Below are 72,089 nucleotides of genomic sequence, written 5' to 3' on the forward strand. Positions count from 1 at the left end.
TTTATTTAAATTACTATTACATCGAGTTTTTTTTTATCATTTTTATTATGTTTAATTTTCACATAGCATCATGTAATTAAATATTAATAGCTTAATTTGTAATATTTAATTTTTTAAAATTTAAATTATATATAAAAGTAATCCAATAAATATTAAAAAATAGTTTATCTATAAAATTGAAAATATGTAATAATAGAAAAAAAAAATTAAAATAATAAAGAAATACATTAAAATATACAAGATATAATCTAAAGTAGTAATAAGTAAAAGAATTAAAAATAATAAAAATGATTAAAATATATAATATAGATACCTTAAGTTACTTATATCTTAGCAAAAAAATAAAAATAAAAAAGGCATTAAAATATATAAGATACATAGTTGAAGTAACTTGTATTTTATAAAGTTATCATTCTATAATGTCTTAACTTGCTTCTTCTAGTTAATATTATTTAAATTTAATTTTTTTTATTATAAATGAATAATATTATTTTATTAGTTTTTAAATTGTTATACTTATATAATAGAAGTTTTAGATTTTTCTATTAAAATAAAAATAAATTTAAAATAAAATAAAACATGTTTAAAACATAGGTATAATATGTTTCAATTTTTCTTAATTATTATATAATTTTTTTTTAAAATAATGGAGACAAAGAGTAGGTTAATGAATATAAAAATATGAAGGGTAGAAGAAGTAAACATCATATCATTATAAAATCTGATCTCATCATTAATAGTTATAAATTATATCACTGATTACATCATTTGAAACCATAATCAAGATAACTTATAACATTAAGTTGTAAACACCCCTTGAGACAATATTAAAAATGACTTATACATTTATACATTACACTAATTCTTTAATGGTTTGAGAGAAATATTTGTGTGCATACTATTATTGATGTTATAAAGTTCAAAGAAAATATATTATTCACTTATCTGAAAACATTTAAGACAAAATTAGTGTAATTTACTTTGGAATATAGTATATATAAGTTTTTTTTTCCTACTAACTTTATTACCTAAAATTCTACCAAAAACCCTATGTTTCTATTTTTCTTTTCTCTTTATCACTGAAAAACCAGTGTTCTAGTGTTCTCGATGCTGCAACAGAGTATTGTCCAGTGAGCCAACAAATTTCTGCGGCATAATCTCAATCTCAATTTCATTTTCAAACCTCAATGGGTTACATTCAAGACGCACGCGAGAATCACGTTAAGAAGAAAGTGGAAGAAGGTACCACTTATTTTTTCTTCTTCGTCTATAAATCCTAAACCCTAAATGCACCCATTACAAAAAAAAAGTGCTCAAAGTTATGATTTTGGAGGAAGAAACGAGAACCCTTTGAGTTAATCATGGGTTTAATTCAAATGGGTAGTTCTTATACGAATCCAAGACAGGGTCATGGTTAAGAACAATTTTTTTAATAATTGGTGAAATTAAAGTGCTGTTGTATCATCAAATCTGCAGCTTTGCGCAGCAAAATGAAGCAGAAGGCACTGAAGGAGTGTGATCGTTACACGGCAAAGTATGCTGAATGTGCTGCCGGGAAAACACTGTCACTTGTGTGGAGTTGTCGCCGACAAGCTAAAGAGTTGAATGATTGTCTTCATCAATTGTAAGCGCTGTTATGAAATGAAGCAATTTTTTATTTCTTTGATTCAATTCTTGGAAGTTGATTTGATTAGTAGACTAGTTGAATGCATTTGTTATAGTGTTAAGTTATTTTAGATTGTCATACCATCATGAATTGTCGTTTTTTATGTATGTAGTGAAAATTATACCACATGCAAAATTCATTGTTGCCTGTCCATTTCATTCTTGATTCTCCATTGTGTCTGTGCATTTTTTTTCTGTTTCTCAGAATTCTTGATATAATTGTTGAAGCGAAGGTTTAATTTTCTTAATGCAGTTCAGTAGGGATTATGAGTCCTAGTTTTTATTCAGTGAATATATACCAATTGAAAACTTATCAGGATAAGGGATAAGTACAGGCGAATTCAAAGGGACTTGACAAAGCGAGTTTTAGCCTGTTTTAGAAAGAGACAAAGTTTTATTCCTCATTTGCCTTTTCAATTGTCCTGCTGCTTCCATTAATGATTATGAACACTACATTGTTTGCATTCTATTTCTTGTATTCAAATATTCTTATGCTGTTTTCAATGTATCCTGTATAAATCATTGAAAACAAGAAGCACAATGAAAACAAGGTATTTTGTAATTAGTGATGAAAGTTGAAACTAGAAAATAGAACAGGAAAAGTTTTTGTAAGCCAAATAGGCCTTAAAGTAATACACATTGCCCATATATCTGGGTAAGTTTCTGCTGAAGTTGTGCTCACACAATTCCTTTTCAGAGTAAACCCTTTTATTGTGTTTGAATGAAGAATTTTTGGAGCATAATTCATTTTTATGGAGAATTTGAAATGTTGTGACAAACTATGTTGTTTGGATGGGGAATTTAAGAAATTGAATTTCTAAAAAATTATTAGAGGAATTTGGTTAGTTAAAATTATAGAATTTCAAATTTCATCTACAAAGTAAGAATTTGAAATTCTTCATACTCTTTCATCTCTCACATCTATGCCTCTTCTCTTCATACTTTTTACTTGTCTTGGCCTTGGTTGGAGTGTTGTTATATCAGCATCAACTAGGGTATTTTCGGCTCGGTCTCAATCAGAACATTGGCCACATGGTCAAGGTTGGGATGTTGTCGGCTTGATGCAATTTTTTTGTTTGGTGTCGATGGGAGTTTCTTTTAGGCCACCAAAGTCAATTATAGTTATTTTTTTCGGTGTTGACATCGCCAAAGTTATTTTAGCTGACATTATTAAGAATTTTCTTGGTCAACATCAATGGTGTTTTAATTTGATTTCAAACACAATTTATTTTTTGTTGAAGTCAACTGAGATTATTTTCAGGGTTATTTTTAGGCTCACATCATAAAAATTATTTTTTTGGCTAGCTTAGTTTGAGGTTATTTGTAGACTGATGCTCATTAAAGGTTAAAGGTTTCTTAACTAATGTTGAAAGGGCTATTTTTTCAGCCGATGCCATCCAGAGTTATTTTATCAACGTTAGTAGGACTGTTTTTCAAACAATGTAGGTCATGTCTTTTTGGTTGATGCTGACAAGAGGTTTATTTTTTTACATTGTTGGGATTATTTTTTCACTAATGTAGGCCAGGGTTATTTTTTAGCCGACATTAGTTAGGATATTTTTGACCAATGTTGTAGGGGTATTTTTTGATGTTAGCCAACATTTTTTTGGTTCACATCTATTGGGTTTATTTTTGTGTAAGGATGGTTTCTTGACATTTCTGTATTTGGTAGTAATTGAAATACTTTATCAAAACAAAAAAAATTTAAATTCAATAATTTTGAATTGTCTTATCCAAACATAGCATTTGAATAATGAATCAATTTGAATTGAAAGAAATTCAAATTTAATGTATTTTAATTTCCTTGAAATTGTGAAATTCTCTATCTAAATACATGGTTAAGTTGGTCTTTTTAAAGTTTATTTTCCAAATTACCCCTCAAAGATATAAATGTTACCGGTTTCATTCTTTTGTAGGACTAAAGTGGGGACTTAAAATATTGAATTTGGTTACATCTTTAACAGACTACTTTGGTAATCAAATTCTTTGGAGTACTAATGTAATTATACTCTAATCTTTGTAGGATCAATTTAACGGTTTTGGTTTCTTATCAAGTTTACTGATACTTCATAGATGCTGAAAACTTGATGACATATATTCGTTTCTTGTCTTTTGTGCACATTATTCATTAGAAACCTCCCTTTTCCTGAATAAATTCTGTTAATTTGTACTTGCCCTTATATTTTCGTCAGCATTGGAGATCCAGAAAAGGAGAAACTTATATGTGTGTAAAAAGGATGTTTTACTTTAGGCTTTAATGTATTCTTTTGTTACCAATGTACAGTTGTATTTGAATACTATGTGTTAGGAACCAAAAATAGAAATGGGAAAGAAAGGAAAGAGTAAAAGCTTGATCCACAAATGATGACCTAATAGAATGAATCCTCCCCCTTTAATTCCCTTGTTTATGTCTAATAAATTCCTATATCTAACTGATTAACTACTCGAACTTTCTGTATGGAATTTTCCCTTCCCTTCTATCTAACTCCTAACACTAAATCCAAGCTGTAGCTTGTAGCTTATTAAAGCTTTTCAAGTGAGATAAGTAATTTATTCCTAACTTAGAGAAAAGCCCTAATAAGAGCATGTTTAGGATTAGGAAGGCTTTTTCCCTAAAATATAAGCTGTTTTGTAAAAAAGAAATATGTCTGTAAATTTTGTAAAAAGATTTTATTTTTCTGAAAATTAAGCAATTTCTTTTAACATGAAATAATGCAACTCATAATTAATTTTTTAACAGGTTTTTTCCTTTCAGCCTCATGCATTCTTTTCTTATCTAAAAGCTATTTTTTTAATATCCAAACCAAATTAAATCTTAGACCATTTTTTAGCAAACTTGCCCAAACAAAAATTGTTTTTGATTAAAATCAGTTATTCATACAATCGATTATGGATAATCTAATTTTCAAAGTTGTCCCATACATACCCTAAATTTATATATGCTTTTAGAAAATTAGACGATAGAGCAACTTTTGAAACAATTGAGGTGTATATGTTGATTTTCTTTTTCAATGATACATTTAATTAATTCATTTTATCTCGTTGGTTTATTTTATTCCCTTCTCCATCTAGTGTTTGTGGAAATTTTTTCTCGTAATTGGCTTTTTAATAAAATGCTTTCAGCTATAACAGTTGCCGGAATGATAAAATTCACAACCTACTCAAAACAAACAACTATACCATTGCCATACGAGAGGCCTTACCTTGAGGAATACAACTGTTTCTAGATTTATTTGTTTGATACATTTGCAATTATGAGCCCAACTATTAGTAGAAGACATTAGGTTCATTTACTGGTACGCAGATATGACTCCCAATTGTCACATTCTATCTGTTTATCTGATTTAAACTATTTATATTTTTGAATATTCTAGTTAATCTTTTACTCAGACAAGATATGTAAGATTTACTATATTCTTTGGTTTGAGGAACGATACATAGGAAAATCATCATGCCAATTGGAAGAGTGATGACAATAAAGGTGATACACTACAATTTGAAAAACATTATTATACATGTCTGTATGCAGTGCATGGATCTTCATGTTGTCTACATGTTAAGTCTTTCTATTCATTAGGCGTTTGATAAAAGAGAACAAATACTTCATTTTGGACCTTCACAGTGGTTCAAAATAATGAAACTGATAATTATGAACTATCCTTTATTTTCAAACTAACCATCCATCTAATGTAATTCCTAGTTACTTCTCATTCACAGATTTAGTGGATGCGTGGATAAGTAGTTTCATAAAGTACAAAATAGAAATATCCTATCTAATAAGAAAAATAAAAATCCTAACTGCCTGTTTTGCCTACTCAGCTTTGCAAATGTAAAGCCTCAGTACTTTCTAACAGATCTATATATTACCTCATAAAGATCAATGTCTACTACCACAGTGGATTACGAAATGAAAATTTCAAATTTCCAATCATATATTTAAAATTTAGTCTGTGTAAAGATTTTTATATTGATCAATGGGCTAGATTGTCTAAATAGTACTTTCTTTTCATTGATTCATCTTGTTATTCCAGAACCATGGAAACTCAAATGTCTGACATAACACATTCATAGCAAATCAGCCTGATGATTAAAATGATTGTAGGCCTTCTTGTTTTGGGGAAGAGTGGAGGAACTGTGATAAAGACCCTCTTATGCTTTAGCTTGAATGAAGTGTTTAGAAACAAATGTGTATAAATTTTGTTTAGAATTTGTTAGATTATAAGGTAATCTCAAAGATGTTTTCGACTGATTAGGAATTTAATCCAAAAGGATTATATATGTGTGAAGGTTTGCATCTAGGAAAAGAGTATGAAGAAACAAACAAAAGAAACTACAACACGAACCCCTCATACTAAAGAAGACATTGGCGGAAGTATATAGAGAAAAAAATAGAGCACAAGCAATTAAAGTAACAAGTAAAAGAAAGTTCAAAGTGGAGAAGCCTTGGAAGAATGAAAGGAGAGTGCCACTTGAAAATGAAGGATTCTTTATCTTCATGATAAACTTCATGGAGAATCACTACTTGACTCCAAAGTTAATAAATAAGATAAGACTCAATCAAGATCACTCTCAGAAGTGTCTCAAAATCTCACAAATTCCATATATCATCCAAAGTGAAAATACAAGAAAAGGTGATGGCTATAAGCCTATGATCACCGAAAATTCCTAAGCTAAATGTGACTCAAAAATTACATGCTAATGCTAATTCATTACATGTGCTGAAAATTTAAAATAAATGGGAGGGTAAATTTTGAATTTTGAATTCAAAATAAAATAAAAAGAAATCTCCCTTGATTTGGCAGGATTCCATCATGCTTACATGCCTTGGTTCATGCTTTCCTTGCTATTTTGATAGCGTGATCTCCTTGCTTTGTTTAAGCTTCATTTGGCTGAGATTCCTAAATCAAAATTGGGCTCTGCAATTGGGCTTCTTTTGTTGTTTGACTTTTATTCTTCATGCCCCCTTTTGTAGATGCTTCTTTTGGGCTTTTGAAGAAGTCCATTTATGTGTTTACTATTTAACACCACCTATGAAAAATATATTCCAATTAAAAGTCCAAGAAATGCTAAACAAAGGAACTAAACTATTTTTTATTGCAGAACATTTTGTCTAGTCACCAGTGATTCTTCTTGTGATGACATGCTCTTGCTTATTTTCTTGTTCTTTTTCCATGAACTCATCAAAATGAAAACTGCATATCCTTTTATTATTTACTTTCTGTCAATTCAACCTTTTTAAATTTTTGAAGACATAAATAGTTTGAAATTTCCATCATGTCTGTGACCAAAGTGGAGAAACATCAGTCAAGCATTAATTATTGTTTATCATTCTTCTTCTTCTTCATGTAAATTTGATTTCTCACTGTTTCTCTTGCTGCTATCATCAGCAGCAGCTTAATTACCTTTACAACCAAAGTTGTATGTTGTGAAATATAGGGGATGTAGTTTAGTATAATTGTGTTGCTATGAATGTGGAATTGATATCTCTTGTTAATTCTTTTACAGCACCAATGATTCTGTTTTGGAGGAAATGAAGAAAGAATACATGTTAAAACAAGCAAAGGGCTCTAGTAGAATCCAGACTGCTTGATTTCAATGTCTACGGTGCAGTTTATCAACATAATCTTACCTCTTGGATTCAAATTCTTTAGGCATTTAGAATGAGGTGTTCATTATTATATGATGCCATGGACCTTCATTATAACTCAAACTTTTCTTTTTTTTGTGAATTTTGTATGGATAATAGAACTTAATTGAAAGATCTTGGTTGGTATGTGTCTGTTACTATATCTTAAAGGGAGCTTGGCTTCTATTGGAGCCATTTTGACTATGGTTGAAGTTTACAAGAGGTTAAGTTCAACGTCAATCCATCATGAGATAAGGATTGGCTTTTGAATGTGCTTTGAGAACCAGGAATATTGCAATACAAACACACACCAAAGTGTGTAGTGTGTGAAGAGATTAATTATGATGGTGTTATTGGAGTCTCAGCATACTTATGAAGTTGATTTTGTAATTTCATTAAATTGAAGTCTATTGGGATGACAAATAGATTCTTAGTTTTTCTTTAATAATATTTTTTTATTTAAATGACAAATGATTGTTGAATCATGTGGAGGTAGTTTAGTTGAGATTATGAGATATTAAGTTTTATAGGAATGTTTAGCATAAAATTTTTATAAAAAAAAAATAGATTTATAATTTTTTTTTAATGTATAGAAGGTGGATATTTTCTTCTAAACATAATTTATTTTTAGATTAATACATGAAATTTAAACACTTTTTTTTCAGATTCAGTTTGTTCATGGGGGCAGAAACGGACAACATACTACAGTTAAAGAAAGTATTTTTAAATAATTCGAACAATTGTAATCTTTAAAAATATGATAAATTTTTTATACTTATATTCTGGAGAAAAAGAAAGTAAAAATTTGTTAAAGTAATTTATTTAAACACTTTTCTTAATAAGTATGCTTAGATATCAGGAAGTTTTTATAAATAAAGAAAGTGTGATAATGGAAAAATATTTATTAAAAGATGAGATAGAAATTTGATATTCATCATGAGTTTTTAAATTAGGAATGTGAATGGATCTATTCATACTTAATTAAATATTTATTAAGTTTTCTTGATAAAAAAGAAAATCACAATAATGAAAAAATAAATTAACAAGAATGTAAGAATTTAAGCATTTTTTAATAAAAAACAAATTATAATTATATAAATTTTAAAATAGAATATCAAATAAACTAATAACATTTCAACAATTTAAAATAACACATGGATTTCTATCTCCACACTGGACTTTAAAATATTTAAAAATATAAATGTATTTTTCCTTCGTAATCTTTATTAATAAAATGTATTTTACTAAAATACTTTAATTTGGCATATACATAAATAAGAATGTGTTCAAAATAATTAATATTTATTTCATGAAGCAACATAACAATAATTTTGCGCAGTGTATAATATTGTAGACAAATTAATTAAACAAATGAAGGTAAAATTATAACAAAAAGGTTTATTCAAATAACAATGGTGTAATAAAAAATATTGTTTAGCAATTAATGCGTGTTCTGAAAATTAAAAAAAAAATCACACTCCCTCTAATTTTGGAATTTTAAAAGCAAATTCGTTCCATGTATTATTTGAAGAATTATATAAAATACAAAATTAATAATATATTAATTAATTGAGAGTATATACAATGTCCACTTATTTATTACCAATTAAAAAATTAGTTGTATTGACTGAATACAATACTCACATAATAATCTTAACTACGATAAACACTTTTGAAAAATCATAGAACATAAATCCTTATTACAAATTCTTCATGACATGAACAACTACAAAATAATTTAAGCATATTAATAAATTAAATAATCTAAATATGTTATTTACTAACCAAAAATAAATATAAAATATATTCTAAAAAATATAAATAGTATATAAACTTATAAGAGTCCTATTAGCTTAGAAAATAATACACATAGTAAAGTTGAATTTCAAATTATTTTAAATCATGAGTTGTTGGTGAGAAACTTAAATTAGTGATTCCAATCACAAGAACCCACCAAGATTACGAAAACAAATTAGAATAATAATTTAAGAACATGAATAACATAAAATCATAACATCATGTAATACCGAAATTAAGGAATAAAATGTGAACGAAACAATAATAAGATAAACTAGAACAAAAGAACAATTCAAAAGAGAAGATGAATAAGAGACTTGGGAGATGAAATAAATTATATGCTACATGAGAAATCTTCATCCTCCAACATAAACATCACATGATGAATCATTACTTGACTCTTTAAGAATCAAATAAAACTTTTCATCACTCTCACTAAAGCTAACTCACAATAATTTATGTAATTATTATATATCTCAAAAGTGTATTGTACAAGGCATGAGTGACTATATATAGCTACCAAAGATCAAACTTTGGTTGAGAATTTTACAAAGTAAAGAAGAGTGACTATATATAGCTACCAAATATCAAACTTTGGTTGAGAATTTTACAAAGTAGAGAAGAGGAGAGAAAATCAAATTTATTAGAATAGGATTACGCCTAATATCAAGGGATTTGAATTTTTAAAATTCAAATTCCTCTTCTCTATCAACTATGTAAACTTCAACCAACACATTCTAGGTCAGGATTTACATTTCATTTTATTGTAATTAGCATTTGAATTTGAAGATTGAAAATAATAATTTAGCTCTAGAATTCGGGTGGAATAAAGTTTAAAACCACTTTTGAAGATTTTCACAAGATGATGATCAACATAAAGTAGGAGGATGATAGTCTACTAGTTAAAAAGGTTTCTAAAAGGATTTCCACAAATAACTTGTACATGTATAATATATGAACTAATGAAAACAATATCTTATATTGGTTCACGATAACACTGAGTTACATCTAATTTTTCTTTAAAAACTTGTAAATGGTTAAACTAATCAAACAAACAATAATTACAAAAAATATTTTTTGGTCACTTTTGTCCTTTTGTCTTATAATGAGTACACAAAGTCACTCGTGATTATTCCCTCTATCTCTCCTAAGATAAAGAACATAGATATTCTTTTTCATTAAGCTACTTTTGGCTTTCCTAAGTATTTTATAATTGTCACTCCTAACTAAAATAAGTTATTTTAGATACAAGGAAAAACTCTCAAAAGAGATAAACTTCTCTTTCAATTATTTATTTTTCTTTCAACACATATACTTGCTTTTTTCCATAGTTTTAGGGACTTTAGTTCTTGAGTTAATTGTGTAAAATGTTTTGGTGAGCTTGTGGCATTATCACTACGTTGAAAGTGAAATTTACAAATATTTAAAGAATATTTTTCTTTTAGCAACACTAGGAAAGCAAACTAAGACTCAATCTTATAATAAGACTCCAAGCAATGAAACAAGCCTTTGGAACTTGCTAAATTGCTTTACCTAAAATACTAAAGAAGATAGTTCATTAAGAAAATAAATTAGTTGAATCCTAATGTGAAAACTTGTTAGCACTTGGAGCTATCAAGACATTTCAACATTTAAATGTGTAACTAACATAAAAAAAGTCACCAATAGGAGATGGGAGGACAGTAAGGATTCCCCAAGATACCCAAGAAAATAACCGAATTACAAGTTAAACAAAAGTAAACAAATATTGAAAGAGATAACACACATTAGCCATTGAAAGAAAAGAGAGATAAAATTGGAGACAAATTTTGTTTGCTACGAATTTCAAACTTGTTTGAAACTTTTTCTTGTCACTAAATTAGTTGCTAATTCGGCTTCTACAAAATTTTCCACAAAGGTACAAGAACTTTGGTTTTCAAACTCTCTCGATGCCTCTCCAAGTGTTTAGTCCCTCCTTGAAGGAGTTATTTTCTACCTTTTCAATGCATAAAGGCGTTGTATCCTCTTAGAATTCCATCAACACTTAAGATGCTACCTTATGAAGTTAGGTGTTCTCAAAGAATCAAGTTAAGCCAATAGTAAATCCACTCAAGAAGTTGAAAAAGTAAAGCAATAAAAGCTCAATTTAGAAATGCTAAACTCAAATTAGAACTGATATGACAAGTGTAACACCCAAATTTTTGTTTAGGATACTAGGTAAGAGAATCCCTTAGCTTATTTTATACAGAGTTTTAGATTTCCTTCACTAGGAAAAATTCGCTCATCACATTTGGCTCCGCTCAGCAAAATTATGTAAAAGAGAGTCTTGGAAGTTTTCTACATAATTTCACTTAGTCATTTCCAAATTCATTAAGCCATTTTTAGCAATCCGCTCAACATGTTGAGATTTGCTTAGCGGATTGACCCTTATCATTTTAGTATAAATAGACCTAAATTGTTATTTTTACATATTTTAGCATAAAATAAAGTTGAGAACTAAGAGAGAAAAAGTTTCCTCACCACCTAAATCATAAAGTTTCAAGAGATTATTCTTTCTTCCATCACTTCTTCTCCTCATTCTCTTCAAGTTCCACCAATCAATTTTCTTCCAAGGTAAGTGGTTTTCTTATTTCCATCATTTTCCTCCATTTATGGTGAGAAATGTGACATAGAAGAAGTATAGGGTTATGGGTTATGAAATCCTAACTTCTAGAATCATTTTCTGAAGAGATATATTGTCTTTTCAAACTTTCTTATGAGATATTCCTAAAATCACTATTGTTCTTTCATATGGAAATATTTGATTATAGTATTATGTCTTATGAAATGCTTTATGGGAATTGTTGAAAGTTATCTTTACTTTGAAGTTGAAACATAACTTCTAATGTGATAAAGTTTTAAGTGAACTTTATATTTCACAAGTTGCTTAAAAAAGAAATTGTAAAGTATGTTTGTAAAAAATGTATCACTCAAAAGAGCATTCGGATATCCGTCTCTGAATAACTCTGAGAGGATATGAGAGTCCCTATGTTCAAATTCTCCAAAAGGGGGTATAAATACCGAGAATTCATGGCATAGAGGAAAGTGACATCTCTAAAAATGTTTGAGCTCAACTTTATGACAATAGGATGGGAAAAGAAATGTTCAAGAGATATATTTCTTGAGTTAAATTTAGTTACTTAGATATATTTGAGATATGATTTCTTTTATTGCTTTTGAAATACCAACTTGTGAAATGTTTAATGATTAACTTATTTACTGTATGTTATATTACCACTCATTGAGTTAATCTCACATAGTTTTATTTTATATATATATATATATATATGTATTCCAAATGAACATGTTATAGAGTATGAAATATGAAGCAACTTTTGAATTCCATGCAACTTACGAGTTGCTTAGTTAGGTTTTGTAGAGATTTTTGTATTAATTTTCCCTTTTGTAAACAAATATGTATAGTTATACGCATTAAATTTTAGTTTTGTTGTGTATCGTTTATTCAAGAACATCAATGTATAACAAATATTATGTTATGTAAATGTTTCTTTATGTAAATTTTATTATTCATATATGTTATTGTTTATGTATGCCCAAATCCTCTCTAGGTTGTTATAACAATACTTCAAATAATGCTAAAAAGAACATGACAAGCTAAAATTAAAGCTCAAAATTAGAAATATACATAGTAAAGAAGTCTAAAGAACGACTCTAGAGTAGGTGTAAAACTAATATAATATGGTTTGTTTTTTCTTTTATTATTTTTATAAGCAAGAATAAGAACCCGAGGATGATTGCCAGTAAAAAAAAAATTTAATAAATCATATTATATAAGTGAGAAGGTTTGCATCCAAGAGCAAGGTTTAATTCAGTTTCTCTTATAATGATTTGTATTTTCTTCTTCTCTTTTTGTTAAGACGCTAGATGGTCTAGTACCTGCTAAACGGTCTATCACCCATTAAACAATCTTGTGATAAGAGAATTTATGAGTTTTGATGATAACAAACATTATAAGATATGTTAAGAATTCTAACAAAGCTCACTCATTCATAATAAGGTAAAGGCTCATCAGACGGTCTAGTAAGATAAAACTTATTAGACGGTCCTACAATATTAAAATTGTTAGATAGTCTCTCAGTGTTAAACTTTTTAAGCAGTCTATGTGCCAAGAACAAAATAGCCAAACCATAAAGCATTGATCTATTAGACAGTCCAACTGTGCATAGACACAATAAATGGTCTCACAGTACAAGGACATACTAGACAATCTCGTAAGATGGTCTTTAAGGACATATCAAGTCAAACATCTCCAAAGCTTAAGAAAGCTTAACAAAACAATTTTAATGAACACGCTAACCATAACTTAAACTTGTACATGTTAAATGGTCATTTCGTTTTCGTGTTAGATATTCTAACGCATTAGGGAGTGTTTATGCTTGATTTCTATGATCTTAGATTTTTTCTGACATTGCTTTAATATTTTTGAACTTTATTTGGTGATTTTAATTCATATAAATCAAAGTTTTCAAATAAGATAACTAATTGACTAAGTTTGGGAAGTTTTTGTATTTGCGAACATAAAATAGAGCATCCCAAAAACTCCAAATATTGAGTGTCTTAATAATCTTTGAATGAAATACATTTTCTATAATGATTATAAATTGTTTCAAGTACTGTTATGTCCTCAGGATTAAGATTTAGAAAATATTAGAAAGTTTTGGAATGAACAATGTTTAAATTGGAAAGGTTTTGAGAAAAAAAAGCACACATATTCACTGTTTATTTTTTTTTTGAAAAATATATTAAGGAAATAATTCAGGGTTAAAGTATGAAAATTTTTCAATGTTTAAATCTTGTACAAACTTAGAAAGTATTTGTAAATATTTTTACAATGGAATTTTTGGAATGGAAGATTTAAATAATTTAGAAATATCAAAGATAATGTTTCAATGATACCCATGCAATTAATTAATGTTTATTATTGTCTCTAAGATTCATAGTATTTCCAGAAAAGGTTTAAGGAGTTTAAAGACACGTATGAAGATTAAATATGAAGTTTCCTATTCAAACGTCTATTGGTGAAAAGATGAAGTGCATAACGAGATTTGTGCAATCCTAAAGAGCTGCCACATACATGCCTCAACGTTCAAATTATATTTGAATATGGAAAGAACTCAAAGCTCAAATAATGTGATATTTGATTAAAAAGCACAAAATATTGTCAAGGATAAAGTTTCCTTTTTTTCAAACGTGTGGTGAGAAAAAAATGATGCTACAATGTGTGATTCTCGCAAGCAAGGATTAAGTTGTTTCGAATGAAGATATACAAATAGAGAAAAGATTCAAAGTACAATGAGTGTTCAAGGCGCATTAAAAGTTTAATATCAAAACATTCTTTTCTTTAGCGTCTGATATGAACAAGATGAAGAATAATACAATATGACGAAGATTCAAGTACAAATATGATAAAACTTCAACGTTCAAATTTCTACAAATGAAGAAACATATTTGAAGTTGAAATATGTGATTAAGACGAACATATTGCATCAAAGTGAAATTTGTCTTATTGAGCGTCTACTACATGAAGAAAATAAAGTTATGCATATTTAAACAAATATTTGAGTCAAGAGGAATTAAAGCTTCAACATAAACATTTGAGCAAAGAAATGAAACATTTCAAATTGGCTCACACATTCAACATGCACAGAGAATGATTTAGATAAAAAGTTTCTATATAAAACGTCTGATATATGGTGAAGTACAAATTACAAGCCTCAAATGATCACATTCTAAAAGCTATATAAAGACCTAAAAGTCAAAGAAGAAATACATAGAACAACGAATCATAAATGATATCCTATGAGCATTGTTATCTCTTTCGAGAATGTTTTCTCATATCTTTGAGAGGTCTTGATCTCAGGAGAGATTATAATTTATAACTAGTTTTTACGGCGAGGTGTTGAATACTCGTTCTTGAAAGTACGTTAAAACTTGTGTACCTAGAGAGGTGTAAAATACTTGTCCCGGAGAGGTGTTGAAACTCGTTTTAGTGAAAAACTCTTAAGTGATTTGCTTAAGAGGACGGGATGTAAATGAAGTGATTTGGTGATCCAATATAAATATTTGTTTACTTCTCTTTTCCCTTTATTGTTATACACTATATTGTTTTGTTTTGTCCTTAAACTTGGTTGATTTTATACCAAGTAAAATATATGAGTTTTTAAAAGTTAAATTTCTAATATTAAAATAACTCATCTGGCTTCTTTGGAGTGTTCACCCACCCTACACTTTTGAAGGATTTATATTATTTTAAATTTTTAAACATTTTATAGTCCTTATGTATTATTTAAATATTTTAAATAGTATTTTAAATTTTCATAATAAATAGTTGTAATATAATATTATTTTTTTCTTTGTTTTTCCGATTAACTAAATTTTTATATAAAATTTACATTAAAAGTTAAATTCCACAACAATAATTAATAATTATATTAAATAATTTTACTTATCGTTTTCAAATTATTAAAATAACTTATTCTTTTTCTGTTTTTTTGAAAAGGGGAAATAATTGTTAAATAATTATATATATATATATATATAGTAATATAGTAATAATCTTCAAAGAATACATTAACTGAGTAAATAATTTTAATTTTCAAAATATTTATTTTAACACTCACACGTGAAGTATTAAATATTTTCTATCATATTTTAAAAGAAAATTCTGGGAAAGATGCTTTCATAGTAAAATAGTTTCGTTTGGTAAATAAAAGGCAAAGCGTCTGCTCTGCCATTTCCTTATTGCCAACTATTTCCGTTAACCAATTGTTTTATTTTCCATGTGAAATGACCAAAATATCCTTAAATAAAAAAAGTGATAAACATGAATATACATTTAATTTTTTTAATATTTTTCTGATTTTTTTTAAATATTTTTTTTTTGTATTTTAAATTTGATTTTCATAAAGATTCTACTCGTTTTCGGAATCCAATAATCTATTTTTTAAAATATAATGTTTTAAGTTTGAAATTTTTATTTTCGAAACGAAGGACATTTTTGAAACTTCAATGTGTTTGTAAGTTGCCGTGTGTTGGGTTGATGAAGAGTTTGGCTTCTTTATGTTTTGGGTTCATTGAAGAAGAAAATTGGTGTGAATGGAAGTGTGGTGATTTTGTGCTATGAAGAAGGGAAAGAAGGTGAAAGAGAGTGGAAGTGATGATGATTGTGATTGTTGGTTGGTTCAGAATGGAATAGCAGGTGTGTTCATGAGTGTTGGGTTGTTTGCATTGTTGGTGCGTGTGGCGGTGTCACTGCACCCTTACTCTGGTGCTGCCAACCCTCCAAAGTTTGGGGATTACGAGGCTCAGAGGCATTGGATGGAGATTACCACTAACCTTCCAATCAAGGAATGGTACAGAAACAGCTCCACCAATGATCTCAGCTACTGGGGACTTGACTACCCACCTTTCACTGCCTACCAAAGTTTCATTCATGGCCATCTTCTTCGATTCTTCCATCCTCATTCCGTTGCTCTTCTCACTTCCAGAGGCCATGAGTCCTATCTTGGGTCAGCATATTACCCCTTTTTCATTACCCCTTTTCACTTGCAATGTAGTTTCAATTCATACCATGCTTACAATTCAGTGTTTGAATTAGGTACAGGGAAAAATTTAGATCTAGTTCATTGGGTGCTTTTATCGCTTCGGTGTTCTGCATAATTAGGGTTTTGCATTAAAGATCAAAATAGTTTATTGAGGTGAAACACAGATTCTATTGGGAGAATAATACTATTTAAGGAACTGTATTTATTCATACTCGTTTATGTTAGTCCTCTGTGAAGGTAGCAGAATGCAGAAAGAGTTTGAATAATTTCAGGTTTTCTCATTCATGACTGTATTACAATCGGGACAACATTTTCAGGGATCAAAATGAAAATGACAGTTTATTATTGTATATAAATGAATTACAAACTGATTTTGTAGGATTGAAGTACGTCGAAACTAAACCCACTTTTTAATATTTAGAATTCTATTGATGGCTACAATTTTCTTAATTTCAATTTTGTTGCTGAGTAGTGGGTATTTTAACTTTGATATTATCATTATTAATATTTTAAGCTGTGCTTACTTCTGCAGAAAACTACTTATGAGGTGGACAGTGTTATCATCCGATGCCCTGATATTTTTTCCGGCTGTCCTCTATTTTCTTTTTGTTCATTACAACAAACCTTCAAAGAGCCGTAAAAGTGAATTAGTATGGCACACTGCCGCGTTATTGCTAAGCCCTTGTTTGATCTTAATTGATCATGGTCATTTTCAGGTTTCAAAAGAAAATTCTTCTGTCGTTCTTGTTCAATGCCTTTGGTTCTTTACATATTTTTCAGTCACTGGTTTGGTAGTGCTGTAATTTTGAATATTGTATTTTGTTGTATTTCAGTTCAACTGCATCAGCTTGGGATTTACTATTGGAGCTGTTGCTGCTATCCTCTCTGGGAAAGATTTTGTGGGTTCTGTTCTCTATTGTCTAGCTCTAAATCATAAACAGGTTAGTCTCCTTCATCATTGTATAGGTCTATTTTTCAAATTTTGCACATGTGCTTATATTGTGATGGTATGGATTTTCCTCTTGTAGTACTTTTGGGGTTGGTGTTAAATTGGATGTCAATTGGTTGCGTTCTGCAGATTATATTTGTTTTTTCTTGGTTGATTCTTATAATTAATTACTTTGCATGCCCTAAAATTGTATCCTGAATTGCTGATGCACTTATACACTAGTTCAAACCAAATGAAATTTCTAAATATTTTACCCTGTCAATTTAATGACTTTGTGACTTTGCTATTTTCTAAAATTTAATTCACAAGTACCAATAATTTTTTGGCTGTGTTGTTGAATATGATCCTTAGTTGACAAAACCATATAGTTGTCAGAGAAATGGCAAATGGTAGTAATGGATTAGGTTGTTGTGTTGGTTAATAAGCTAAGAAGAGAATGTACTCTATCTAAAGTAGTGATTGCATCTGGTCTCATGTTTTTGGTTTACTCTTCTTCAGTGACTGTAATTATTTTATGCATATAATTTTTTTCAGATGAGTGCATATTTTGCACCTGCATTTTTCAGCCATCTACTAGGAAAATGCCTGAGGCGAAAACATCCAATCCTTGAGGTGTTAAAACTTGGGTTGTTGGTTTTAGGAACATTTGCAGCTGTGTGGTGGCCTTATCTATATTCAACACAATCCGTTTTAGAGGTAACAATGTTGTCATTGCCTGGTTCAAAGTGCGTTGTATTCTTAACTTGTAATTTTGTGTCATATTCTTACATGGAAGTTAATAATATTGCCTTTACTGTCTTGTTTCCCATGAACACAAGTTTTAGAATTTTTACCTTCATTTAATTTTCATTTGATCGTCCAGAAATTGGTAGGGCATTTTGGAGTCAAAATATTTATGTCGCTCCTGACTTTTGCTTTTGTTATTCATCCGACCTGTGTGAAATCTGGCTTGGGCTATACTAAATTTGCATGACATGACTGGGTTTCATCTTGAAGGCTACTGTTGTTTACATACATATATATATATATATAAATATAAATATAAACAAAACCACATGTACAAAACATTACACCAGTATCAAACAAAACATTATACAGTTGAGCCTGTTAATAATAATAACATTTTAAAGACTTTCTAGACTCATTCTAACTAGTACTACAGACGACATAAATTAATGCACCCGTACATCAAGCTGCAACCAATATAGCTCAACTCCAACCTTGATAGAAGCTCAAGGGAAACCCATTTATAGCAGAAACACAGCACTTTTGCTGCTCGCAATTTTTGTGACAGCACATTGCAATCTTGTTCATATAATTCAGCTACTGTGTTAGATCATTTCCACAGAAATCATCCTCAGGCCAATGCTGGTCTTTGACAAAAACATGCATGCTTGTGCCTTTGTTCATTATGTGGACTCTCATCTTGACTCCTTGGTTTCTCCTTCCACCAAGCCTTTCATGTGAATGCCTTTTTCACTTTCTTTCATGTGTACACACTACTGTACTCGTCACCTTGTTTTTCATGAACGAACTGTGAGCTGTTTCCAAGAAAGAACTTTGAGTTGCTTTCACTGATATTCTGTTGATCATCGAAGGCTACTGTAAATTGATTCACCATCTGTACTGTCAGAAAGCTTTTTGATGTGGATATATAATTGGATAATTTATTTCTATGACACAATCTTGACTCTTTGATCATGTTCTCCTATGTATCTCGTTGGACCCTATGATCTTGACTTTAAGTGTGCGTATTCCTGATTATGCTACATCTTTGTGGCCTGTGTGCCAATTGTGAAATCAATGAACTATCCTAAATAATTGTTTTGTTTCCTGATTTTCGTTCAAAATTCTTTAGATATTTATGAATTAGTAATTTGGTAATGGCATGTGTCCTTTGTGCTGTCTGTTCAGTAGTCAGTAATCAGTATACTAATTAAGAATTGTCTTTGTTTTAAAAATGCCGTCCAAGTTGCTTGGGTACAAAAGTAACAAAAAGTTTGGCATCGGCTACTGAACAAGTAACACGAGCCTTGAATATGTCTATTAGAAGGGACGTCTCCATGCATTCTGGATCACAGATGAAGTATTAATGTCATTTAGTGTATATTTAAAATAAAGGAGCAGATCTATGGAATTTCTAGATTGAAAGTTTGCAACTAAAGCTAGGAATGTGAAGCCTTAAATGAGGTATTAGCAATAGGTCTAAAGACTGAGGGATATATGTTGATATGCTGTGGTATAAGTTTAAACTAGCGGTGGGTGTTGATTGATACTTTAAATTAAAGAACAGAGATGCCTTTTCAATTATTTTCTGATCCTTATAAAGGACTCTTGTTATTTGCATGTGGCACTTGTGACACAGGTCCTCTCCCGTCTTGCTCCATTTGAAAGGGGAATATTTGAGGATTACGTGGCCAACTTTTGGTGTGCCTCTTCAGTTCTCATCAAGTGGAAAAGATTATTCACAAAAGAGTCTCTGAAGCTTATCAGCTTCACCGCAACAGTTATAACATGTCTTCCTTCAATGATTCAGCAAATAAAGTCTCCCAGCTATCGAGGTTTCCTTTATGCGTTGCTGAATAGTTCTTTCTCGTTTTACTTGTTTTCTTTTCAAGGTTGGTAGTATTTCTTTTCTTTCATTTTCCAGAGTTGTAAATATTAAGAAAAAGCTTATGAGAAATTGTCTCTTCCCCTTTTTGCCCTTACAGTTCATGAGAAGTCTATTTTGCTGCCAATTCTTCCAGCAACCCTGCTGGCTGTTGACGAGCCTTTTATTTTCAAGTGGTTCACACAATTCGCCATGCTCTCCATGTTTCCTTTGATATGTCGGGATAACTTGGTTGTTGCATATTTGGCTTTACTTGCCGTGTTTGTCGTGATACTCAATGCACCCGTTCAACACAGAGTAAGAGAGACTAATTACCTTAATAGTTCTTGGGGCTCAGCAACCATGTTCTTTATTTTATGCTGCTATTTTGTTCTTCATATATTTTATTTGACCATGCATCCTCCTGAGAAGTATCCTTTCCTTTTTGAAGCAATAATTATGAATCTGTGCTTCTCTCAGTTTGTTCTTGTAACTCTTGCCTGCAATATAAAGCAGTGGCTGTCAAATAAACCTGCCAAATTAGAAGAAATAGAAAAGAAGCTCATTTGACATGTTTCATTTTTTAAGTTAGGTTGACAGCTCTTGTTAGACAGTTGGATTTGGAGGTGCATGTTTGATACTTTTCAGCAATGTTTTTCAGAAATTAAATTTATGGAGAGTTTGACCTGCATTAACTTCAACCTTTATGATTTTATAATTTTTGCACTTTACTTTTCACTGCCCTCTGGTTTCATTTGGTTCTTTTTCCATGTGTATATTTTCTCAGCTTTTGTTGGTGCTACAAATAAACCTTTTCATGGTCGTCGTGAGTGGGAGGGGGGTAAGTTGATGAAAGTACCATTTGTTAGAGAGCTAAAAATCTGTAGATAGAACAAAATAAACATTTACATTTTCCATTCATACATTATATAACAAACCTAGTGAATTGTAATTATACATGTCTCATTAGTTTTTTAAGAAAAATTAGAATAAAATTCAATGATATTAAAATGTTAATCTTCTTTCTCTTGGCCTCTAAGTTGGTCTATGAAACTTACACCAACAAGATCCTGCAAAAGTTGCACGATGCAGGATCTTCTTAGAACATGAGTTAACTGTAACCCAAAATCTCTGGACACATGTAGCAACCAAATCTCTCATTGGTTAACCTCAAAAAAACTTCCGTATTTGCAGAGATACTTGAGCAAATAATTGATCATTTGTAAAAGGGAAGTGCAAAGCTGCTAGAGCTACCTTATTTATTTTGAAAGGAAACCAGTTCTTGTCTTGGATAGAGTTGTTAAAATTAGTCTAGAGCTACCTTGTAGATTGAACTAGTGAATCACCAATGGAATTGCACGAACAAGTGCACAGTAAATATTTAAATTATGTATTGAAGATAGTATATTTAAGTTACATTTTATTCACATATATACTTAATATTTTGTTTTGGCTGCATTCTGTAGAATACATGCCAGCTGCAAGTTGTTGTTGTCCACTTCTACCCAAATTTTCTGGCATTCCTTTTTGTGAGTGACCATTCTAAACCTAAATGCTTATTTTACCCACTCAAAATGTCTATTATATATACATATAATTTAATTTTTTTTCCAGTTTATTTCATATACTAACATTAAATCATAAAAAAAGTCGATATATTAAATTCATTAAATAAAGTCAAACAATATGATTAAATATTCTATGAATTTAATATTATATCTTTTTAAATAGATATTGCTGATAATTTATTTATTGCATTTAATGACACATCTTTAATATATATTATTTATTGTATTTATAAAACTTTAAATTTTTCAAAAGGATTTAATTGACACGTATTTGGACAGATATGATATGTGTTGTCACTGATGAGATCTCTTCTATTTTTGTTCGGATGATTTTTTTTAATAATCATACAGTAATACCATTTCTGGTAACAATTTTTTTTATATACACAATTTTATACTTAATTTTTAATCATAATAGAAATGCGGAGATACAATCCAGTTATTAATGAAAATAATTATCGATTTATTTTGTAATTAGTTTTTATAAAAAATATTTAAATTAATTAATTAATTAAAAGTAATTACAATGTAAACAGTTCTTATATATAATAATCTAAATTATAAATTGCAATAGCAAAATTATTAATTTTAGAATAATATTTTAAAAACTATATTTAACATAAATGTTAATCATTCAATAGTGTATAACTTTTATCCAATTAATCAAAATTAAACCCATCTTTTTAATATTAAAATTTATGATGCATGAATATTTTTAGCAAAATCAGTAAATGCACCTTAAAACTATTGTGAAATCTTAAAAAAAAATAATATACAATAAATTCAACTATTATTTATATTCTGATTGAAGTCCCCACCAACCCCACAATTATTATGAAATGGAAAAACATTGAATTATATTTATTATTATTATTATTAATATATTATACATAATTAGAGGGTCTGATTGAGAAAATTGTATTATATATTAGTGCCTCAGTTGAAAGAAATTGTGTCTCATTCACAACTTTGTAACATATTTTGTTGGTGTGTTTGATCCATGGTAATGGTGATCATCACAACCCTTTTGGTTATCTTTGTGAGTCTGGTACTGAAGTGTGCCTATGAGACCATTTCATGTTACTGGTTCACTCCAATGAGCATAAGGAAGATGATGGAGAAACAAGGTGTTCATGGTCCTAAACCTAGTTTTCTTCTTGGCAACATCATAGAAATGAGTTCCCTTGTTTCAAGAGCAGTTTCTCAAGACATGAAAACTATCAGCCATGATATTGTTCCTCGTATTTTGCCTCATTTTGTTCAGTGGTCCAACCAATATGGTATGTCTCTTTTACTATATATCTCACCAACACATTAGAATGAATGTGAAATTTTATTATACACACTCTCATATGCATCCAATATTTTATATTGGATGTGAAATTTTAAGGATTCTACATGCTAAGACACAAATATGCAAGTAATTTGTTTTCTATGAGAATAAAAAAGTGATTCCAAACATAAATTCTTTTACTCTTAACCTTTGATTGAAATTTGTTCCTATACAATATAGTCTTATATGCTATGGTTTTGAAAAAGTGAAATATTAAGAATAGTTAATTATGATTAATTTTAAATAAAATCAATTGTTATCATACATCTCCTGTTTCGTATGTAAATGCATGATCCATATTAAAAAATTTGTGGTGGTATGATAAGTTTAAAAAATTAGGCAACAAAATATTAAAATTGTGAAAAATAAAAAAATATTATGGATAGGAAATTTTATTCACAATTGAAGAAGGATTTGCGAGAAAGTATATAATTGCTTATATTTTAATTTAGTATATTATTTCTTTAATCAAATATAATTTACCTTTTCATTATAATAAAATAAAGAATTAAAAAATATTAAAATAATAAATAAGATAAATTTATTAATTTAAATTTTGATATTTTGTAAATTAATTTATTTTAATATATTTTTATTTTGGAATATAATTTTTTTATTTATTAAAGTTTTATAATAATTTTTCATTTTAATTTATATTTTAAAAAATATTTTTTAAATATATACAAAAAAAATCTATTTATCAATCAATTTTTTTATTATCTTTCCTTCTATCTAAACAACCTTATCTTTTATTCTCTTTTTTTTTTCTTTCCTTTTCTAATCACCTTTTAATGTAGGATGTTTGAAAATTAAGATAAATGATATTGATATAGAATAATAACTCATTCTTTTTAACCCTTTGAGCTGCTAAAACTATCTTTTTAAAGTTATATAATCAAAATCATTAATAAATAACATAACCATCTCAAATATAATTTAATTAATTTTAATTTTGAAAAGACTTTTTTCCAAGTTCACTACGGTTACATATAACTTTAATAATATATTCTATAAGCAATGTATACATCTCAAAATGAAGTTAATATTTGTATCAGAATTTAATATTTTAATAGTATGTTAACTTCATTTGTTAGCATTTTTTAATCTCTTTAAATTTGAAAGCAAATCAAGGCTCAATATCAGAATTAGTTATCAAAACTCAACATGTTTTCAAGTTTGATTAAATACTTTTTCAATTCATCTTTCCTCGAAGTCTTGAATTTATTCGGATAAATTGAAAAAAACCAAATTTATTTTCATATTCTAAAACAGGTTTGAATCAACCTTTTTATATATATGTGTGTGTATATATATATATATATATATATATATATATATATATATATATATATATATATATATATATATCAAGAAGTAGCTAAACATAAGGGTATAATTTTTGTAATTTTTAAAATTCACAATACTTGTAGAATTTTCTATGCCTATTTAAGAAAAAAGAGTAGAAAGAAAGGGAATGATAATTTCTCAATATCAAAACTCTTTAAAGTTTCCAAAATTCCATGAAATTTGTCCCAATTTTTTTTTTTTTTTTATCTCATCTTATAAGTTATGTATGGGTAGACATACATGTGTTCTCTATTTCTATGTTCATATCGATAACATTAATGGGATTAAAAATGAAAACAAGTTAATTTAAATATGTTGTTGTATGTACATGTGTATGCAGAAGTGTGTGTTAATCTTCTGTTTGTTCATTTTGTTATTTGGGTTTACCATGACGATGTAGGAAAGAGATTCTTATACTGGAATGGAATAGAACCAAGGTTGTGTCTAACAGACACTGCACTCATAAAGGAATTTTTATCAAAGTACAACTCCATATCTGGGAAATCATGGCAACAACAACAAGGTTCCAAACATTTCATAGGGAAAGGGTTGTTGATGGTCAATGGTGAAGATTGGCACCACCAACGTCACTTGGTTGTTCCTGCATTCAAGGGAGAGAGACTTAAGGTATATTTTAGCTCTTTACACTATTTAACCAGTCACACATCAAAACTTTTTGCTAATTAATCAATATACTTTTAGGTTCTGTCTTTTAAAAATCTTCTGTTTGTTTTTTCTTGGCTTACTTTATCTGTGTGCCTATATCTCTGTTTCATTTCATCAAGTTTCTTAATGTCTTAATCATGGTACCAAGTTTATGGTAAAGAACATTTTTTTAAGCTACACACAAGTTGAAGGTTTATTTTATGATTTTCATCTACCAACTTAAAAAAATATTAAAAAAATAATAATTATTAAATTATACATAATTATTATACAATATTATACATAATTAATTTAATAATTATAAAATTTTATAATTAGCGGATATATTAATGAATTCTTAAGTTTTCATAATACACTTGCACATTAATGAAAAAAAAAAATATATTCATTTTTCTTCCCATCTTCTTATAAAATTTTCTTATAAATCCCAATCTGTTTTTCGTATTCCCATACATTTCCACTCTCTGAACATCTTTTATTTTCCCAAAATAATAGTCTATTACAGTAAATAATGTCATCATCAGAATTACAAAAAAGGTTATGAATAGTATTTTTGTCTTCTGCTGCTCTTGTGCCCACTATTTCTTTTCTACTGCTTGGTCCTTGTTTCTTCTTACTCGATTCGCCTTCCAAGGAGATGGACCCAACAGAGTTTCAAAACAGAACATTATCTTGTAATTGAAACTGTTTATCATTCGTTATAACTTTTAATTAAGTTGGAGATTTGGATCTCAGGTAATATATTGCTATTTCTTTCATGTTTTTGTGCATAAAACTTGTAGCAGATAGAATTTTTCACTTAATCTATGTGTTCATGCTTGTGTGTTGTTCTATCATTCATCCTTTTAAGTGTGACTGGTTTGAATAGAAATTTATAAAAAATTATAAAGATGTGAGGTTTGATTGGCACAAAATTGAAGAGTTTATAACAAATTTGAAGGGATAAGAGTGATATTGAATAGAAATGATTGGAGATGGAGATTTAATGTGTAGGGCTATGGTGGGTACATGGTGGAGTGCACAAAGGACATGCTTCAGTCATTGAAAAATGCATTAGAAGGTGGAGAAAGTGAGGTGGAGATTGGAGAGTATTTGACTGAACTCACTGCAGATATTATCTCAAGAACTGAGTTTGGCACAAGCTATAAAAAGGGAAAGCAAATATTTTATCTCCTCACACAACTACAGACTCGTGTTGCCCAATCAACTCGCCGTCTTCTCCTTCCTGGAAGCAGGTATGTCAATCTCACTTTTTCATTTTTCACAATGAGATCTCTTTTTTTTACCGTAGATTGGAATATGTAAAATAAATAAATAAATATATATGAATCAGTTAAGGGTCGATCAAATCTATGTATATACCAATAATTCTATTAAAGAAATGAAACCTTACCGTATAAGAAAATCATGAAATAAAAATTAATTTTAGAGATAAAAAAATTAGTTGTTATAGTGACTAAATTAGAGACTAAAAACAAAATTTTGATTTCTAAATTAGTTTATATTATTTTTAAATGGTTTTTAAATTGGTATCTAATTAGACAAAGGTTTTTGTTACCAAATTTAGAATCTAAATAATTGGTAGTTAAAACTTTGATAGCTCATTAGATAACAATTTAGAAACTATTTAAGAATAAGAGAAACTAATTTAGAAACCAAAATTTCTAATCTATAAAATGGTCTCTAATTTAGTCAGTATAACAACTAATTATTTTTTGTCTCTAAAATTGATTTCTATTTCATGATTGTCTTGTAGTGTTATAACTTTGTTAGAACCTACCAACTCAACCATTAAAGACACCTAAAAGGATAGTACCATCAAACCAAACTACTCAAACTAATAAACTACTAAGAGTTTACATCATAAGCAAACAAGTAAACGGATCAAGATACCAATAAAAAAAGGAAAAATAATCAGAAGCAAAATTAGAAGTAATCCAAAATCAAGTTTTTAATTGAGTCAAAAAAAAAGATTTCAGAATGATCAATCAGTCTCCTAAAAAAGATTAAAGATATATGATCCTAGTTCCCATGTGCCTTTTTTTCAATGTAAACTTACACCATTTACGGTGAAATTGATATGTTATAGGTTTTTCCCAAACAAATACAATAGAGAGATAAAGAGAATGAAGAAGGAGGTGGAGAAACTCTTAAAGGAGATCATAAAGGGTAGGGCAGATTATGTGGAGATGGGGAGAAGCAATTCATGTGGGAATGATTTGTTGGGAATACTCTTGGATGAGATGAAGAAAGAGGGTGGAAGCTTGAATCTTCAACTAGTTATGGATGAATGCAAAACATTTTTCTTTGCTGGACATGAAACCACTGCACTCTTACTTACTTGGACAGTGATGTTGCTAGCTAGCAATCCACATTGGCAAGACAAAGTCAGAGCTGAGGTTAAAGAGATATGCAAAGGGGAAACTCCATCACTTGATCAACTCTCCAAGCTCACTCTGGTTAGTATCAAATTACTATGTTTTTCTCCGAATATAATTCTGTATTTCTTTTTTTTATATATATATTTAAGTTATCACTACAAAAGAAAATTATTAAATAAAAATTTATTTTAAAAATAAAAATAATTAACTACTATATTAATTAAATTAAATACAAGAAAATTATTAAATAAAAATTTATTTTAAAAATAAAAATAATTAACTACTATATTAATTAAATTAAATACTATTTTAGAGACTTAAAAAATTATTGATATCTAAATTAGTTTTGAACAGCTAAATAATTTTTAATGAATATCTAACTAACCACCAATTACTTAGAAAGTTGATAGTTAAAACATTAATAACTAATTAGATATCAATTTATAAATTATTTATCAATAATATAAACTAATTTGGATGTAAATATCTTTTTAATCTCTAGTATATAATTTAGTTAATATAATAATTAATTTTTTTTTAAATTAATTTTTATTTAATAAATAGGTATACTTTATTAAGGATATTAGTTCTCGTATATTCATAGTTTTATCAACTAATTAAAAATATTTTAGATATGTTTTATAAAATATTGTTATAATAATTAATATTTTCAAAAATATATAATAATGCATCACTAGATAGGAGTATAATGCATAAAGTTTAAAATTTTCCAAACTCAATAGAATTGAAAAATATTATATTGAATGATTTTCCTCCATTATTTCTGTATATTTAAATATTTTTACATTATTTTTTCCAAATGATTAAATCTAACCATTCTAATAAAAGGGAGTATATATTGAAGATAAAATAACCAATTAGATAAATGCAACATTTTTTTTTACTTTAATCTTACAAGGCAATTTCTTTCCGATGCAAGTTACTTGGTAAGCCCAGCCCAAATAGCCAATGATTTATGACTCTATTTTTATTGTTTACTTGAAAATTTGTGTTCTTAAAATAGCATAAAATTTAGGGACAATATAATAAGTTTTATTATTTTGATAATCATCATACCAAAGGATTTTATTAAATATTTTAACTGAGTACAAACTTATATTTAATTGTCTCTGTGTGTCTGGTAATAGAATACTTAGACAAATGAAGATATCTTATTGATATAATAAATATAAGGATAAATAATTTTCTTAGTATCAATTAATTATAAAAATATTTTAAATATGATTTTTAAAATAATTATTATAAAAAATAACATTATATACTCTATCATATCTTTATAAAATCCATTTAACTATTTCAGTATTATTAAGAAAATTAGTTAAATTAGTTGGTAATATTAAAGTCGTCCCAAATTTACATCTTTTAAAAATTTATTTGAGCATTAATGATACATACTCTTTCTCTTTTTTAATATTTTTATTAATTATTTTTTTAATTTTTTTTAGTTTTTATTGGTTGTGTATACACTATTAAAAAATCATTAAATAGAAACCAATTTTTAAAAAAAAAATTATTATATTAAAAAAATTAGATACTATTTTATAGACTAAAAAAATTATTAGTATATAAATTAGTTTCTATTTTTGATAAATGATTTTTAAATTGGTATCTAATTTTAGAAACTATTTATCAAAAATAGAAACTAATTTATATACTAATAATTTTTTTAATCTGTAAAATAGTATCTAATTTTGTCAATATAACAACTAATTATTTTTTATTTTTAAAATTAGTTTTTATTTAATAATTTTTTGTGTGATAGAATGTCTTCTAAAAACCTCTTTACGCAACACAAAGCTACGACCAATAGACATAGTTTAAGAAATATGAATCCCATTAAACAGATGACAGTAGTTTGAAAGATTAATCATTAACTTTCAGTGAAAAGATATATAAAATTTTGACCAACAAATCCAAGTAAATGATGTGATATTGCAGTTACAAATGGTGATCAATGAGTCAATGAGGCTGTATCCTCCTGCAACTGTGCTTCCAAGAATGGTTTTCGAAGACATTGAGTTGGGAGACCTCCACATTCCTAAAGGCTTATCAATTTGGATTCCAGTGTTGGCCATTCATCACAGTGAAGAACTGTGGGGTGAAGATGCAAATGAGTTCAACCCTCAGAGGTTTGCTTCAAAATCATTCACACCTGGTCGCTTCATACCCTTCGCTACTGGCCCTAGAAACTGTGTTGGACAATCATTTGCCATCATGGAAGCCAAGATCATACTCGCCATGTTCATCTCTCAGTTTAGCTTCACCATTTCTGAGAGTTATAGGCATGCACCAGTGGTTGTCCTCACAATTAAACCTAAATATGGTGTTCAAGTTTGTTTGAAGCCTTTAGATGCATAATATCTGTGTTTAATTCCTTCTTGTTCTAGACTATTTTAGGGATTCTGTATTTAGGATATTCCAATAATCTTGCAGAGTAAGAGCATTATGTTTTTACTGAAAAGTGGAACATCTATAAACTATTAGAAATGTGAAGTTCTTGTGTTAGGCTTTGGACTCTGAGCTTTGAATGAGATTGTCCAAGCATATAAAGGACAACTTGTAAAAAATTAATTCATATTTAAATCAATAAAAAATAATATGAGATGGTACTTTCTTTCAAGCCTCCGTAAATGGAGATATATAATAGAAAATAATTAGGTTCAATTGTTTAATATATTTAAGAGATTTTATTAAGGAGTATTGAGAATTTAATTTTATTTACACTTTAAAGTTTTAATCATATATCATTGAACTTTAAATATGAATAAATTCATCGTTTTAATTGAGATTTATTTAATTGAGTTTATTTGGACTTAATTGTTAATTATGTATTTTTAGAGTAGATGATGTAAATGAAGTTTCTATAACTATGAGTGAACCAAAATGCGAATGTTTAAGTTGTTTGCTTGAATAAAAAAAACAAAATATGGGGAGAAAAATAAGAGAAGAAAATCTATAATATCTCTTAAACAAAATTGGAAGCAAATGTTCTACAAAATACGAAGAAATAGAATCGTGATAAAACTCGAAACATGATATGAGAATTCTGAAAAGTTGGAAACTAAGAAACTGTTAACAAAATTGGAACTAGAATATTTTCCTAAGTTCTTGAGGTAGAAAAACCTATAAAAATATACAAACTTCAAGGATAAATCACCAAGCTTCAGAGTGGCGTTCAAAAAATAGAGCATTAGGTTTTTCTTAATTTTCTTATTTTATTCTTTGTAATATTTTTGTTTTACCTCTGCATGAAAGACTAAAATCCTTTGGGTTGTTTCTCTTGTAATTTCACAATGAAATTTGAGGTTTTGTGCAATGAAAATTTTGTTCTTTAATACCTAATTGCGCTAAAATGTTTGGTCTTTTCTGACTTTAATTGTTGATAATTCAATTTTATCTTTAATTAAAAACCTTGAGTATACGCATGATGATACAATCCAAGTAGACAAGATGATGACCAACTACTCAAGAGACCATTCACACTATGAGCAGTCATCTCAACAATCAAGTCAAGACCCTACAAGATCTAACGGACCTCTCCAGAGGAAGAACTGGCATAAACCAGAACACCAATTGTTCTTTCTTCAGGTCTTCTTAAAAATTAAAACATGTTGTAAATAATTTGGGCTCTCTTTAGGGGTCCAAATAGCAAGATAGGCTAGAGTACACTACAAGAAATTGTTCATTTACATACCGATTATTACATACAGATATTTATGTACAAATTTAATTCAGTATGCAAATAGACATTACATACGGATTTTTCTGTATGTAAGAATAAAAGTGATTACATACAAATTTTTCCAAGCACGTAGGTGAAAAAGACGGTGAGAGAGAGAAAGGTCGCGAGAGAAAAAGAGATGAGAGAGAGAGAATGGTCGCAAGGAAGCCGCGAAGGACTTTCTGAGGAGGGAGGAGTGCGGGAGGAGAAGTGAAGGGCTCAAGCAACCTCGCTCAGGTGGCAATTGCACAACCTTTTTCTTTTCCAACTTTTCGGGGAGTCATAGAGAACTGGACATGTTTAAGGTTTTTCAAAAATGGGCAAGGGTGAAATAAGTGTGTATCTCACGAAGGCGTAATAGGTGGGACAAAAGGTTCGGGTTTGTGCGGTTCTTTGATGTCACAAATGTGACAAGACTGGAAAGGGAGCTAGACCAAATATATATAGGAAATATGAAGTTGTATGTCAATATTCCCAGGTACAGTAGACCTGTACTTGATCTTGCATCTGGCCCATCTAGAGAGGTTAAAAGGCTTTATCATCCTAAGCCGACTTTTGACAAGACAGAGGAGGTGAGAATGGATAAGAATGGAAATGAGGGTTGTTAGTGGCGGTTTGTAAGAAATGAACAAGGAAAATGGAAAGAGATCTTGTAATCGAAATACAGGTTGGATACAAACTGTAGTCAAGTTCATATGAATTTCCAGTCATGGTGGTGGAGAGATCTTTCCAAAATTTGTTGTGGTTGGTTCCAAGAAGGTTTACTATGGAAAGTTGGTTCCGGGGATAAATTTAGATTTTGGGAGGACAATTGGATTGGTGGTAGCCATATCCTCAGTTCGATGTATCCTAGACTTTATGCTCTATCTTTGGATCAGGGGAGGACAGTGGGAGAGGTAGGTGTTTGGGCTGAGTCAACATGGAATTGGCGGTTAAGATGGATAAGAGTCAAGTTTGTTTGGGAAGTTGTACAAGAGGAAGAAATGGTTAGTAAAATCTCTATGTGGACAGGACATACAGGTTTGGGGTGAGGATATTTCAGGGGAGTTCTCTGTGAGATCAGCTTATGAGTGTCTTGCAGCGCGAAACCCAGGAGAGAACCACAAATTTTTCAATCAGTTTTGGCAAGCTAAATCTTTCCCTAATGTTCGCCCTACTACATGAAGGATTCTATTGAATAAAATGCCAACAAGGAGTACTTTGATTAGGAGAGGGGTGGTTGTTAATTCTATTGCGTGCGAGATGTGCCAAGATTTGGAAGAGACGACTCAACACCTTTTCTTAGATGTACAATTGCTCAAAGGGTATGATCAGTGTGTTATAGATGGTTAGGTATCCTGTTTGTGCAAAATAAGGATTTGAAGACTCACTTTGAAAATTTCTACTTGGGTCATATGAGTGGTAAGCATAATCTGATTTGGAAGGGTATATGGATGGCATTTGTGAGGGTCATCTGGGAACAAAGGAACTCTGTCATCTTTAAGCAAGGAAAACCTGATGCAAAAGAAATCTTTCATTTAGCACAACTTAGAGCATGGCTATGGTTGAAACACAGGGTACAATTGTTCAAGTACTCGTTCTCAGATTGGCACTTGAATTTGGAGCAATGCATTAAAAACTACAAGTAATATAGAAGGTTTGTAGCAGGTTGGAAAGGGGCTTAATAGGTGTTGTCGGGGTTATGCTTTGGATAATCTCCTAGTTTTAAACATGCTTTCCTGCATTGGCAACTGCTATGCCTCTGGATGCATGAAAAAGAAAGGTTTCTTGACAGTAGCAGGCTTGCTTTACTACTACTAGGATGCTCTTTGGTGTTAATATCAATATTATTATTACAATTATTATTTATGCCTATTTTTATTAATGTTAGAAACAAACTACAGTGGGTGGGACTCGAAGTCAAGTTCCTTGAGTGACCAAAGAAGCTTTAATTACTACACCAGACAAGTTCTTTTGTCATATTATGATTTTTATTATACTTCAAGTGGCGGTCCTCCTCACTTATCTTGGAGAATCCACACTCCAAGTGGCGTGTTCACTCTTGTCCATCATCATAAGCTTTCTTTCCTTCATCTCTTTTTCCATTTTCTATTACACCATTGTTCATTGTGTTTATGTTCTTGTTTTGTTCTTCCATTTTCAATTCGGTTCCATTCATCTTAATTGTTTCTTCTTTTATATCTTTCAATTCTGCAACTGTACATCATCTTCACTATATATTGTGTTTTTCCTTTTGCCTTTGGAAGTGAATCTTCACACTTACTTAACCACTTGGTTAAGTTTGTGTCATGTGGGGATCTTCCCTAGGTCTCGCCTTATCATTGCTAAAATCCAAATCATAAACAAAGTGTCACCCTTAAAATGGACAAATCTAAAATAAACTCATATCACATGAAGACGAGTAAGGTACTACTGAATAATTAGTGGAATGAGATTTGATTGTCTTTGAGTGACACATGTTTGGTCAATTCAATTTTTTTTAGATGATTGAATGAATGATATATTTACCAACTAATGAAGAATTCATTGTTGGAAAGGTTGAGAGTCAACCTACTTCCTTTCACTATTTTAATCTCTACTCTGCACAATAATCTCAATCTCGCTTTTACTTTATTGTTATTGTTAACTTTTATTGTCTATGAATAGATATGAACACTAATTTACTGATTTCACTATTGGATTCATTGGGAGATGACGTGGAGTCATCTGACCTTATCTATACTATCATCTGTTTGGTGTTAGACGACCTAGCATTGTGGTAGACAATTTTCACTTAAATCATTTTAATTTGTTTTTCAAATGACAACTATCAAGCATATAACTAACTTGTTGTTGTTCATAGAGAAATTGTCAATATAATTTATGTGATTATTGCTTCATTTCTCCTTAAATTCCCGAGAATAACACAAAATTGGGAATAAATCGTTCATATTCATCTTATAATCCAAAAAACATGTAAAAAGGTTAAAAATTCTAAATTAAAAGTTGAATTATAACTATTATATCAATTAAAGTTTATAAGTGTTTGTCTTTTTGTATGAAATATTTCACTTATCATTCAATAGGTTGATAACACGAAATAACAAGCTAATTTCAGTTACAGTATAAATCAACAACTTGAAACAAATTGACTTTTCGAAATAACTTGTTGATTTTACTAAACATAAAAAGAACAACTTTAAAAACAAAAAACTTTTTAAAAGAAAGAATATTTTGAAAACATAGTTTATCTTTACAAAACAGAATAGACTAGATGAGAAAAAAAACAAAAACGGTTGAAAAGCTTAAGTGATTTTAATTTGTTGATGCGATAAATCAATTAGTTAAATATACTTATATAGTCCAAATGAACTTCCTAAAGACAATTTTTAACATATTAATATCTCAGACAACAAGTTGAAAAACAAAACGGATTTTAAAGCAAACTCTTTAAAAAACAATCTTGGAGCAGACTTGGATCATAATGCATGATTAAGAAGAAATAACAAAAGTACATCAAAATATACCTAGACACACACATAATCTGTGTCATTCAATATTCAGTGTAGGATTTGGAAACATCAAATAAAGGTTTGACTTAAACTTCAAGGTCTACAGAAAGATCATATCAGGACATAAGATAGGGTACTTTCTCCATCTAGCTTTGTGATGTCAAGGAATAATATCTTCATCCATGAATGTGATAGATGGGAGGGAATGAGGTGGTAACAAAATTACCAAATTTATACTTAGGAGATTTTTTTTCCCTTGTTGAGCTTGAATTGTTTCTCCCAGCTAATCCTCCTATTGTAGTGTTGATTGTTCCTTTGACATCATCAGTGTTTTGTTGAGGTTGTTTCCTCCATTCCTGCTCAAGTTATGGTGTCACCCGATCCTGGTGATTTCCCCTACCTCAGCTATGGAAACCACCACATAAAACTTTGCCTCGATCTTCCCTCCAAATCCCTCATCCCCAACCCCAACTTGGTTTCTCATGCTACACAAAACGTCCCAAGGCCCTTATTACACTATATTTTTTTTATCAAGTCTCGCATCTCATGACTGTAACATCCCTATTTTATTATAACTAATAACCATAATTTGTTTGAAATATCAAAATAAATATATAAACATAATACAAATATGTTTACAACTCTTTCATATAGTGTTTCAAAATATATCCCTCTTCATATGGACTTTAAATATTTACATAAAATTAAAACAAATACTCAAAAGAAATAAACATTTCCAAAATCCAGCTTCTCACTAAAGAGCTTTATCACTTTTAACATCATCTGCTCCCGTGTAAATACATGACCATCACAGATTAAAGACAACAAGACAGAACAAACAAGTTAATCTAGTTATTTTTAAAAATTATAATATAAATATAAAATTAAACATCCACATAAAGCCATCAATTCTCATGCATTTCCACATAAAGTGTCTATCATAATTCACAATTCATCTTTCTCATGTCAGACTTCTACTGACTCACAACACATATATACTTGACTCTACTTCCGGAAGACTCGTGTATTGAAATTAACATCCTGAGACCTACACCTGTCACAAAATTCGCTATGAAACCACACAACCATGCACATAAACATCTCAATATCTCATCATCTCATATGGCAGGGTAAATTCATATGACCTGAAAGACTAGATTATATTTCAAACCGTAGACAAAGTCATATGAACTTCCTTCGACTCTCACCAACTAAATGACTTCATCTATGTGATTCCATTATATCAATAGATTCAGGATCATCTCATTAACGAGACCTAACAAATCAATACACTCTAATAATAATCTCAACATGGTATTTCCTTTCCTGAAAATACTATGTTTTGATCACACTTTCACATCATTGCATACTTCATTTAACCAATACATTATTCAATCACATCACATTTTAAACACTCCAAATATATCTAAAAATTCACTTAACAATAATAAGTAATAATAAACTATGCTAAATAATAATAATAGTAATTTTTTTTATAAATGGCTTTAGCGAAAAAAATTTGAGTTTGAGTGAAAATGAACCAACATGCACCCAGGATTTTTGGCTTGAGCGAAAAAATTTTGGTGTGAGCGAGAATGAACCAGTGTGCACCCAGGATTTTCGACTTGAGCAAAAAAAATTTGGTTTGAGTGAAAATGGACTAGAAAGTACCTCAAAAATTACCCATGTTTGCTTGAACGACGGAAATGGACGCGAGAGCACCTCATATTTTCATTCAAATTGTTATTTTATCAAATATACTAAACCAAAGTAACAATTTCCCTATTAGAGTTGGATAATTACCCTAAATCAAAATTACGCAACCAATACTCAGCAACATTATCCTTTAAGTAATACATCAAACTATTTAAATATATTCATTTACTTATTCAAATAAAAACAATATAGTTTTATAACATCTACCATATCTAAAATTTCACATTCTAATCTCAATCAAATTCTAATATGCTCAAAACAACAAATCCTGCAAGAAATTTTGATAATGGTGACCACGTCACTGCCACATCCAGATCTTCTAGCATAGGGTTCTATTGGAAATTTAAAACTAGCTTCCATTACTTGAACTTGAGAAAATGCTCACTAAGAGCTCCAAATCCTATAATTGTTCAAGGGTAGCTTAACATGCACCACAAAGTTCTGATAAAAAATCTAACTATATCATTAGGACCCTGAACTAACAAAGACCAATTCTGAAGATTAAAGCATCACATGCAAGCTTAAACTAAAGGAAAATCTAACCAAATTAAAACTAACTCAAAGGAAAATGAGTTAAAATGAGCTAGTGCCTGTGTTCCCACTAATATGTATAAAATATATTAATAATAATAAGTATAAATTATATTAATAATAATATGTATAAATTATATTAATAATAATATGTATAAATTATATTAATAATAATAAGTATAAATTATATTAATAATAATAAGTATAAATTATATTAATAATAATATGTATAAATTATATTAATAATAATATGTATAAATTATATTAATAATAATATGTATAAATTATATTAATAATTTACAATTTATACATATTATTATTAATATAATTTATACATATTATTATTAATATAATTTACACATATTATTATTAATATAATTTATACTTATTATTATTAATATATTTTATACATATTAGTGGGAACACAGGCACTAGCTCATTTTAACTCATTTTCCTTTGAGTTAGTTTTAATTTGGTTAGATTTTCCTTTAGTTTAAGCTTGCATGTGATGCTTTAATCTTCAGAATTGGTCTTTGTTAGTTCAGGGTCCTAATGATATAGTTAGATTTTTTATCAGAACTTTGTGGTGCATGTTAAGCTACCCTTGAACAATTATTAATCATAATAAGTATAATAAAAATGGTAATATGACCAAAGAACTTGTCTGGTTTAGTGGTTGATGCTTCCTTGGTCTCTAAAGGGTCTTGGGTTCGATTCCTGCCTACTAAAGCAGTTTGCTTCCAATATTAATTAGGGACTTGGGTTCGAGTCATATCTAGTGCAGATGGCTTCCAATACTTGAGCTTTATTAGAGAATGACATCTCGACTAGCATTCAAAGGTTTTTTATTTTCATACCTATTCATGTGCCTCTTTCTAAAGGCTAGTGTGGTGTTTGGAATAGGACAAGAAAAGCCTTCATCAACTTCTTTCTTATGTTTGAGTTTTCTTTAATGTTAATATATCGTGTTAGCAGGTGGGATTGCATAAAGTGTATCAAGCGATTTCCTCGAGTTCAGTCCTACCAAGAACATGTTGAAGATGGGAAACTTTGATGTATCAAATCCTATATGAAGCTTGAAGCTATGTTGTGTTTTAGGTTTAGGTTTTGGTTTGGGGTTTAGAATCTTTGTAAGACCAGTCTTGATTCTCAAACAAAGCTTATTCCAATCAGTTTTAAAGATTTAAGTGTTTTTCCATGCAAAGGGAAAAACAACCGATTAAAGTTTGGAGATAATTGATTGTTTCTCACTTAGCTGGCAAAGGTGTTTTGAAACTATTTTTTGAATCAGTTATATAACTGTCAAAACCATTCAACTGGTTAAATCGTAGTTTTAACCGATTAAATGTGTGTTTTCATAACAGTTTTTTGAAAACCAGTTTTAACTAATTTGGTTGTTCAAATCTGCCTTCAACGGTAGCTTCTCAAGTAATATAAAATTAGTCTTCTTTCAAACGTGATTGAGATTGATGAAACATAAAAGTTTGATACTCTGTTTTGAGATTATTTTGAGAGATTACCAACTGTTTGTAAAAACGTTTTTTTACCAAGTTTTAGCAAGATTGCTTTTGAGCTTTGCTATGATCCAAAGAACTGATCAATAGGGTTCTGGTGTACCGTGATTCGAGGTTTTTTCTATCCCTGTTTAGGTTCTTGTAATTGTTCAAATTACTCTCTGAAAATTGTTGTAAAATTCTGTAAAATCAGTGTGATTCTGGCTTAAGGTGTTGGTTGTGTGCAAAAAGGGTGAGTAGGCTTTGTGGGATTAAAAGTCACCTCTTTGTGTGGTGTATGTGTAATCTGTAATTGGTTGCATAATGAAATACTCAGTGGTTTGACTGAGGAATGGATGTAGCTCTTGGATAGAGTGAACAAGTATAAACCTTGTGTGTAATTCTCTCTATCTCTTCTCTCCATATCTGTTTGATATTTTCCACTGTCATAAACAACTAGTTGAATCGTAATTTTAACCGATTATAATTATGTTATCTGTTTCTGTTTGGTAATTTGATTGGCTTTCTGAATTGCTTTTCTGAGTTGATTGTTAAGGTTTCATTTTGAACAAAGTATTTGTGAAAATCTTTTGGAAACAATTCACCCCCCCCCCCCCCTCTTGTTATAGCCATCAATCCTAACAGAACATGTGTGATGAGCATATATTTATTCACACTCAATAGCTTTAATCATGGATTATTGGACTATAATAATAAATAAATCCGTTGTTTTAATTAATATTCATATAATTGGGTTTATTAGGGCCTTAACTATTATCTTTGGTAATTTTGTGTTTTTAGGGTAAATGATTTGAAACATCTACCTTTGTGAATAAATATACCCTAAACCCTAAACATCTACCCTAAACCCTAAACCCTAAACCCTAAACCCAAATATGTAAAAGTCCAAGTTGCTTTTCTAAATCAAAACATAAAACAAATTCTGAGGAGAAGAAAGAGAAAAATAAAATCTACAATGTCTCAAAAACAGAATTGGAAGCAAATCTTCTGCAAAATACAAGAATTCTGGAAAGATGGAAACTTGGAAACTGTTAACAAAATATAAACTGCAATATTTTCCCAATATCCTTGGAACAGAAAAGTCTATAAAAGGACACAAGCATCAAGGAGAAAGGGTAGAGCTTCATAGGGTTTTCTTAGTTTATTTTTCTCTTAGTAATTCTTTTGTTTTGCCTCCGCATGGAAGGCTAAACCTTTTTTGTTGATTCCTTTGTAATTTCCCATTGAGTTCTGAGGTTTTGTTCAATAAAAGTTTTGATTTTTAATTCTCTATAGAAGTTGTTTTTATTGTCTAATCTCCTGGAAAATTGGTTTTTGTGAGAGGTTGTAACGCATGATTGAGAGTCTTCCTTGTCTTAAACTTTGGTTTCTTAGTTAGTTCGCATTGTTCTGATTAATTTCTTGGGCGCATGATTCAAGAGAGAGGAGGTAAGCATTCCCATGGAGTATACGCATGGAACAAAGTGGGTATTGATTAAACCAGTAGACGCATATTTTACTGGTGAGTTTCAGTTGAATTAGATTGGCGAATGTTCAACCTGGTTTAACTATGTTGGATGATTGAGAAAAGATTAATCTTTAGAGAACCTATGAAGAATTCAATGGTGGAAGAACTTGGGGATCAACTTCTTTTTATTTTCTATTTCAATCTCTTTTACATTTTCTGGATAATTATCTTATTTATTACTAACTTTTCATTACTTGTAGATAGATTTTGAATTCGGTTAACTGAATCACTATTGGATTCGTTGGGAGACGACTTGGGGTCATCTGGTCACAATTATACTATCATCTCTCTAGTGTTAGACAAGTCTACGCTAGATTTATATTAATTTGATAGCAAAGCGAAAGCTATCAAATTTGGCGCCGTTGCCGGGGAATTCAATTTGATTTTGGTTATTAGGTTTTTCTTTTTATCTGTATATTTTTTTTTATTTTCCTAATTTTATTTTTTGCATATTTAAATTTTTTTTTCTTCTTATTAGTTTTTATTTATTTAGTATACTCTAAAAAACTAAAAAAATATAATATTCAACATTTTTTTATAAACGAAAAAAAATTAAAAAACGAAAAAATAAAAATTAAAAAAATATAATATTCAGGATATTTTTTTTATCTCTTATATCTTATCTTTATTTTATTTTTATTTATTTTTATTATCTTTCTTTATATCTTTTATCTTTATTTTGTTTAGATTTTTTTTATTTTATCTCATATATCTTTTATCTTTATTTTTTGTTTTGATTTGTTTTGATTTTATTCTTTTATATCTTTTATCTTTATCTTATTTTGCCTTTATTTTATATCTTTTCTGTTTTTAGTTATTTTTTTTATTTTGTTTTGTCATCTTTATTTATTTCTATTTTTGTTTACTCTTTTTATTTTCTATATTTTATTTATTTATTTATTTATTTTAACATACTTTTTTTTCTCTAACTATTTTTTTTAAGCATTAAGTGTAGCATTTGCATTAGTTTTGTTTTTTAGGATCTTGCATTTAGGGTAGACACTTCAGTTGCTATTCTTTGATTTTTTAATATTGAAAGCAATTTAGGGAAGACTCTGGCTAGGAAAGACTTGGTTTCTAAGTTTATTCACTTGTGACTCACCTCTCTTTCCTGGGAGTTTACTTGGTTTGCTTTTCAATTTAAAAAAAAAAAAGAGAGAGTTTGCTCTAAGGCGTGTAATAGGTGTTGGTGTCCATAATATACATCCCTTGTTTTCAATTCTAAAATGGAACGGAGATTTGCTGAACAAATTTACAATTATGATATTCATTATGAGCCATATTTTCAACAACCTCAACATTTTAATCCATATTGTCAGCAGCCTTATGAGCAACCTCAACAACAACCATATTATCAACAATACTATTTTGATGAAATTGAAACACCTTTTCAACCATTTTTGCAAACTGATAATATTACTCATAATCTTGAAGAGTCATCTTTAGAGGAGCTGGTGAGACAATTAATGGTAAATACAATGAAATCTTAGCAAAACATAGATGCTACTCTATCAAAATTAGAAGAGAAAGTTGGTCAGTTGGCTAGACAATTTGAAGATATTTCTAACAAAAGTTTGAATTCACATCATGATCCTAATTTAGATATAGAAAATTTTTCCAACTTTGATACAAGCTATACTTGTGATCCTGATATATGTGTTGAGATTAATTTTGCCATGCCTCCAGTTTCCATTTCATTTGCAAGAATAAAACCTTATCCAGACACTCCCGAAGTGCATATGACTACTGAAGACACAAAGGATTTTGATGATACATGTGCAACATGTTCTGTGATGAACAAATGCATATCCTCTGATGATATAATTTGCAGTGCAAACACTGTTGATTTGCAGGTTGTTAGGATCTCTGAACCATTACCAACTAATGTCTAACCTCCACTGATGGAGGAAAATTCATTGCTTAATCAAGAGGCATTAGACTCTACGACACATGCTGATAAAAATCATTTTGTGCATCATATAAACACTGAGGATGAAAATGTGCTTGAACTTTTAGGAGATTTTAACTTCTCCAATCCAGTTGAATGTACAGAGGATGAGATAGACGAGTTCTTAAAATGCACTAACCCTTGTGATGCATGTCTTGATACAAAAGTTGTTGATGTTGTTATACTTGTTGAATCTACTAAAAAAGATTACGCACTAGCAGATGGCTCTAACAGGGTTTTGGAGGTAATACAAGAGGAGGAAGAGTTGACATTGGCCATCTTTCAGGTAGATGCTGCTAGTGGAGAAGAAGATGATATTATTCTTCAATCCTTGAAGCTTCAAAGAATACAACCTCCATTATTTAAGGTGAAGCCCATATCACTCATTCCATAATCTCCATTGGTTACACCTTCTACCATAATTGGAACATTTGAAAGCAGCCTTTACCAGCCACCACCACCTCCTAACTTACATTTCATTCCATCTCCCACCCCAACTAGACTGTCTACCCTAGCTAGACTGTCTAGCCTTAGACCACTACCCTTAGATGACCCCCAAAAAGCTAACCATATCAGATCGTCTATGATGAATATATTTTTGTCTTCCATCTATACTCTAGAAAGTACCATCATCCATTCATGGAAGAAACTGTACCATTTCACACGCCCTCCAAACCTACCCGAGTTCCATCCACTATTTCAAGGCTTCTTCATCATAATATTTTTGTTACATAGTTTACCAAGGTACTGCATGCTCTGGTTAGAAGATCCAGTTGATAGTGTTTCTACACCACTATGGATGAAAAGTCTTGGTTTGTACTGTAGAGGGGATGGTTGAAACAACTGCAACTGCCACTTCCCTCAAGCTAAATGAGGGAGTACTTCTTCTCGCACTTTTATCGTACACATTTATTTATTGATTTTACATTGAGGACAATGTGTGATTTAAGTGTGGGGGAGGAGAATCATAGTTTAGGATTTATCTTTTGTGTTTTTTTGTTTGAATTTCTTTTTGCTTCTGTTAAAATAAATCAGCTTTTTAGGATGGTCTAATGGCTGACATGTTTTATAATTCTTGAAAATCTTGGCTTCTTGATATTTTTGTTTGGATTTTCTTAAAAATTGATAAATAAGTTATTATGAGAAATTTTGGGTTGAATCTTTTGATAAATTGTCCCTAGTGAGTTTTTGAGCCTTAATTAATATATCATTTAATTTATTTATTTTTAGTGTGTTTTCACTCATGTTTGCTTATACTCTAGAACTTAGCTTGATTCTTTGTTTCACAACTGTGATTTACATGCATGAACTGATATGATAGAGACATTCTTTGTGTAAATTAACCCACTAGCCATATTAGCCTACCTTTATGATAATCAATTTGTTAGCCCCTGAGCCTATAGCCTATTTCTTGTTTTTAACCCTCATTACAAGACTCAAAACAGAAAAACCATGATTGTCCCTACCTTAGAAGATAAAGGAGCTTTGAAATTATTTGGGAATAGGTTTTTGAATAAGTGTAGAGGTGTATCTCATTTTCATAATTTACCTCTTCAGTTTTAAAGAAAACAAAGAAAAAAAGAAAATGGATAGAAAAACAAAGGAATACAACAAGAAAAAGAAAAGCAAAGCAAAAAAGAAAATAAGAGTGGATCCTCTAATACATTGGATTGACTGTCTATTATATGAAAAAAAATGATATCTTGAAATAAAAAGAGGAGTTGAATTGTCATAATACTTATACTTATTTTTAGACCTATCGTCCATTGCTCCTTTGTTTTTCTATGGTTTTTAAGCCTATTTTCCCACTTTTACCTACCTTTACCTTAGCCTCATTATATCCCTTATGAAGACCTCTTGATCTTTGATTGCATGTTTTTTTCGATTGTTGTGAATATTAGAGTCTTGTTAAGCATATGGTAGTGTTTGTTTGCATGAGTGTTGAGTGTAAATACAAACCCTAAACACTTGAGAGTTGGAGAGTGTCCAATGAAGTTTTGTCAATTTTGATTCAACCTTTGATTTTAATTACCTGCTTGTATATTAAAATATAAGAATTTCCATTCACATTTTTCTTGATTCCTTGATTTCTTAAAATTATATCTTGTCTTTCATTGTGAATTCTTAGAATTTTCTATTTTGTTATTTGCACTGTTTTTCTTTTCTTTTTAAACCTTAGAGTATTTTGCCCAGGAGTGCAAAAGGATAAGTGTGGTGGTATTTGATGAGCATATATTTATTTACACTCAATAACTTTAATCATGGATTATTGAACTATAATAATAAATAAATTTGTTATTTTAATTAATATTCATATAATTGGGTTTATTTGGGCCTTAACTATTATCTTTGGTAATTTTGTGTTTTTAGGGTAAATGATTTGAAGCATCTACCTTTGTGAATGAGTCAAATATGTAAAAGTCCAAGTTACTTCTTTGAATCAAAACAGAAAACAAATTTTGAGGAGAAGAAAGAGAAAAATAAAATCTATAATGTCTCAAAAACAGAATTGAAAGCAAATCTTCTGCAAAATACAAGAATTCTGGAAAGATGGAAACTTGGAAACTGTTAACAAAATATAAACTGCAATATTTTCCCAATATCCTTGGAGCAGAAAAGTCTATAAAAGGACACAAGTATCAAGGAGAAAGGGGAGAGCTTCATAGGATTTTCTTAGTTTATTTTTCTCTTAGTAATTCTTTTGTTTTGCCTCCGCATGGAAGGCTAAACCTTTTTTGTTGATTCCTTTGTAATTTTCCATTGAGTTCTGAGGTTTTGTTCAATAAAAGTTTTGATTTTTAATTCTCTATAAAAGTTGTTTTTATTGTCTAATCTCCTGGAAAACTGGTTTTTGTGAGAGGTTGTAACGCATGATTGAGAGTCTTCCTTGTCTTAAACTTTGGTTTCTTAGTTAGTTCGCATTGTTCTGATTAATTTCTTGGGCGCATGATTCAAGAGAGAGGAGGTAAGCATTCCCATGGAGTATACGCATGGAACAAAGTGGGTATTGATTAAACCAGTAGACGCATATTTTACTGGTGAGTTTCAGTTGAATAGATTGGCGCATGTTCAATCTGGTTTAACTCTGTTGGAGGATTGAGAAAAGATTAATCTTTAGAGAACCTGTGAAGAATTCAATGGTGGAAGAAATTGGAGATCAACTTCTTTTTATTTTCTATTTCAATCTCTTTTATATTTTCTGCATAACTATCTTACCCCTTTTTTATTATTGTTGTTATTACTAACTTTTCATTACTTGTAGATAGATTTTGAATTCGGTTAACTGAATCACTATTGGATTTGTTGGGAGACGACTTGGGGTCATCTAGCCACAATTATACAATCATCTCTCTAGTGTTAGACAAGTCTACACTAGATTCATATTAATTTGACAGCAAAACGACAACTATCAATGTGCATATCCACAACTAAATGTAGGTCGAGGATATGTATAGATTTGCATAAAGCTGAGTTTTGACTCCAAGATTTGGTTGTCGAATTTTGCTAAAGAAGGGAGATTTATCTCTAGAAATTATAAGTATATAACTAAGTATGAAAACTAAGTAAGCAGTGTGTGTGATTGATATATATTTATAAACATTTTTTAGTTTGGACTGAAAGATTATAAAAATATTTAAAATAAATAAGAAATACTATTAATTATTAAATATTTATCATTTAATCAATTATTATTATATAAATATTCAAACTATACGATTACATCTAATTTAAATGAGTTATATTTTTTAATTTATTATTGTATATCTTAGATATGGTCACAAAAAATAATAATGTTGTAACAGAACTTGATGAAATGTTTTTTCTCATCTTCTTAGTTTTTTAAACTATACGGTCTATAAATTGATTATAGTGTAAAAAAATTCTAAATTAAAAGTTGTATAAAGAAGTGAATTTCAAATCTAACTCAACTTTATAAAACTCACTAATTTATATCAACTTTATAAAACTCACTAATTTATATGGTGAAATTAATAACTATTTATATATTATAAGGGGGATTCCTAACAAATTCAATAAAATATATATAAATATTGAGGAACAGATACAACACTCACACATCGTCGTGTTTGTAGAGTGAGGAATTGTCAACTTCACTATGGAGGAGGTAGGGAAACAAGTGTAACGTAGGTACTTTTGGATGTATGCCAAACTCGCTTCTAGGGTTGGAGATGTCATTATGCGAGCAAGGACGTGTTTGCAGGAAAAAATGCCTCTAGTGTTGAGGATGTAATACTGAATAATACAACAAAAGTATATTAACAATTGCATAGGACATCCACCGGTTTACAATAGCGTTTCTTGTTCAAAATTTCATTTTTTACAACAAATTACAAAAACATTCGCCGTTTCATCAATCTATTGATATCATTTTGGACAATATTAACATATATATTTAAGGGAAAGAAAAGAAGAGGAAGTTTCCTCTATTTATCAAGATATTAACCATTTTGTACAACAACTCATTCACATAGATTAAACCGGAAAAAAGAAAAAGAAAAAGAAAGGCTTCTAAAAAACTTGTCGTTTCACCTACAAGATTCAAGAGAAAAAGTTGTTTTTATCAGAAAAAACAAAGCGAGCCATTATTCAAGCCGAGGACTCAAGCCCTAACTCCATCGAGTCACCGCTACTTTTCACTTCTATTCTTCTCTTCTTCATTGGAACCATGTGATGAACACGTGAAACCGGTTCAAACCCAAGCCTCAATTCCAAACCAATTTCATTGCCACTTTCGTCGATTCGATCACTCATCTTTGTCTCACCAAATAGGTTACCAGTTTCCACCGACACCACACTCTCACTCTCTTTGCTCTCTCCTTCCAAAATGGCCGCAGCTTCCGACAAGTGGCTCAGTCCCGACTCATGACTTCTAGTCTGCTTCGTCTCCGGTTCAACCGGACCAAACCCGATTCCCTCCGAGCCTTTCGGTTTGATAACTACGTCGCCGCCGGTTCGCTTAACCCGGATTCGACTCTTCCCCTTCTGACTCCTGTTCGCTGAGTTCTCATCTTTCGACACGTGGCGAATGTCGTAGGCCTTCAGTGGCGGCGCCCGCCCATTAGCCGCCACCTCGGATGTGATTGGTGTGACGGACTCGCCTCTCAAAACGGCTTCCACGGCGGCTTGACAAAGCTGCCAGCTTCCCGACCATAACAAACCCACCGACCCGTAAATCGGGTTCACAATTCGACCACATGCCTCGTACAACAAGGAACGAAAAATCGCTGCAGACAAAAAACAAACACCAAAACCAAAATCAATTACACGTTTCAAAATGGAAAACGATGCTTTTGAAATACCTGCATGCAACATGATTTGTGGTTAAACTTTTTTTTTTCTTTAGCTCTTTAAAAGGAATTTCAATTAAAATTTACTTTAATTCTGCTAAATATATATTAACTTTATCAAACGAGCCTTTATCGTGTTGTGTCTCCGAATTAACCCAAAAAAATAGAAAATCAAATGAAAATTAAAGAAAAAGCGAAGTGTAAATTTAACCATTACTGACAAAATTTCCTTTCTTAAAAAGAAAAAAAAATCAAGAGACGAAGCTGTTGTGTTAAGACAACTGCATGTAAGGTTTTTCTTTACGTTTCTTAGATAAACTGTTTGGAAACTTCTATCAGCCGGATTTGGTGAAGAAACACTCTAATTCCCACAAAAAGTTTGTAGCAAAATTAGATTTGAGTTTTGCTCGAAAGAACTTAAACATGCAACAGAGGAAATTAAAGAATTGAAAAAGCGATTCCAAATTCCAAATTCGAACCTGGTCGAAGTTGTTGAGGGCCAGCGTTGATGAGATTCAAGAGACCAGCACGACCATAGAACTTAGCAAGAAAAACTGTGGCATTGGCCTGCGATTCTGGGTTCTTGATCCATTCCAAACACGGCCTTATGCTACAATCTTCACTGCATCCTTTTCGCAACACACGACAACCGTTACAACTCATTCGCATTTTCTCACAACCCTAGTTTCTTTTTGATAAACCCCAATTGAAGTTTCCAAGAACAATTCAGGAGAAAAAAAGTGAGAGAAAATTGGAAAATATTTTGATTGGAATTGGAATGGTGAGAGAAAGAGGGAACTTTATAGTGTTGGTGTTCCGGCGCTGCTGGGTTTCTCACATGTTGTGGGTTTCTAAAGAATTGTTTTTTCTTTTCTTTTATTATTATTATTTTTTGTTATCATTTATTATTTTTCCTAACATGACATAAGATGAAAATGGTTTTGAGGTTTTTATTTAATTTCCACATTGAAGGAGGTGGTGGAACTTCGGACCACTTTCTAGTTTGAAGCGAAGAGTAATGATTCTATTTTTTTTCCATTCATTTAGGGCGACCGCACCCACTCTCACCTCTCGCGCGTGCCCTACACATCCTGCCCACGTGGCTCACCTCAGTGGCGTGGAACATCAAGCGCATGCCACCCCATGATCATCCATATTACACAAGATTTTTTCATAAAAAAAATAGAATGTCTTTGTTTTCTTTTGAAAAAACCAAATATTTATTTATTATTTTAATTCTAACTTATATGTGACTAAGATTATAATTAACGGTGTTAATATCTCTACGAAAGAAATAATTATATTTTGTTATGAAAAAAAATCTTTGAAAACTTTTATAAATAATACTGCAAATATTATTATTGTATATGTTGTTTTTAACTTCTAACAAATTCGTAAAAGAATATAAAATAAATTCATGTAAAATTATAAGTCATTGATAAAAAAATATTTCTTGCAATATATCATGATTTTTTCTTTTATAATTAAATATAAATAGGTTTTATTAATCAAAGATTTAAATAAGTTTTAAAGCCAACTAAAATTAGTTAATTTCAATTCTTTAATGTAGAAATATATATATATATATATAAAAAAAAAAACCTTTTACACAAGTATAATAGAAAGTGTAATAAAACTTGATTTTATATTGTTTCACTAAATATTAGTTTAGTTCATTTTGTTTAAATTTTTTTAAAAGATTTTACTATTGATAATACGAATATTTTTATGATTAATTATTATTTATATACGTATACCCTTTCGATTATCTCTCTTATCTTTTTAGATTAAAAATATAAGTACATTTTAACATTGAGTTACTTCTAACTTTTATAAGTATTATCCTAGTGCAACTTAAATGTTTGTTAACTATATGTTGGTAAATCATCCTTTATTATGCTTAAACACTTAAATAAAATCATTAATCTTCAAAATTTAATATTATTTATTATTATTAAAACACTTGAGATTAATGTGTCATATTAATACTGTACTAAATAGTTAAGACTAGAAGGTGAAAAGTAGAGTTTTTAAGTGAAACAAGTTTAAAATGAATTAATACAATAATATACATATTTTCCTTATTTGTCTTTAATCTTTGAAACTAACTTTGAATTATAGTTCTTCTATTTGTGAAAAACATAATATTGAAACACTATTTTGTTTAATAGTCAAACTTTGTGTTTAATACTTTTATTGAAATTACAAAAAGATTTTTAAAATCCTTCAAAAAAAAAAATCTCATTCTTTATGTTTTCTCTTATTTTACATTAATTCTATTAGTTTCATGTGTATATATTGTAAAATCCTACCTATACACATTCTTAATATTATCAATGATATTGACATCCATTTGAGTCCCTTTTACCATAATGTTGTCGAAGGAAATCCCCATGATATATCAAAACAACTTCAAATTACATATGAATTCTCAATTATACTTCTAACATGAACCATGTTTAGAAAAAGGTATGGAAACTCAATGTCCTATAGATATATGTTTTAACCCCTTGTCCACCTTACTACAAAGGATTAGGAACTTAAAAAATAAGTCAAATTGCAGCTAAAATCAAAGTAAAATCGGTGCACTATAGTTCCAAACAAGGATCAATAAAAAAAAAGCCAAAATGTGGTCTATCCCACTTGGTTTGAAACTTTTATTCTACACACTCTCCTACTCTAGTTTTTGTCCATAATGAGGTTTCTCCTAGGGTTGGCCATCCAAGTGAGGCCTAAAAAGGGTCCCAATTGAGGCTCGTACGTGTCTCTACAAAAGTTCCCCAAAATGAAATAAGAAATTAATTACTCCTATACATTATCTACAAAATATATAAAACTAGAAAAAATGAAAAGAAGTCCTAATATTCTACACTCCAAAGGAGGAAAGTCTTTTTCTTAGATCTTCTTCTTCAATCTTCCTAGTCATGAACCTTGTCGAAGACCCAATGTGAACTATTTCACATGGTCCTTCGTCATATAAGCTAACACATATTACACAACATATATATTTATTCTACGTAGCTGTGAATGTTTGTTGCTTTTATATGCTAAGAATACATGTTTAAGAACAAGTCACATCAATGATCCTTAGATAAGGAGTTAATTTTTTATTTTTTTTAAATCCCTAACACTAGCATTGTTACTTGTGGAAAGACTATATATGTTTCATACAACTCTACGCTTTAAGCAAAATGAAGCAAAGACACATTGTTCAAGAAGAGATAAGTACATTTAGATATCGGGATATTATGTAAAGAAGAAAAGAACAATTCATGTTGCAATGGATTACATTTAATGCATCCTTCACAGTCAAACTCATCCGATGCAATGACAACATTCAAGTGCGTTGAAACTAAATGGCCACAAATAATTTTGCAATGGCTACATTCTTCAGTGTCTACACAAAGTCATTCCTCAAAAAGAAGAATAAGCTTGATAAAGTAGCATAGCGCTGAAACTTTTTCAAAATTCTTCATGCCTCCAAAAACCTTCATAGAGAAAAATGTGAGTGTTATCGTAACAAACCAAAATAAGGCTCAAACCTCATATATGTTGAAAGATGTTATTCCTCTCTAGAGGGTGACCTAATGATCAGTTTTACCACTAATAAGATGTTTACCTTTCTTAACTAGGAGTGGTACAATTTAAAGAATACTCGATTTTAGCCAAAGAGTGGTTGGTTCCAAAGAATACTCATAGGATTTGGTAGGAATGACTACGTTCCCAAACAATACTAAAGGACTTATTCAGGATTGACTATGTTGCCAAAAATATACTTAAGGGATTAGCCAAAAGTGACTATGTTCCTAAATAATACTCAATGGGTTATCCAAAAGTGACTACGAGCCCAAAGAGTACTCACATTGTACTTCACAACATTAGTCTGTTTAGTGGAATTCAATTTGTTGATTGAGAACTAGATGTAGTCTATTGAGTCAAACAACCAATCTAAAATTTTTGTGCATTTCTCTTCCACTTTATCTTCCATGTTATTATAGTCTATACAAATTTAAGAGGGAGAGTCATTGTAAAAACGGTTACAAGTACGGTCATACTCCCATACCACGTACGATCATACCAATCAACTACACATACAAGTAAGGATAAACTAATTTAATTTAAAACATTATACATATGATACATATATAACATATACACATATATAACTCATCAAGAAGGCATAAGGCAAGTTACACCAATACATTATTCCAGAATGAACTTATTCCTCACAACATCTCCAATGAACAATATATATTGAAATATTGTCACAAAATATGAGAATTCTTACACTACAAAAAAATCATTAATTAAAGACTAATGTTAGAGACAAAAAAAATAACTCGTTACTATATTAACTAAATTAGATAATATTTTAGAAACTAAAAAATTATTGGTATCTAAAATAGTATCTATTATTAATAAATTCTTTTTAAATTGGTATCTAATTAATTACCAAAATTTTAACTACAAAAAATTGTGAAGTACATTAAAATTAATTTTTATCTAAAATTAATTTCTATTTAATGATTTTCTTATAGTGTTAATCCAAATTCAAAAATCTTCTTAACTTTTCACCATCATAATTCTTAAATATTTACTAATTTTAAAGACATAAAATATCATAAACTTTTTTTTTCTTTTATTATTAGCAAAAATACATACGCTTTCGTACATGTATATTCATATTTTTGTTGCATTAAAAAATATATAATTTTATTATTTTTATGATTAATTAGTTTAAAAAATAGAAAAATAATACAGTTTAAAATGTGTATATACATATAATTTTATAAAAAATAGTTTTAAAATAAAATAAAAAAACTATTTTAATCAATTTAATATTTTAATCATTTTAAAATAAAAAGAAGCTATTTTAATCATTTTAAAATAAAAAGAAGCTATTCAATTATTTAAATTGTTAAATAAATAAATAAATGATTTTTTGTTTATTAAAGAGTAAAATTGTTGAATTAAAAATTTGGCACGTACGTTATCAAATACTGTATCCTCTTTGTATGATGATATAAATAATATTACATAATAAAAAAAATAATATTAAAGAAATAAATAAAGTTACTAATAATAAATAAAATAATCTTACTTTATCTATTTTTTACCATTTTATATCTCGTTTATGTAATCTAAATTTTCACTTATTTAAATTCTCTTTTTTACCTTTTTACTTTCTGTCTCCGCGTCTAAATAAAGCCTACGGTCACTTATTTTATCCCATTTTGATATATTTTAAGAACTACTAACTTTTTAATTTTATTTTTACCGTCTTCTCTAAGCTTCAATTCAATAAAAAATTAAAGATGAATTTAATATTAGTCAAATAATAATAACATATTTATAAATAACCGCAAAATATATTTGTTATCCGATGTTCTATTCACAATTTTCTTTGATTTTTAACAAATAAAAAATATTTTTTTTAAAGGATTTAAATTCACTTTTGATTTCTAAAATTTTACAAACATGTAATCTTGATGCTCTAAATTTTAATTTTTTAAAATTAAACAGTTTTGATTTTCTCAAATTATTTAAGAAAAATGTCTCATAATAATAACACCAATTCTTTATTTATATCACTTAAAAAAATCAGAAAATAGAAACCAAATAATTGTTACAATAGTAACCAAATTAGACATCATTTTAGAAACTAAAAAAAATTAGTTTCTAAATTAGTTTATATGATAGTTAAATAGTTTCTAAATTGATATCTAATTAGCAACCAAGGTTTTAACTACCAATTATTTAGTTTCTAAATTTGGTAGAAAAACATTGATTGTTAATTTGATATCAATTTAAAAATTATTTAACAATTATAGAAACTAATTTAAAAACCAATTTTTTTTTAATTTTTAAAATGGTCTCTAATTTAGTTACTATTGCAACTAATTATTTTTTATCTAAAAAATACTTTTTATTTCATGATTTTCTTGTAGTGTATAAAATATTAATAAGATATTTAACTATGAAATTTAATATATGTAGTCCCAAGTAATATGTTAATATTTTTTACTAACTTCAATTATTGATAAAATAATTTTTTTAGTCTGATACAATCTTATCATCACTTAATTAAAAATTATCAAATAAAGTGAAGTTGTGTTAAAGTGTTTTATTAATTAAATTTTAACTAAAATTGTGTTTAGTCGATTTATTTATTTTAATAACTTTTTAAAAAATATTTATGTTAATAAATAAAAAATAAAACTGTATCATATTAATAAAAAATCTGAAAAAAAACAACCTTGTACTTATAGAGATACAATTTTGTAAAAATAAAGATTTAACAGTGTTGGAAGAGGAAGTGAATTTAGAGTTTACGAAGGACATGAGTAGCAGTACCGTAATACATACGGAATCTCTCCTTAGATGTCCAAAGTACAGTTTGTTTGTTTGCGTGTGCGAAAGGCGCAGTGACAGAGAAACAGACACCGGGGCGCGTAGATTAAGGAATCAACCTGCCACGGAAACACAAAGAAACGGAAGAGCGAACGGTAAAATCTCATGGTGTCAGGTTATGCATGCAAAAGGCTACAAATTTTGAGGACCCAAATTGAAGCGCGTGGCGTGCACGCAGAGAGAACCAGTGCGGTCGAATCGCCACATATTGGGGGTAAAGGGTCCACTCTGCACTGGTTTTTGAACGTTAAAAAAAAAGCTCCTGGTTTTCGGGAGCCAAAACCGGTTTCTCATAAAACCGGAACCGGTTTCCGGGTTTGGGCTTGGGACTGTGGGCGCATAACAGTGAAGAGACACCAACCCAATGAGCCAATGGTTTTGCTCTAATAATCTACTACTACACAAGAAACTGTTTATATTTATATTTAGTATAAAGTAAGAAGAAACCGTTATAACAACTATAAAGAGGTGATTAAGATGAGTTTACGTTTTATTAGGTGAATAAAAAAAAGTGCAAATAAAATTTAAATTACTTGATTAATAATAATAATAATTTATTTTCTACTTAGGGTTAGTGTGAATAACAATAAGTTTATCAACTTCTTAAATAATTTAAATGAAATAATTTCACTAGACATACCACTTTTTTTAAATAACAGAGAGAATAATTAATTTGATAATATAAGAAATAATTCCGTTAATTTAAATTTTGTAAATGACTAATTTTATAATATTTTATAGAATAATGTTTTATATGGTAGATAGTTCCATACAATTTAAGAATCAATATTAATGATAATTTAAACATTTTTTTTTTCTTTTTCAATCTTCAGTAACTTTAAAGATAAAATATTGATAAAAGTCGAAATTATAAAAAGATTAATACTTTAAAAATTGGTATTAATAATATCATCTTTAACAGACTTAAGATTTAAAATAATATACTATAATTATAATAATAAAAATAACAAAAAGAATGAATTAAGTCAATATTCATATTTATCACTTAAATATTTTTTTTACCTTTTACAAAACTGGAAGCTTTTTCTAATTTCTGTTTCTTCTACCTCTGTCTTTTCCATTTTGTTCCAAACTACCAAATTTAGTGTAATGGTTTTATTACATTCCTCTGTATTTCATGTTAAATCAAATTTAAAGCATTTTTTTGGGGTGGTGTGTTGGTAAAACATTTTCATTTTCATTGAATGGAAAAGCAGCAATTTATTGCTCTCATGTTCACTGCCTTGAAAAGTGAAAAATCACTTAAGAAAGTATATCAAACATGCATTATATAGATTAAGAAAATAATAACTTCAAGATAGCAAATACTATTTTAAGAGGTTTTATTTGTTTTAAAGATAAAGAAAAGTAACTTAACAATAGAGTTGTATGATTGAAACTGATCTGACTCAGTTTTATTTTTTTTATTTTTTTATTTATTTTGGGTGTTTAAAAGAATTTAGTTTTTTCCCTTAACTACTATTCTTGCTGTTTATCTGTTTGCCTTGACTCTAGCGACAAGTTATAACTCCATCTGTCTCTGTTGGAATTTGATCTTTCCTTTATTGTGTTGGAATGCGGTTCCGTTGAAACAGAGGGGACCCTACCTGTTGATTGCACTCTGACGATCAAGTCAGTACAAGGTTTATAAGAATCAAGAAATAACAAGTTTCAGTCTTAGAAACAACATACCTTAACCTGGGGTCTCAAGCCCCTTTTATAACTTACCTCTTGTAACAACATCTTTTTATCTTTTGGTACTGCAACATAACAAAATCTTTCCTCAAGGGAGTGCATAAAATAATAACAGAATAACCACCAAGGTACCAACTCATGTACCAGCATCAGGGGTCCAGTCTGTTTACGTAGGCACCCTCAACATGGTGCCACGCTCCTTTACATCATACATGCAACCTAACCTTTACGTGCCCTAACACACATGGGCTTAGGTTTTCAAAGAGAGCATTTTACTTGAACTAGACCCTATGCACACTATGTTGAACCAAGTGGTGTTCAAACTTTGAAGAATCCAAACCCTTTGAAGGATGTTGAAGCCTTGGCTGTGCTTGGTGTTGCTGTGCTGGTTTAGTATAGTTCTGGGGTAGTTTGAGTATTGTAATCCACCCCTTGATCGAATCTAAAGCAAAAACATCTCAATCTTTGTGAAAGTAAAATGTTTTCAAACTAAGTTAAAACAACCGATTGTTTTGTCGAAACAACCGATTGTTTATACTTAGATGTTTTGAGAAAAAGATTGAAAACTGTTTTTCAAATGGTTGACCTGTTAAGAACCAAAACAACCGATTGATTCGAAGAAACAACCGATTGTTTGTTTTCGGACCATAACAGAAAAACTGTTTTATCTTTGACTGAGCTTTAAATGATTTAACTGCTTACGTTCCAGTCATTAAATGCTTTGACCAATCTTTTAATGCAATTTAAGAGTTTGTTAAGATTTGATAACAAACTATATCTTTGAATAAATTCAGAAAAACAATATAGAGTAACAATTTGAATCTATTTTTAAGAAAAGAGTTTTTGAGTTTTTCAAAGAGCTGGGATTGCTAAAAGTTTGTGATTGATCAAAGTTTGTGGAATAAGATTCTGCTTGTATTGATTTCAGATTATCTTCTGTAACAAGTGTAATCCTTGTACTCTATGAAACAAGTTTTGTTTCTGTGTTTGCTGAGATTGGTTGTGTGTTCTTGAGGGGATCAAGATCAACAATCTTGGTGTTGGTGTGTTGGCCAAGAAGAGTGTGTTTCTTGAGGTGTTCAAGGTCATTCTCTTGGTTGTTGTGTAAGTGATCTAGTTGTGATTGCTTAGTGGATTTCCTCAGGGTTTCTGAGAAGACTGGATGTAACTCTGGATTTGGAGTGAACCAGTATAAACATTTGTGTGCAATCTCTCTATCCTTAACTCTTTAAATTCAGTTTTATTTGTTGTTTGCTGGTATAAACAACCGATTGTTTCTGTGAAACAACCGATTGTTTTTCTGGTTGTGCTGTTTTTGTTTGCTGTTTTTGGTAAATTGAATTTCTTATCAATAGTTTCCTGAGATAAATTCATTATCGTTTTAAAAGTTTACGAAAATCCTCTTTAAACAATTCACCCCCCCTCTAGTTTAAAGCCATCCATTCTAACAATTGGCATCAAGAGCTTGGTTCTTGAAAGTTATGCAAGTTGATCCTAAAAACCTTTTTTAATGGCTGATAGACTACCTTTTGGGGAAGGTGCTTCAATTAACAGACCACCTCTGTTTTGTGGTTTTGAACTACCAATTCTGGAAAGTAAGAATGAAAATATTTATGGAATCTCTTGACAAAGGAATTTGGGATGCAATTGAAAATGGTCCTTTTGTCCTAAAGTTTGAAAAAGATGGATCTGTCATTGAGAAACCATGGTCTCAATGGACTGATGCAGAAAGCTAAAAGGCCAAATTCGATTGCATTGCCAAAAATATTATAACCTCTGCTTTAAATTCTGACGAGTTTTTCAGGGTCTCGCAATGCAAATCATCAAAAGAAATGTGGGACACCTTGGAAGTCACTCATGAAGGAACAAATGAGGTGAAAAGTGCTAGAAAGCATGCTCTAATCCAAGAGTATGAGATCTTTAGAATGCTTAAAGGAGAAACAATTGCTGAGGTGCAGAAAAGATTCACGCACATCATCAATCACCTTATGAGCCTTGACAAGACCTTTGATAAAGAAGAGCTGAACATCAAAATCATGAAATGTCTTGATAGAGCATGGCAACCAAATGTAACTGCTATTTCCGAATCTAAAGATCTAACATCATTAAGTGTTGCTTCTTTGTTTGGAAAGCTTAGGGAACATGAGTTAGAGATGAATAGACTCAATGTTCAAGAGAGTGAAGATAAGCACACAAGGAGCATAGCCTTAAAAACATCCAAGCACAAAGGAAAACAAGATTCCAGTGATGATAGTGATGAGGAAAACCTTACCTTGTTGTCAAGAAAGTTCAGCAAATTCCTAAAGAGAAACCGCAACAAAGACAGGTATGGAAACAAGAAATCCAATGATTTTAATTCAAATAACTATACTTGTTTTGGTTGTGGTGAGCAAGGTCATATAAAGGCAGAATGTCCAAACAAAAGCAAGGAGAAAAAGCTCAATTATAAGGAAAAGAAAGGCAAGACAAAAAGGGCCTACATAGCTTGAGATGAAAATGAGATATCATCATCAAGTTCTTCATCAAGTGAAGATGAGAAAGCAAACATCTGCTTGGTTGCTGAAAATGATGATGAATCTTGCAGCTCAAGTGAGGAAAACTAAAGAAAAATGAGGGACTAAGTCATCTGATCAAGTTCTTGAAGAAAAAGACAGTCATTAAAGCTGAATCAATGCTATGCAAAAGACCTCAACAGTGAAAGGAGGCTTCTTGATCATAAAGCACATGGCTCATGGAAGAATTAACATAAGGATAAGACTTTCCTTTATTTGTTCTTAATTTGTGTTGTAAAAGTCCTCTCTCATGGTTAAAAATCTTTTTAATACGCTTAGTATCATCTGCTTTGAATTCTTTCTGCTCATGGTTAAAATTCAAAAACAGTTTTAACTGTTGTAGAAAACAACCGATTGTTTCTTCGAAACAACCGATTATTTTGGGTCTGACAGCATTATGAAGAAATTGTTTTAATTGCTATTTTGAATTTTTATCCGTTACAGATCAATTCAAAGAGAGAATCTTGGTCAAAGAATCTGTGTTGAAAGCTGATCACGTTCAGAAAGGAGTTACAACTGTCATAAAGGAAAATATTCAAAAAATCTTGGGAATTCAAGATCCTTAATGACTAGTCAAAGATCACATGTGATTTTCAGCTTTTTCTGACGTATTATGTGCAGAGCAGAGTCAAGTCCTCTCTCTCTGAAAAATCAGGTACCCACTAAATAAAATTGAATGCTAATTGATTCTTTTTTTTTTTGCTATAAAATCTGGTGTAGCTGATCTCTTCCACAAGAACAACCAATTGCAACATCTCTTGCAAAAATCTGTGAAGAAAGCTCTTCTCTGTTTTCTTCTCTGCCATCATGGAATCAACTCCTCCCACCTCAAAAAGAGTCAAAACCAGGGCTGTAAGGTCTGGAGGAAGGCTAGAAGGCTGATTTTCTGGAGACAATGATCTTATTGAGAGATATAGGTATGAAACAAGTATAAAAAAGATAAACAACCCCAAGGTTGTATGCTTTGATTGGCTGAAAAGTCAAAAGCTTGATAATGTGAGAAGGCTGCTCAAGGATCAATCTCTCAGAAAGTTCCTGGAGATGAAGGGAAACATATATCCAGATTTGGTGAGGGTGTTCTACACAAACCTAAAGTTTGAGGGAAACAATCTAGTTTCTCATGTGAAAGGTGTAGAAATGGAGATAACTCGTGAAGTATGGACTGTTGTTGCTGGTATCAAGTTTTCTGGTCTTAGAATCAACAAGGGAAACCTTGGAGTAGTGGAGGATTTTAACAAAATCCAATACTACAAGAGTTGCTTGAAGAATCAACTTGCTCAAGTAAGAACATGCTCGGTTGGAGGTCTAAAGCTTGATGAGAGATTGCTTGTTCTCATTGTGACTTGGATTCTAACTCCAAGGGGGAGTAATCATTCTGTTCTTACTGAAGAAGATCTGGTATATATCTTCTGCATCATGAAGAAAATCAGAATCAATTGGATTCACATCATCAAAGAGCACATGCAAAAAGCCATGAGGTTAAGTGACTATCATTATCCATATGCTGTTTTGGTATCTAAATTTCTACTCTATTTTGAAGTGAACCTTGAAGATGAAACATTTGAGTTGGTCAAGTCAAATCAAGAGTTGAACAATGGATCACTCAGCAAAATGGATTTTACCAAAGTAGGTGGAAAATGGATAAGCAAAGATGGTGACCTTGGTGCCTCATCTAGTGGTGCTGCTGATCTTGAACAAGATGAACCTGCTGATATGGATGTTCAACATGAAGATCCACCTGAAGATTATCAAGAAGAAAGGATGCAAACCATGTCTCCTTTTGAAAGACTCATGGTGAATAGGCTTGATAGCTTCGCTGAAAATCAAAGGAGCCTTCATGATCTCTGTGTTAGTAATTTCCAGAGGATTGACACCAGGTTTGATAACATGGATGCACAATTCATGACTCTAGATGAACAGGTTGAAGCTGTCCAGAACCAAATCTTTGATCTTCAGTTTGCTGATGAGGAAGAATGAAGGAAAAACAACCGATTGATGTATCGAAACAATCGATTGTTTTTGGTGCTTATATTTGGTTTTTAAATTTTTTTTCTTTCTGCTGTTGCTGTTTTAATTCTGATGTAATCAAAACAATATCTTGTTTTATCTCTTCTCTTTGTCTATTTGTGAAGACAAATAGGGGGAGATATATGTTGTGTTTAAGTTTATGTTTTTAGTTGTTAAAACAGTTTTTTGGGATGAGTAATATTTTTTGATATTTAGCTCTGAAGTTTATTAATGTTTATCTGTGCTAACCAAATATCAGAAGTTCTATGCTTTGTTCAAAACTGTATCTTGCAGGAACTGCTTCAGATTCAATCAGGTACAACACAAGCATCAGGGATTTGTCTTCATCAAATAGGGGGAGATTGTTGAACCAAGTGGTGTTCAAGCTTTGAAGAATCCAAACCCTTTGAAGGATGTTGAAGCCTTGGCTGTGCTTAGTGTTGCTGTGTTGGTTTAGTATAGTTCTAGGGTAGTTTGAGTATTGTAATCCACCCCTTGATCGAATCTAAAGCAAAAACATCTCAATCTTTGTGAAAGTAAAATGTTTTCAAACTAAGTTAAAACAACCGATTGTTTTGTCGAAACAACTGATTGTTCATACTTAGATGTTTTGAGAAAAAGATTGAAAATTGTTTTTCAAATGGTTGAACTGTTAAAAACCAAAACAACCGATTGATTCGAAGAAACAACCGATTGTTTGTTTTCGGACCATAACAGAAAAACTGTTTTATCTTTGACTGAGCTTTAAATGATTTAACTGCTTACGCTCCAGTCATTAAATGCTTTGACCAATCTTTTAATGCAATTTAAGAGTTTGTTAAGATTTGATAACAAACTATATCTTTGAATAAATTCAGAAAAACAATATAGAGTAACAATTTGAATCTGTTTTTAAGAAAAGAGTTTTTGAGTTTTTCAAAGAGCTGAGATTGCTAAAAGTTTGTGATTGATCAAAGTTTGTGGAATAAGATTCTGGTTGTATTGATTTCAGATTATCTTCTGTAACAAGTGTAATCCTTGTACTCTGTGAAACAAGTTTTGTTTCTGTGTTTACTGAGATTGGTTGTGTGTTCTTGAGGGGATCAAGATCAACAATCTTGGTGTTGGTGTGTTGGCCAAGAAGAGTGTGTTTCTTGAGGTGTTCAAGGTCATTCTCTTGGTTGTTGTGTAAGTGATCAAGTTGTGATTGCTTAGTGGATTTCCTCAAGGTTTATGAGAAGACTGGATGTAGCTCTGGATTTGGAGTGAACCAGTATAAACATCTGTGTGCAATCTCTCTATCCTTAACTCTTTAAATTTAGTTTTATTTGTTGTTTGCTGATATAAACAACCGATTGTTTCTGTGAAACAACCGATTGTTTTTGTGAAACAACCGATTGTTTTTCTGGTTGTGCTGTTTTTGTTTGCTGTTTTTGGTAAACTGAATTTCTTATCAATAGTTTCCTGAGATAAATTCATTCTTGTTTTAAAATTTTACGAAAATCCTCTTTAAACAATTCACCCCCCCTCTAGTTTAAAGCCATCCATTCTAACACACTAAGCGCACCCCTAGGTCCTTATCACCCCTTCCTTGCCGCCTATGCCTTATGCATGAAGGATTACCTTAATTATACAAAAAATGGACTTATACATACACCAGGGGCCCAATCATATGGCCGGCTATTTTGGCCTAAGAGCCGAGTTGACCTGTCTGTGCCATGTGCTAAGGCCTGACCACTGAGTGCTGAGTTTTGAGCATTCTGGTCCAGTACAACTACCACAAAATGATTTTTTTGATGCTTCTTCTCTCTTTAGTTTTCTTTATAAACTATTTTAAAAAAAAAACAGACTATTTGTTTTAAAAGTTATCTAGAAATTTTCCATTGAATCGTTCTTAGAGTGATTATTATTTTTTATTTTAGGAGTTTCCTGATCGTCTAAATTCTATAATCAGATGTTACACATAATGTAACAGTGTAAAGAAAAAAAATTAAGAACCAGAAGCCACAAACCCCTCTCCATACAGTTCTTTTTTCTTATTTATTTTTGTCTCCATCTCTCTCAATTTCTATTCTCTCCATTCTCTCTTAATTTTCTCTCCCAATTTTCACCTATTTTAGAATCTGATCAGGCCAATTGTAGCAAAGGATTTAAGGAACATTTCTACCCGATCAGATTTTCAAACAGAATAAGTTCATTTTTGCTCTATAGATCATTTGTTCTCTGTTTTTTCTTAGGATTTAGTCATCAATCTTGGTGAGGTCAGTTGAAAAGAGTAATCCTCTCAACTTATTATACTATATACTGAATTTCTGTTCTATTTGGATAACTTGGATTAGGTCCTTAAGTATTGAAGCTTATACATACCAAGGGGATAAAATTCTAGAAGTTGCTTGGAAAGCAAACAATTAAGGTAAGGGAAGCTAATTTTAGTCTTTAATAGCACCCTAGGGTAAAAGATCTGGATGTGGAGGGGACGTGGTCCCAATATTCAATTTCTCTTGCAGGGATGTTGTTTGTTTATATATTGTGTTGTTTGTTTATATATTATTTAAAGTTGTAGAAATATTAGATTTTGATGATTTAGTATTTAAATGTTGTTTTTTTTATGATAAATAGACTTTTGAATGTTGTGGATTGAGTTTTGAATGTTGTGGATTGCGTTTTGAATGATACTGTATGATGAAAATGGTATGAAATTGAATTTACACATCTGGGATAATGTATAGACCAATGTTTGTTGTGTATTAAGTATTGATGTCTATGTGGTAACAGAGATCTCCGAACTTCACTGATGATCTAAGTCACATAGACTAAGATATTAGGTGGTGAGAAGTTGATGGGGGAGTTCATGCACATCGTGACATATGAGATGCACGACTTGGGTTGTATTGGACTTACCCTGATCCTTTATGTTCGATTTACGGGTCTTCCGGAAGGCGTCAATTGTTATTCTGTTTGTTGAATATTCTGGATGTGTAGACCCATGTGAGATCTATGTGACGACGTAGAAAAAAGATAAGAACATAGTCGTGACCCCTCCCTCCCTTTCACCCTTTCTCTCTCCTTCTCCCTTCTCTCTTCCATTTCTCTTCCATAACTCATCTATTTCAAATCTTGATCACACCCTACAGTAGCTGAGGAGTCAGGCCACATTTCTACTCGATCATATTTTCAAATAGAGTAAATTCATTTTTACTCTAAAGTTTCCTTATTCTTTGTTTTTCTCTATGATTTAGTCATCAATCTTAGTGGAGTCATGCGAGAAAAGTGTTTCTCTCAATTTGATTAAGCTCATACTAAATTTTGGCATTTTTGGATAACTTGCTTTAGGTTCCTAAATTTTTGGAGTTGTTCCCCTGTCTGAGGTAGAATTTTCATTCGAATAAGGAATTTCAGGTAAGGGAAACTAACTTTAAATTTTAATAGTACCCTAGGCTAGAAGAATTCGAATAAGGAATTTCAGGTAAGGGAAACTAACTTTAAGTTTTAATAGTACCCTAGGCTAGAATATTTGGATGTGGAGGGGACGTGGTTCCAATATTCAATTTATCTTGCAGGGATGTTGTTTGTTTATATATTGTATTGTTTGTTTATATATTGTGCTATTTGTTTATATATTGTTTAAACTTGTACAAATATTAGATTTTGATGGTTTAATATTTAAGTGTTATATTTTTTATGTTAAATAAGATTTTAAATATTGTGGATTGTGTTTTGAATGATATTGTATGATGAAAATGGTATGAAATTGAATTCATACATTTGGGATAATGTATGGATTGATGTTTGTTTGTGTATTAAGTATTGATGCCTATGTGGTAACAAAGATCTCTGAGTTTCACTGATGATCTAAGTCACATGGACTAAGATATCAGGTGGTGAGAAGTTGATGGGGGAGTTCATGAACACCATGACATATGAGATGCACGACTTGAGTTATATTGAACTTACCCTGATCCTTTTTGTTGGATTCGCTGATAATCTTTGGATCAGATGTTACTCTATGGTAGGACTTACTTAATACGGGTCTTCCGGAAGGCGTCAGTTGTTATTATGTTTGTTGAATATCATGGATGTGTAGATCCATGTGGGATCTATGTGATTTTTATGTTGGGATTTGAAGAAGATTGAATAATTGAGAAATTGATCCATGTAATTTGGTTTTCTCTTTTGATAAATTATTTTTTTTACTAGCTTACCCTTACTTTTTTTGTTATGTTTGAACTGCGATGAATGTATTATGTACATGAGCAGATAATCATGCAGGTGTAAGAGAGTTTGAAAGACTTTAGAATTTGTTTTGAGTTATGAATTGTAAATATTTATATTTCTATAAGTACTAATCATGCATTAAGAATATTTTGAAAAACTCTAAATTTTTAGAAACTTATAAAAGTTGTTGAAACCTATAAAACTTGTATTATAATAGTTATAGGTATTTTTGGGATGTAACAGTTATTCACAACATTTATGTATATTTATTTGCATATTGTTGGAATTATTATTTAATTTGATTCAAAATTTTAATTCATAAATTTAAATACCAAAAATTAAAAATAAATATTTACATATAATACAGAGAAAATATAATTTTAACTGAAAAATGAAAATACACTAACAGTATGTTTAAGTTTTATCCCCATTATTTGATTATGAAATTTATCGACCGAGTGAACAGTATGGTCAGATGAGTTAAACTGAGCGTGGATGAATTTATTTTTTAAAGTTTTATACTTTATAATACTTTTTTGAAATAGATAAAATATTAATATATTAGTAATATAAATTTCATATCATCTGTCAAATATTAAAAATATAATCGTAACAGTATTTTTGATGAAATTAAAGTCGTGAAATATGATTTTTTTAATAGTCTAATTTATTGATGAATCACATTTACCAGTCTAATTAGACTATTAATCTATTAGTAATATAAATTTCATATCATCTGTCAAATATTAAAAATATAATCGTAACAGTATTTTTTATGAAATTAAAGTCCTGAAATATGATTTTTTTAATAGTCTAATTTATTGATGAATCACATTTACCAGTGAAATTTTTTTAAATTCAAATTGAAATCTCTTTGGTGAGGTTATTGTAGATTTAAAAGCGTGGAAAATACGGATATAAAAAAATTATTCTTTCATATCATATCAAATCTAATTCCTCAAATTTACTATCTCATATTCATTCTTTAATTTAAACAACAAAGTATAAAATTGATTTAGCAACTAAAATTTTAAAACAGTGGCATAGTGATGCATATAATTTTAAAGAAAAAAAAATTAAGAATATTTAATAAAAAAATGTATTAATTTTTTTCAATCTATTTCTGTTTGATTTTCTTAATTTTTTTAAAAATTATATTCTTATAACTGGAATTTCTTAGAAGCTATTTTTTTTAATTAAATGTAGAGATTAAATATATAAAAAAAAATAGTTACAAACACAAAATACTACACTTGAAAAATAAAATATATTTAAATTACTATTACTAAATTACAAATATTTAAATATATTATATATTACGAAATATTTAAGTTTACACTTTTAGTTTAATAAAAATGCACCAAGAATGTAAACGTTTTTATATTTTCCGTCATCCACGTATCTTCATTTATAATAACTTGCTGAATTTTATAATAATTATTTTAAAGAAGAATTTCTAATTTAATTATAAAAATTATACTTATAATACAAGCAAATTATATTATTGTTTTTATTTAATAATTTAAAAAGTTATTATAAAATCAAAAGATGTTCCTATAACAAAATTTATTTAATAACTAATATTTATTATAGTATTTAGATAATAAGTAAATGAATGGTGAGGAATAATAAAAAGTAATACTAAGTTTAATTTTTAAATATTTAACAAGTTTATTAAGTGTGAGTAAGTAAAAGTTGTTTCAAGTAAAAAATTGACTTAGTGCATCATTTGTTAGACATCTTATGTAGTATTATCATGATGGAAAACTAGTTAGAGATTTCTGGAAAAAATTAAAATCTCCACTCAAACTTCAAATTAAATATAAGATTTTAGTAACATTTGTTTTTCCTGAAAAATTTCTTGTTTATAATGTAAATGTATAACATCATTCATCTTACAATCTCGCTTGTAATATGGTTTCCCAGTTTCACAGTACCATAGTCACTTTTTTTATAATTTGAAAATAAATCATCATGTGAACTTACATGGAAAGAGGCACCAGAGTCAACGATCCAAGATGCAACATTTAGGTAATTGTCTTCTCCTAAGAAAACATCATTTTCTATAACGTGTTGGGTTTATTAGTGTCTAAGTTCAAGAGGTTGGTGAATTGGACTTATATATCTTTTATAAATAAAATTGTTTTAAGAAAACCTGGCAGAAAAGAATAGATTGAACCTCCAAGTCATCAAAACATAAATTAGAGCTTTGGTCAGAAGAATACAAGAAAATTGAGTTTTTGTTGACTACTCAACATCATTTTTGGGTCAAGCTTTAGCTTAAATAAATTGTATAAAGTTGATTTGGATTTCATGGGCCATGTATTGGGCCTAGTAGCATAAAATAATGGGACCAAATATTTGGGCCAAGTAGCATAGGTTTTTGGACTTGTATTTGGGCCAATAGTAAAATAGGTTTAATTAAGGTTAAAAGTGACTAGTTAGGGTAACAATTGGGCTTCTTTAAGCCCAATATAACCCTAAAACGTCTAGGGTATATTGGAGGACAAAAATTACCTTGACATGGAGCACATGGAGGTCCACGTGGCAGCTTAGGAGTGAAGAGGATTTAGCATGGAAGGTGTGAGCTAAACATGGAAAGCACGACTCCACATGACACCTTCTCATTGGAGAGTTTTATTTTGAATTTTCAAATTTTGGCTTCAAAATTTTCAATCCTCTCTCCTATAAATTGAGGTGCTTGGCTCATGAATTACTAAGATCAATATACGAGTGAATTGCTGCTCAAGTTTGCAAGCTTTCTCACTCCCTTGTCTAGACCTTTTTAGGATAGACACCTTGATTTTCTTCTTCACCTTTCCAAGTGATATGGCCCAACCAATCACTCTCCCTACCTGCACATTTAAGGAAACCATAGCTCCATTGAATCCCTCCTTGTTCCATCTCCTTCATCAAACTTTCGCCAACTTCCACAAAAGTTCAAGAAAACAAATCGGTCATGAAGGCAACACCATCAAGACAGGTTTCAAAATAATCACTTTAGATAAAAATCCATCTAAAGCATAAAGACCCCTGAAACAAGTAAGGATGTCCAAGATGCATGAATCAACCCACTCATAGGTAGGACAATCAGACAGTCGACTCGCAAGGTCAATCACCTGTTCTAAACAAACCACACCTCTTGTATAGTTAGATACAAAATGTGTATGCTCAGAAGATGCAGAAGAACTCAATATAATGTTAGAAGACCTAATAGAAGAAGTCATTACTAACCTCTTCGAATGAAAACATGAAGGGGAAGAAACTTGAATAGGACTTGACATTCAGATAACTCTTGATAAACTGAATAACATAGAAAGTGATAGTAAATGTTGCAATGTTCTATTGACGTTTCTATTTATAGAGAAGAAATGCAGAGAGAGTGAAGTGTCCACCTTTCGGCATCGTTAGATTGTCTTTCATCCAAGGAAAACATTCGAAATGACACCATCGTCAGATCTTTTTTATCAAACAATGCACGCTTGAACAACGCATTGAAAAGATATAAGTCACATCTCTGACAATGCATTGAATGTGTCCATGTCACATTTAACCTCGGGGTACCCAAAAATCACATATCAGCTTTTCAGAAACAAACGTTCCTCGAGCTTGGGGTCAAGTGTACCGATCGGTACTGAATGAGCCAGTCACTCGACCTCGGGGATTGACTTACTGTATCAAAATACATTTAAGTAACTCAATTTAAATCCCTTGACTTATTTAGTTCTATAATCTATATTTCTATTTATTTACTTGTGATACATAGAAGTGAGAAAAATGTCAAGATCAGCAGGGGGGACTCCGTTCTTCTTTTCTAACTTTCCCTTCGATATCAAAGAATCAGATTTATGGAAAATTTTTCGCAGCTGGGGAAGGGTGAGTGATATTTTCATATCAAGAAGATTGAACATTAAGAAGCAAAGGTTTGGTTTTGTGAGATTTCAAGGGGTGCAGAACGTAAGAGAGCTAGAGAACCACTTGAATACAATATGGATTGGGAGTTGGAAAATGAAAGTTAACAGACCGAAATACAATAGGTCAGCTGAAACAAGAAAGGAGTGGAACATGAAGTTGAAAGAGAAGATAATAGATCCAGAAAGGGAGATAAAAAAAGTGTGGAGGGCCAAAGAGGAAAAAACGTACGCAAACATTGTCAAGAGTGGTATAAGAAACAACGAACAAACACAGAACATAGCAAGGGTGCAGGCTATACATTTTAGAGCAGAGGAAACGCCCAGGGATTGGCTAAAAAAGTGTTATATTGGGAGGGTTTCAGATTTAAGTAAAATTTCAAGTTTGAATGAATGCTTTATTCTGGGCGGTTTCAACCACATAAAGGTAAAATTTTTGGGTGGGTTCCATGTGTTACTGATGGGGGAAAATGAATTAAAGATCCAAGAAGCGTTAGTGGAAAATAAAGGGTGGTTCGAAGAATTATTTGATACCATCATTCCATGGGAAGAACAATTTGTCGCAGTGGACAAACTGGTTTGGGTGAGATGCAGGGGTCTTCCGTTGAAGCTATGGAATATAGATTGTTTCAAACACATCGCAGCTTTAATGGGGACACTTGTAGAGGTGGATAAAGCAACATTAGCACTGGAAGAACTCGAGTATGCAAGATTTAAAATCAGAGTGTCAGTGGGTTGCGAAGCAAAGTTAACCAACTATATGAGGATCAACGAGAATCTGTATCAAATATTGGTGGAGGAAGAATGCACAGTCCCAGAACATAAGCTGTGCCAATGCCTTTGGGGTGGAACATCTGAGGGAAACGAGTCAGAGGCGGAATCATTGGCGTCTCACGCATCGGTAAATTCGGGGAGCTGCGATTTCGAAGATCAAACGGTGAAAATGAGAGATGAACAACCATCATCGGAACAACTTGGCCGGAGATCAGAACCATTTGTACCGTTACAAAATTATATGCCTTATTTGGCAAATTCTGTGGGAGCTTTTTCGGCACCCAATTGTGGCACATACACAGGAAAGGAGAAACCAGGTTCGGTGTGCCCAACGGCTCTAAGCAGGGCTGACGTGGCACAGAGGACTGGGCCTTCAGAACCGGCCCAAAGAGCGTCGAACCAAACAGACCACTTAGACGTGGAAGGGAGGTGCAGCGATAAAAAATTCATTGAGTTTCGGCCGAAAAGTGGCCCAAATATCAGTACGGAGGAGGAGAAATTATGGAAGGGATCTCTGGGAAACAAGATCCTTTCGGAAAAACCCATCGTTTTAGGAGAGTTAGAACAGGCGGGTCATAAGTGGACCAAAGAAACCACCGTCCACAAAGAGAAGGTTTGTAATGAGGCAGTCAGCGCGCCACCAACTGATACATTTGCGACGGCGGAGGGAAGTAAGAGACCCACTCCGAATTCACAGTCAAAGGCAGAGAAAGAGGGAGGACCACCACCCTATCAAGCATCGTCACCGGCGGGAGAAACGAAGGCGAGGAAGGAGGTCTCAATGCTGTCAATCTCGAGGGTGGAAGATTCCCTACGTTCGCTACCCTCAGGGGCGAATAGTGGAAGTGTCGAAACGGGAAAAAATACGCAGGGTCACAATAAGACTGGTTTGAGATCGGGCATAATAAAAGACATTTACTTACCGTTTGAGGAGTACAGAAAGACGGGGCCCGAAGAGCAAAGCAAAGTGGGGTTCAAACAAACAGTAGAAGGGAAGAACAATCACACAATGCAAGCCAACGGTATGAAATCCTTTAATTCATTGGATTCTAAAGAAAGAAGAGTCTTTTGGGTGGGTGAATCAAGCAAATACAACAAGAGGGAAGAGCGCAAGCAACTAAGGTCAGTTTTATCACAAATTAGCAATTCAATTTCTGACATGGATATAAATAATTGTAATCGTCATTTTTGGTTAAAACATGGCTCTTTAGAAACGATCAGATTATGGGAATTGGGAAAACAGATAGGTGCTACAGGCGGGATTGATGGAAACGTTATGATAAATCTAGAAGATCTGGAAAAAAGGGATAGGAATCTCAAATTCCAAAGAGAAGCTGGGGAAAATAAGTGTTGTAGATGAGAATCTTATCATTAAATGTAAGAGGATTCGGGAGTCCGGTGAAATGGAGGTATATTAAGGACATTATTAGAAAGGAAGATGTTAGAATGGTGTGTTTGCAAGAAGTAAAAGGGGTAAATTTCAGTTTCAATAAATGTTGTCAGTTGTGGGGAGATAACGACATTGATTACCTTTATAGTGAACCATCTAATGGGGCAGGGGGCATCCTCACAATCTGGCACAAAAACTTCTTTCTTTGCTCAAATAGCATAATTAGTGGACGGTTCATTGCGTTTTTCGGGTTTTTTAAGAAGATTAGTATTCCAGTTGTCATAGTAAATGTGTATTCTTCTTGTAATCTGCTTGAGAAAATGCAATTGTGGGAGGATCTAAAAAAGGTCAGACAAAATGAACCTTGCAAATCATGGTGTATTCTGGGAGATTTCAACGCCATAAGAAGAGAAGGGGAACGTAAGGGGATAAACTGTGCAAGTAGAAATAAGAGAGAAATGCAAGGTTTTAATAATTTTATTGATGAAATGGAAATGGTGGATATACCCTGATGAGAATCAAATAAAGGAGGCTTTTATTAATGGAGGAAGAGGACATCCACCCTCACATTTGAAGTTCTTCCTTCTAGTCTTCTCAAAATTAAAAGAAGACATAAAATAAAGATGAGGCCCAAGCCCAAGCCCAAGAAGGCCAAAGCCCAAAGAGCCCAAGTCCATCCCATGAGGGGCAAGGCCAAGCTTTGAAATACTCTTGTATAGTTTTAGGAGGTGTGGTTATTAAATAAAGGTGTGTGAAAATGTAAAATAAAGTCACATTGTCCATGTGACTTAGGAGAGTGGTGTAGGTGTAGTTTTTGGGAGGTGTCATAGTAGAAAAAGGTCACACCTCCCATGTGACTTGTTTTTGGTGGGAATTTCAAATGAGTTTATTTGAAATTTCCCACCTATTTTTCAGCACCTTAGGCTATAAATAGAGGTGCTTCCTTTGTAAAATTCAGATTTGAATTTTATCTAAAGAAACTATACTCAAAATTGGAGTGAGCATTTGGAGAGCTTTTGAGCTTCTACTCTAGTCTTATCTTGAAGGACCATGGTTTCCTCAAGTGGCGGCTTGCACACTCATCTAGGAGCATCCATTCTTCTAGTGGCGTGATCATCCAACCATTCCTCCATCTTCATGAGCATTCTCTTCTCCTTCCTTTCTTCTTCTTCAATTTGTTCATGTTGCCTTGAGTTTTGAGTTGTTTTTTTGTTTCGGTTCCTTTAATTTTCCAGCACCTATTTTCTGTTTGCTTCTTAATTCTGTTCGGTACTTTTGTTTTTGTTTCAATTTCTGTTCGGTCTCTTCTTTTCATTCTCCTTTGTTGATTCAATTTGACAATATTTGGTTCATCCAAATGAGTTTGGGATTTGGTACTTGTTATTGGTGAGTTCTTGATTTTAGAACCATGATCCAACTTCTAAGAAAGTGCTTCTATATTTTCCAGCTCAAGGTGATTCCTCAAAGTGTCAAGAATCTTGTTCTATGTGGCTATTGGAATCACATTATGCCCTGTATTGGAAGAAAATTTACTTGGTACAGACCTAATGGCAAAGCTAAGAGTAGGTTGGACAGGATTTTAACTACTTTTGATTGGCTGCAACATTGGCCAGGTTGTAAGCAATACGTCTTGGATAGACAAATTTCCGACCACTGTGCTCTGGTGTTAAAATCAAATGTGGTCGACTGGGGACCAAAACCATTAAGGTTCCTAGATATCTGGCAGGAAGATAAGGAGTTTGATAATTTTGTCAAAAGAAAATGGGAAAGTTATTTGGTACAAGGAAACGAATTCATAGTGTTAAAAGAGAAGTTGAAAATGCTAAAGAGTGACTTGAAAGAATGGAATAAGGATGTTTTTGGGCACACTGATAAAATAAAACTCGATATCT

At 30.6% G+C, this 72,089-nt stretch overlaps 4 protein-coding genes across 6 annotated transcripts; 3 read left to right on the top strand and 1 right to left on the bottom strand.

Annotated features, from left to right (window-relative positions):
• The first annotated feature begins 880 nt into the window (after positions 1 to 880).
• LOC137837202 (Cytochrome c oxidase biogenesis protein Cmc1-like protein) lies at positions 881 to 7,438 on the top strand. Its single transcript, XM_068646129.1, has 3 exons — positions 881 to 1,242; positions 1,477 to 1,624; positions 7,171 to 7,438. The coding sequence occupies exons 1-3, from the start codon at positions 1,188 to 1,190 to the stop codon at positions 7,253 to 7,255; spliced, it is 288 nt and encodes a 95-aa protein (XP_068502230.1). The 5' UTR covers positions 881 to 1,187; the 3' UTR covers positions 7,256 to 7,438.
• An 8,664-nt stretch (positions 7,439 to 16,102) lies between these two features.
• On the top strand, positions 16,103 to 21,102 carry LOC137837203 (putative dolichyl pyrophosphate Man9GlcNAc2 alpha-1,3-glucosyltransferase). Of its 2 annotated transcripts, XM_068646131.2 has the most exons (7): positions 16,152 to 16,635; positions 17,204 to 17,387; positions 17,505 to 17,612; positions 18,155 to 18,316; positions 19,986 to 20,238; positions 20,332 to 20,528; positions 20,998 to 21,102. In XM_068646131.2, the coding sequence occupies exons 1-7, from the start codon at positions 16,247 to 16,249 to the stop codon at positions 21,058 to 21,060; spliced, it is 1,356 nt and encodes a 451-aa protein (XP_068502232.2). In that variant the 5' UTR covers positions 16,152 to 16,246; the 3' UTR covers positions 21,061 to 21,102. The 2 variants fall into 2 exon arrangements, with proteins under 2 accessions (XP_068502231.1, XP_068502232.2); XM_068646130.2 differs by lacking the exon at positions 20,998 to 21,102 and having other exon boundaries at positions 16,103 to 16,635; positions 20,332 to 20,905.
• A 1,620-nt stretch (positions 21,103 to 22,722) lies between these two features.
• On the top strand, positions 22,723 to 30,177 carry LOC137837204 (cytokinin hydroxylase). 2 transcript variants are annotated; one of them, XM_068646133.2, is made up of 5 exons: positions 22,723 to 23,058; positions 24,859 to 25,085; positions 26,118 to 26,359; positions 27,214 to 27,583; positions 29,465 to 30,177. In XM_068646133.2, the coding sequence occupies exons 1-5, from the start codon at positions 22,779 to 22,781 to the stop codon at positions 29,882 to 29,884; spliced, it is 1,539 nt and encodes a 512-aa protein (XP_068502234.1). In that variant the 5' UTR covers positions 22,723 to 22,778; the 3' UTR covers positions 29,885 to 30,177. The 2 variants fall into 2 exon arrangements, with proteins under 2 accessions (XP_068502234.1, XP_090157768.1); XM_090301642.1 differs by lacking the exons at positions 22,723 to 23,058; positions 24,859 to 25,085 and adding an exon at positions 25,727 to 25,859 and having other exon boundaries at positions 29,465 to 29,987.
• Positions 30,178 to 46,367: 16,190 nt separating this feature from the next.
• On the bottom strand, positions 46,368 to 48,076 carry LOC137837205 (LOB domain-containing protein 41). Its single transcript, XM_068646134.1, has 2 exons — positions 47,743 to 48,076; positions 46,368 to 47,200 (listed from the first exon to the last, which is right to left on the bottom strand). Exons 1-2 carry the CDS (start codon positions 47,930 to 47,932, stop codon positions 46,563 to 46,565), a joined length of 828 nt encoding a protein of 275 aa, XP_068502235.1. The 5' UTR covers positions 47,933 to 48,076; the 3' UTR covers positions 46,368 to 46,562.
• Positions 48,077 to 72,089: the final 24,013 nt, after the last annotated feature.

The sequence above is a fragment of the Phaseolus vulgaris genome, chromosome 4 (assembly GCF_051622355.1).
Source record: "Phaseolus vulgaris cultivar YP4 chromosome 4, ASM5162235v1, whole genome shotgun sequence".
Lineage (NCBI taxonomy): Eukaryota > Viridiplantae > Streptophyta > Magnoliopsida > Fabales > Fabaceae > Phaseolus > Phaseolus vulgaris.

Excerpts from the sequence above, each read along its gene's own strand:
- LOC137837202 (XM_068646129.1), top strand. The coding sequence starts at position 1,188 with ATGGGTTACATTCAAGACGCACGCGAGAATCACGTTAAGAAGAAAGTG. Across the intron at positions 1,243-1,476 it reads TAAGAAGAAAGTGGAAGAAG|CTTTGCGCAGCAAAATGAAG; the intron begins GTACCACTTATT and ends TCAAATCTGCAG. Across the intron at positions 1,625-7,170 it reads AATGATTGTCTTCATCAATT|CACCAATGATTCTGTTTTGG; the intron begins GTAAGCGCTGTT and ends ATTCTTTTACAG.
- LOC137837203 (XM_068646130.2), top strand. The coding sequence starts at position 16,247 with ATGAAGAAGGGAAAGAAGGTGAAAGAGAGTGGAAGTGATGATGATTGT. Across the intron at positions 18,317-19,985 it reads CAACACAATCCGTTTTAGAG|GTCCTCTCCCGTCTTGCTCC; the intron begins GTAACAATGTTG and ends CTTGTGACACAG. Across the intron at positions 20,239-20,331 it reads TTACTTGTTTTCTTTTCAAG|TTCATGAGAAGTCTATTTTG; the intron begins GTTGGTAGTATT and ends TTGCCCTTACAG.
- LOC137837204 (XM_068646133.2), top strand. The coding sequence starts at position 22,779 with ATGGTAATGGTGATCATCACAACCCTTTTGGTTATCTTTGTGAGTCTG. Across the intron at positions 23,059-24,858 it reads TCAGTGGTCCAACCAATATG|GAAAGAGATTCTTATACTGG; the intron begins GTATGTCTCTTT and ends ATGACGATGTAG. Across the intron at positions 27,584-29,464 it reads AACTCTCCAAGCTCACTCTG|TTACAAATGGTGATCAATGA; the intron begins GTTAGTATCAAA and ends GTGATATTGCAG.
- LOC137837205 (XM_068646134.1), bottom strand. The coding sequence starts at position 47,932 with ATGCGAATGAGTTGTAACGGTTGTCGTGTGTTGCGAAAAGGATGCAGT. Across the intron at positions 47,201-47,742 it reads CCCTCAACAACTTCGACCAG|CGATTTTTCGTTCCTTGTTG; the intron begins GTTCGAATTTGG and ends TTTTGTCTGCAG.